At 41.4% G+C, this 72,089-nt stretch overlaps 2 pseudogenes; both read left to right on the plus strand.

The window, feature by feature from the left end:
• The first annotated feature begins 22,547 nt into the window (after nucleotides 1–22,547).
• Nucleotides 22,548–29,594, plus strand: LOC101039476 (paired amphipathic helix protein Sin3a-like; annotated as a pseudogene).
• A 2,349-nt stretch (nucleotides 29,595–31,943) lies between these two features.
• LOC141579923 (paired amphipathic helix protein Sin3a-like) lies at nucleotides 31,944–49,184 on the plus strand (annotated as a pseudogene).
• The last annotated feature ends 22,905 nt before the right edge of the window (nucleotides 49,185–72,089 follow it).

Genomic DNA, 72,089 nt, shown 5'->3' on the forward strand with positions numbered 1-72,089 from the left:
TTTGTGTCTCTATTTCCTTCAGTTCTGCTCTGATCTTAGTTATTTCCTGTCTTCTGCTAGGTTTTGAGTTTTTTTGATCTTGCTCCTCTAGCTCTTTCAATTTTGATGATAGGGTGTCAATTTTAGATCTCTCCTTTCTTCTCATTTGGGCACTCCTTGCTATATATTTTCCTCTAGAGACTGCTTTAAATGTGTCCCAGAGATTCTGGTATGTTGTGTCTTCGTTCTCATTGGTTTCGAAGAACATCTTTATTTCTGCCTTCATTTCATTATTTATCCAGTCAACATTCAAGAGCAAGTTGTTCAGTTTCCATGAAGCTGTGTGGTTCCGAGTTAGTTTCTGCATTCTGAGTTCTAACCCGATTGCACTGTGGTCTGAGAGACTGTTTGTTATGATTTCTGTTCTTTTGCATTTGCTGAGGAGTGATTTATTGCCAATTATGTGGTCAATTTTAGAGTAGGTGTGATGTGGTGCTGAGAAGAATGTATATTCTGTGGATTTGGGGTGGAGAGTTCTGTAAATGTCTATTAGGTTTGCTTGTTTCAGGTCTGTATTCAAGTCCTGGATATCCTTGTTGATTTTCTGTCTGGTTGATCTGTCTAATATTGACAATGGGGTGTTAAAGTCTCCCACTATTATTGTGTGGCAGTCTAAATCTCTTTGTAAGTCATTAAGAACTTGCCTTATGTATCTGGGTGCTCCTGTATTGGGTGTATATATATTAGGATCGTTAGCTCTTCTTGTTGCAGTGATCCCTTTACTATTATGTAATGTCCTTCTTTGTCTCTTTTGATCTTTGTTGCTTTAAAGTCTATTTTATCAGAGATGAGAATTGCAACTCCTGCTTTTTTTTGCTCTCCATTTGCTTGGTAGATCTTCCTCCATCCCTTTATTTTGAGCCTTTGTGTATCCTTGCATGTAAGATGGGTTTCCTGGATACAGCACACTGATGGGTTTTGGCTTTTTATCCAATTTGCCAGTCTGTGTCTTTTGATGGGGGCATTTAGTCCACTGACATTTAGGGATAGTATTGTTATGTGTGTATTTGATGCTGTCATTTTGATGCTACCTGGCTGTTTTGTTGGTTAGTTGATGCAGATTCTTGATTGTGTTGATGCTCTTTTACCATTTGGTGTGTTTTTGGAGTGGCTGGTACTCGTTGCTCCTTTATATGTGTAGAGCCACTTTAAGGATTTCTTGTAGATCAGCTTTGGTGGTGATGAAGTCTCTGAGTGCTTGCTTGTTCACAAAGGATTTTATTTTTCCTTCACTTATGAAGCTTATTTGGCTGGATAGGAGATTCTGGGTTGAAAGTTCTTTTCTTTAAGGATGTTGAATATTGGCCCCCAATCTCTTCTGGCTTGTAGGGTTTCTGCTGAGAGATCTGCTGTGAGTCTAATGGGCGTCCCTTTGTGGGTAACCCGACCTTTCTCTCTGGCTGCCCTTAGCATTTTCTCTTTCATTTCAACCCTGGTGAATCTGACGATTATGTGCCTTGGGGTTGCTCTTCTTGAGGAATATCTTTGTGGTGTTCTGTGTATTTCCTGGTTTTGAATATTGGTCTGCCTTGCTAGGTTGGGGAAGTTTTTCTGGATAATATCCTGAATAGTATTTTCCAGCTTGGATTCATTCTCTTCATCACATTCAGGTACACCTATCAGACGTAGATTGGGTCTTTTCACATAGTCCCACATTTCTTGAAGATTTTGTTCATTCCTTTTTGCGCTTTTTCCTCTGTTCTTGCCTCCTCTTTTTATTTCATTTAGTTGATCTTCGACCTCTGATATCCTTTCTTCTGCTTGGTCAATTCGGCTGTTTAAGCTTGTGCATGCTTCACGAAGTTCTCGTGTTGTGTTTTTCAGCTCCATCAATTCATTTATACTCCTCTCTATGCTGTCCATTCTCATCAGCAGTTCGTCCAATCTTTTTTCAAAGTTCCTATTTTCTTTGCGTTCGGTTAGAACATGTTCTTTTAGCTCACTGTAGTTTCTTACTACCCACCTTCTGAAGTCTGATTCTGTCATTTCATCACCCTCCTTCTCCATTCGGTCTGGTTCCCTTGCTGGTGAGGAGTTGTGATCTCTTTTAGGAGGAGAGGTGTTCTGGTTTCGGGAGTTTTCATCCTTTTTGCGCTGGTTTCTTCCCAATTTTGTGGGTTTATCCACCTGTTGTCTGTCTCTGTCCCAGGGAGTTGGAGCTTTACGAGTTTCCATTGCACTACTGCCTTTTTTGATTTTTCTTTCAGGTCTGACCCGCCCAGCTAGCAGCACGCCTAGCCACTGCCTGCCTGCAGGGGCTTTGCTGAGCTGCTATGGGCTCTGCCCAGCTGCCCTGAGCTCTTCCCTGTAGTCCTTTTTATATGGGCATAGTTAGAAATCTCTCGGCAATGGTGGCCCCGCCTCTGTTATGGCGGACTCTCTCTGTTGTGGCAGCTTGCCTCGGCAATGGCGGGTTGCCTCGGCAATGGCAGCCTGCCTCCATAGCAATGGAGAGTCTCAGTAATGGCGGAAGCCCCTCCCCCACCGAGCTGGACCGTCCTGGTTCAGCTGTGCTTGGTTTGAAGGGCTCAACCCAGAGGGTTTCCAATTACAGTTTTTGTTTTTGTTGTTGTTGGGGGTGGAGGGGTGGGACCAACCGAGCCTGATCACCTGGCTCCCTGACTCAGAGTCTTTTCTTTTAAGTTGAATGACCCCGCGTTCCGGTTGGTTGTTGAAAAAGCGCCCGGATCTCCCGTGCTGCGACTCACGGAGGCGGCTCGATCTGTGGCGCCGGCTCCTGGCGGATTTTTTGCCTAGGAATCTCCTGGCCTGACTCGCTATTTCAGATGATAGGGCAACCCTGCCATCTCAGGGCTCTGCTCGCCACCTAAGAGGGCTCCCAGACCAGTGGCTTTTGTACGGAGAAGGGCAGCAACAGGGAGTGGTCACAGCAGTCGCTCGGGCAGAATCAGCCCCATGGAGGCCAAAACAGCCGCACCGGCTGGGACTGCGACGCTGACTACCCCTCTGCCTGGGTATCTCCTGGTCTGTGGGCAATAAGAGTTCGTCTGGAAATGCGGTGTCCACTCACCCTCTGCACTTTCACTGGGAGCTGGAGTCCTGAGCTGTTCTTAGGCGGCCATCTTCCCAGCATCAGGCCCATTTTTCTTTTAGAGCCAGATATTTCTCAATAAAGCCTGTACTCCCATTCACTCTGGAATGTCCAAACACAGGCTTTAGAAGAAAGGTGTCTCTAACTCGCTGAATCTAAACATAGATACAGCCTCCTAAAAGGAACCAACACACAGCAGAGGAGTTTGTAAGAAGCAGGTCTTCTGTATTTTAAACGCATTCTTACTGCTAACTGTTATATGCCAGTATAGGGCTGGAAATGACTGTTTCTACATTCTCCAAAAAACGGGTTTCTGAACTGCTGCAAGCACACATCAATTTAACTCTGTAAGTTGAATGCAAACATTGTCAACCATTCTGCTACATAGCACCGTTTTTGTTTTAGAGCCAGATATTTCTCATTACAGCCGGTATTCTCATTCACTCTAGAATGTCAAAACGCAGCTTTTAGAAGAAACGTGTTTCTAACTCGCTGAATCTAAACATAGATGCAGTTTCCTAAAAGGAACCAAAACAGAGCAGATGAGTTTGTAAGAATCGGGTCTTCTGTGTTTTAAAAACATTCTTACTGCTAACTCTTATATGCCAGTATAGGACTGGAAATGACTTCTTTTACAATCTCCAATGAAAGGGTTTCTGAACTGCTGAAAAAACAGATCAGTTTAACTCTGTAAGTTGAATGCACACATTGACAACCATTATGTTAGATAGCTCCATTTTAATTTTAGAGCCAGATATTTCTCATTACAGCCTGTACTCCCGTTCACTCTCGAATGTCCAAACGCAGCTTTTAGAAGAAAAGTGTTTCTAACTCACTGAATCTAAACCTAGATGCAGCATCCTAAGGGGAAGCAACACACAGCAGATGAGTATGCAAGAAGCGGGTTTACTGTGTTTAAACGCATTCTTACTGCTAACTCTTATACGACAGTACAGGGCTGGAAATGACTGTTTCTACATTCTCCAAACAAAGGGTCTCTGAACTGCTGCAAGCACACCTCAGTTTAACTCTGTACGATGAATGCACACATTGACAACCATAGTGCTAGATAGCATCGCTTTTCTTTTAGAGCCAGATATTTCTCTTTACAGCCCGTACTCCCATTCACTGTGGAATGTCCAAATGCAGCTTTTAGAAGAAACGTGTTTGTAACTCACTGAATCTAAACATAGATGCAGCTTCATAAAAGGAAGCAACACACAGCAGAGGAGTTTGTAAGAAGCGGGTCTTCTGGGTTTCAAACGAATTCTTACTGCTAACTCTTTTATGCCAGTATAGGGCTGGAAATCACTGCTTCTATATTCTCCAAAGAAAGGGTTTTTGAACTGCTGCAAACACACATCAGTTTAACTCTGTAACATGACTGCACACATTGTCAACCAGTCTGCTCGATAGCACCATTTTTCTTTTAGAGCCAGATATTACTCATTACAGCCTTACTCTCATTCACCCTTGAAGGTCCAAACGCAGCTCTTAGAAGAAACGTGTTTCTAACTCACTGAATCTAAACATAGATGCAGCTTCCAAAAAGGAAACAACAAATAGCAGATGAGTTTGTAAGAAGCGGGTCTTCTGCGATTTAAACGCATTCTTACTGCTAACTGTTATATGCCAGGATAGGGCTGGAAATGACTGTTTCTACATTCTCCAAAGAAAGGGTTTCTGAACTGCTGCAAACACATATCAGTTTAACTCTGTAAGTTGAATGGACATATTGTCAACCATTCTGCTAGATAGCACCGTTTTTGTTTTAGAGCCAGATATTACTCATTACAGCCTATACTCCCATTCATTCTGGAATGTGCAAACGCAGTTTTTCGAAGAAACGTGTTTCTAACTCGCTGAATCTAAGCATAGATGCAGCTTCGAAAAAGGAACCAACACACAGCAGATGAGTTTGTAAGAAGCGGGTCTTCTGTGTTTTAAACACATTCTTACTGCTAACTGTTATATGCCAGGATAGGGCTGGAAATGACTGTTTCTACATTCTCCAAAGAAAGGGTTTCTGAACTGCTGCAAACACATATCAGTTTAACTCTGTAAGTTGAATGGACATATTGTCAACCATTCTGCTAGATAGCACCGTTTTTGTTTTAGAGCCAGATATTACTCATTACAGCCTATACTCCCATTCATTCTGGAATGTGCAAACGCAGTTTTTCGAAGAAACGTGTTTCTAACTCGCTGAATCTAAGCATAGATGCAGCTTCGAAAAAGGAACCAACACACAGCAGATGAGTTTGTAAGAAGCGGGTCTTCTGTGTTTTAAACACATTCTTACTGCTAACTCTTATATGCCAGTATAGGGCTGGAAATGACTGTTTCTACATTCTCCAAAGAAAGGGTTTCTGAACTGATGCAAACACACTTCAGTTTAACTCTGTAAGTTGAATATACACATTGTAAACATTCGGCTAAATAGCACCGTTTTTGTTCTAGAGATAGATATTACTCATTACAGCCTGTAATCCCATTCATTCTTGAATGTCTAAACGCAGCTTTTAGAAGAAATGTGTTTCTAACTCACTGAATCTAAACATAGATGGCGCTTCCTAAAAGGAACCCACACACAGCAGATTAGTTTGTAAGAAGGGGGTCTTCTGTGTTTTAAACACATTCTTACTGCTAACTCTTATATGCCAGTATAGGGCTGAAAATGACTGTTTCTACATTCTCCAAGAAAGGGTTTCTGAACTGCTGCAAACACACCTCGGTTTAACTGTAAGTTGAATGCAAACATTGACAGCCGTTCTGCTAGATAGCACCATTTTGGTTTTAGAGCCAGATATTTCTCATTACAGCCTGTACTCCCATTCACTTGGAATGTCCAAATGCAGCTTTTAGAAGAAACGTGTTTCTAACTCGCTGAATCTAAACATAGATGCAGCTTCGTAAAAGGAACCAACACACAGCAGATAAGTTTGTAATTAGCAGGTCTTCTGGGTTTTCAACACATTCTTACTCCTAACTCTTATATGCCTGTATAGGGCTGGAAATGACTGTTTCTACATTCTCCAAAGAAAGGGTTTCTGAACCGCAGCAAACACACATCAGTTTAACTCTGTAAGTTGAATGCACACATTGACAACCATTCTGCTAGATAGCACCGTTTTTCTTTTAGAGCCAGATATTTCTCATTACAGCCTGTAATCCCATTCACTCTGGAATGTCCAAACGCACCTTTTAGAAGAAGCGTGTTTCTAACTCACTGAATGTAAACACAAATGCAACTTCCAAGGTGAACCAAAACACAGCAGATCAGTTTGGAAGAAACGAATCTTCTGCGTTTTAAATGCGTTCCTACTGCTACTTCTTATAGGCCAGTATACAGCTGTAAATATCTGTTTCTACATTCTCAAAAGAATGGGGTTCGGAACTGCTGCAGATACACTTCAGTTAAACTCTGTAAGTTAAATATACACATTGACAACCATTCAGCCAGATAGCACAGTTTTTGTTTTAGAGCCAGATATTTCTCATTACACCCTGTACTGCCATTTACTCTGGAAAGTCCAAAAGCAGCTGTTAAAAGAAACGTGTTTGAATGCACACTTTGACATCCATTCAGCTAGATAACACTGTTTTTTTTTTTAGAGCGAGATATTTCTCATTACATCCTGTACTCCCATTCACTCTGGAATGTCCAAACGCAGCTTTTAGAAGAAATGTGTTTCTAACTCACTGAATCTAAACATAGATGCAGCTTCCTAAAATGAACCAGCACACAGCAGATGAGTTTGTAAGAAGCGGGTCTTTTGTGTTTTATACGCATTCTTACTGCCAACTCTTATATGTCAGTATAGGGTGTAAATATCTGTTTCTACATTCTCCAAAGAAAGGGTTTCTGAGCTGCTGCAAACACACATCAGGTTAAATCTGTAAGTTGAATGCACTCATTGACAACCATTCTGTTAGATAGCACCATTTTTCCTTTAGAGCCAGATATTTCTCATTATAGCCTGTACTCCCATTCACTCTGGAATATCTAAATGCAGCTTTTAGAAGAAACTTGTTTCTAACTCGATGAATCTAAACATAGATGCAGCTTCCTAAAAGGAACCAACACACATCAGATGAGTTTGTAAGAAGCGGATGTTCTGTGTCTTAAACGCATTCTTACTGCTAACTCTTATATGACAGTATAGGGCTGGAAATGACTGTTTCTACATTCTCGAAAGAAAGGGTTTCTGAACTGCTGCAAACGCACATCAGTTTAACTCTGTAAGATGAATGCACACATTGACAACCATTAAGCTAGATAGCACCGTTTTTGTTTTAGAGCCAGATATTTCTCATTACAGGCTGTACTCCCATTCACTCTGGAATGTCCAAACGCAGGTTTTAGAAGAAAGGGGTCTCTAACTCGCTGAATCTAAACATAGATGCAGCTTCCTAAAGGGAACCAACACACAGCAGATGAGTTTGTAAGAAGCCGGTCCTCTGTGTTTTAAATGCATTCTTACTGCTAACTCTTATATGCCAGTGTAGGGCTGGAAACGACTGCTTATACATTCCACGAAGAAAGGGTTTCCGAAGTGCTGCAAACACACATCAGTTTATCTCTGTAAGTTGAAGGCTCACATTGACAACCATTCTGCTAGATAGCACTGTTTTCCTTTTAGAGCCAGATATTTCTCATTACAGCCTGTACTCCCATTCACTCTGGAATGTCCAAACGCAGCTTTCTGAAGAAACGTGTTTCTAACTCCCTGAATCTAAACATAGATGCAGCTTCCTAAAAGGAACCAACACACAGCAGATGAGTTTGTAAGAAGCGGGTCTTCTGTGTTTTAAACGCATTCTTACTGCTAACTCTTATATGCCAGTATAGGGCTGGAAATGACTGTTTCTACATTCTCCAAAGAAAGGGTTTCTGAAGTGCTGTAAACACACATCAGTTTAACTCTAAGTTGAATGCACACATTGACAACTATTCTGCTATATAACACCGTTTTTGTTTTAGAGCCAGATATTTCTCATTACATCCTGTACTCCCATTCACTCTGGATTGTTCAAACGCAGCTTTTAGAAGAAACGTGTTAATAACTCACTGAATATAAATAGAGATGCAGCTTCCTAAGGTGAACGAACTCACGCAGAACAATTTGAGAGCAACGCTTCTTCTGTGTTTAAAATGCAGTGTTACTGCTAATTGTCATATAGCAGTATACGGTTGGAAACATCTATTTCTACACTCTCCTAAGAAAGGGTTTCAGATACGCTTGATATACACATCCGTTTAACTCTGTCAGTTGAATATATGCTTCAAAAACATTCTGATAGATAGCTTCGTTTTTTTTTTTTTTAGAGCCGCATATTTCTCATTACAGCCTACATTCCCATTCACTCTGGAATATCGAAACGCAGCTGTTAGAAGAAATGTCTTGGCTGGGCGCGTTGGCTCAAGCCTGTAATCCCAGCACTTTGGGAGGCCGAGGCGGGCGGATCACAAGGTCAAGAGATCGAGACCATCCTGGTCAACGTGGTGAAACCCCGTCTCTACTAAAAATACAAAAAAAAAATCAACTGGGCTTGGTGGCGTGTGCCTGTAATCCCAGCTACTCAGGAGGCTGAGGCAGGAGAATTGCCTGAACCCAGGAGGCGGAGGTTGCGGTGAGTCGAGATCGTGCCATTGCACTTCAGCCTGGTAACAAGAGCAAAACTCCGTCTCAAAAAAAAAAAAAAAAAAAAAAAAAAAAAAAAAAAAAAAAAAAAAAAAAAAAAAAGAAAAGAAAAGAAAAGAAAAAAAGAAGAAATGTCTTACTAACACACTGAATCTACTCATTGATGCAGCTTCCTAAGGTGAACGAACTCACAGCAGAGCAATTTGAAGGAAACATTTCTTCTGTGTTTAAAAGGCAGACTTACTGCTAATTCTCCTATAGTAGTATACAACTGGAAACAGCTATTTCTAGATCATGCAAAGAAAGGGTTTCTGAAACGCTTCATAAGCACTTCAGTTTAACTAGGTAAGTCGAATGTACACTTTGATAACCATTCTGCTAGATAGTTCCGTTTTGTTTCAGAGCTAGGATATTTCTCATTACAGCCTTTAGTCCAATTCACTCTGGAATTGTGAAACGCAGATTTTATAAGAAACGTCTTTCTAACTCACTGAATCTAAACATAGATGCAGCCTCCTAAGGTGAATGAACTCACAGCAGAGCAATTGGGTAACGTTTCCTCTGTATTTAAAACGCAGAAATACTGCTGATGCTCATATGGCAGTATACGTCTGAAAACATCTATTTCTGGACTCTCCAAAGAAAGGGTTTCTGAAACACTTCATACACACCTGAGTTCAACTACGTAAGTTGAGTCTACACTTTGACAACCATTCTGCCACATAGCTTTGTTTTTGTTTTAGATCCAGATATTTCTCATTACAGCCTATGGTTGCATTCACTCTGGAATATGCAAATGCAGCTTTTACAAGAAACGTGTTACTAACTCACTGAATCTAAACATAGATGTAGCTTCCTATGGTGAATACGTTCACTGCAGAGCAATTTGAGAGAAACGTTTTCTATATATAAAATGCTGTCTTACTGCCTATTCTTATATGGCAGTAAATGGCTGGAAACATGTATTTCTAGACTCTCCAAAGAAAGGGTTTCTGATAGGATTCATACAAACATCAATTTAACTCTATAGGTTGAATGTACACTTTGACAACCATTTAGATAGATAGCTCCGTTTTTGTTTTAGAGTCAGAGATTTCTCATTACAGCCTATAGTCCCATTCACTCTGGAATATCCAAACACAGCTTTTAGAAGAAATGTGTTACTAACACTCTGAATCAAAACATAGGTGCAGCTTCCTAAGGTCAACGAACTCACGGCAGACCAATTTGAGAGAAACGATACTTCTGTGTTTAAAACGCAGTCTTATGCTAATTCTCATATGGCAATATACGGCTGGAAACATCTATTTCTGGACTCTCCAAAGAAAGGGTTTCTGAAACGCTACATGCACACATCAGTTTATCTCTGTAAGATGAATGTACACTTTGACAACTATTCTGCTATTTAGCTCTGGTTTTGTTTTAGAGCCAGATATTTCTCCTTACAGCACATAGTCCCACTCACTAGGGAATATCCAAACGCAGCTTTTAGAAGAAACGTGTTACTAACTCACTCAATCTAAACATAGATGCAGTTCCCTAAGGTGAACGAACATTGACAGCCATTTTGGTAGACAGCTTCATTTTTGTTTTAGAGCCAGATATTTCTCCTTACAGCCTATAGTCCCATTAGCCCTGGAATATCCATCACAGCTTTTAGATGAAACGTGTTACTAACTCATTGAATCTAAACATAGATGCAGCTTCCCGAGGTGAACGAACCCACATCACAGCAATTTGAGAGAAACGTTTCTTCTGTGTTTAAAACGCAGTCTTACTGCTAATTCTCATGTTGCAGTAAACGGTTGGAAACATCTGTTTCTAGACTCTCCAAAGAAAAGGTTTCTGAAAGGATTCATACTCACATCAGTTTAACTCTGTAAATTGAATGTACGCTTTGACAACCATACTTCTGGATATCTTCGGTTTTGTTTTAGAACCAGATATTTCTCATTACAGCCCATCGTCCTTTCACTCCGGAATATAACAATGCAGATTTTAGAAGAAACTTCTTACTAACTCACTGAATCTAAACATAGATGCAGCTTTCTAAGGTAAACGAGCTCACAGCAGAGCAATTTCAGAGAAACGTTTCTTCTGTGTTTAAAACGCAGTCTTCCCCTCACCTGTATCTGTCATTTCTCCCCATGCTACCGCTTCCCACCTCCCCAACTACCCGTCCCTCCCCCATTTCCCCCACAACGGACCCCAGCGTGTAGTGCTCCCCTCCCTGTGTCCATGTGTTCTCATTGTTCAACACCCGCCTATGAGTGAGAACATGCAGTATTTGATTTTCTGCTCTTGTGTCAGTTTGCTGAGAATGATGGTTTCCAGGTTCAGACATGTCCCCACAAAGGAAGCAAACTCATCATTTTTGATGGCTGCATAATATTCCATGGTGTATATGTACCACATTTTCCCTATCCAGTCTATCGTCAATTTGCATTTAGTTGGTTCCAGGTCTTTGCTATTGTAAACTGTGCTGCCATGAACATTCGTGTGCATGTGTCCTTATAGTAGAATGATTTATAATCCTTTGGATATATACCCAGTAATGGGATTGCTGAGTCAAATGGGATAAACATTTCTTCTGTGTTTAAAACGCAGTCTTACTGCTAATTCTCATATACCAATATACGGCTAGACACATCTATTTCTAGACTCTCCAAAGAAAGGCTTTCTGAGACACTTCATACACATGTCAGTTTAACTCTGTAGGTTGAATGTACACTTTGACAACCATTTACCTAGATAGCTCTGTTTTTGTTTTAGAGTCAAATATTTCTCATTACAGCCTAGAGTCCCATTCACTCTGGAATATCCAAACGCAAGTTTTAGGAAAAACGTGTTATTAACTCACTGGATCTAAACATAGATACAGCTTACTAAGGTGAATGAACTCACAGCAGAGCAATTTGGGAGAAACGTTTCTTCTGTGTTTAAAACGCAGTCTTACTGCTAATTCTCATATGGCAGCCTATGGCTGGAAATATGTATTTCTATACTCAAAAAAGAAAGGGTTTCTGAAATGCTTCATACACACATCAGTTTAACTCTCTAAGTTGAATGTACAATTTGACAACCATTCCGCTAGGTAGCCCCGTTTTTCTTTTAGAGCCAGATATTTCTCATTACAGCCTATTGTCCCATTGACTCTGGAATATCCAAAAGCAACTTTTTGAATAAACGTGTTACTAAATTACTGAATCTAAACTTAGATGCAGCTTCCTAAGGTGAACGAACACACAGCAGAGCTATATGAGAGAAACGTTTCTTTTGTGATAAAAACGCAGTCTTACTGCTAATTCTCATATGGCAGCATACGGCTGGAAACATCAATTTCCTGACTCTCCATAGAAAGAGTTTCCGAAACGCCTCATACACACATCAGTTTAACTCTGTAAGTTGAATGTGCACTTTGACAACCATTCTGCTAGATAGCTCCATTTTTGTTTTAGACCCAGATATTTCTCATTACAGCCTACAGTCCCCTTCACTCTGGAACATCCAAACTCAGCTTTTAGAAGAAACATGTTACTAACTTGCTAAATCTAAACGTAGATGGAGCTTCCTAAGGTGAATGAACTCACAGCAGAGCTATTTGAGAAAAACGTTTCTTCTGTTTTTAAAACGCAGTCTTTCTGCTAATTCTCATATGGCAGTATACGGCTGGAAACACCTGTTTCTATACTCTCCAAAGAAAAGTTGTCTGAAACGCTTCATACACACATTAGTTTAACTCTCTAAGTTGAATGCACACTTTCACAAGCATTCTGCTGGAAAGCTCCTTTTTGTTTTAGAGCCAGGTATTTCTCATTACAGCCTATAGTCCCATTCACTCTGGAATATCCAAATGCATCTTTTAGAAGAAACGTGTTACTAACTCACTGAATCTAAACATAAATGCAGCTTCCTAAGGTGAACGAACTCACAGCAGAGTAATTTGAGGGAAACGTTTGTTCTGTGTTTAAAGCGCAGTCTTACTACTAATTATCATATGGCAGTACACGGCTGGAAACATCTATTTCTAGACTCTCCAAAGAAACGGTTTATGAAACGCTTCATACACACATCAGTTTACGTGTGTAAGTTGAATGTACACTTTTACAACCATTCTGCAAATAGCTCCGTTTTTGTTTAGAGCCAGATATTTCTCATAACAGTCTATAGTCCCATTCACTCTTGAATAGCCAAACGCAGCTTTTAGAAGAAACGTGTTAATAACTCACTGAATCTAAATACAGATGCAGCTTCCTAAGGTGAATGAACTCACGCAGAACAATTTGAGAGCAACGCTTCTTCTGTGTTTAAAACCCAGTGTTACTGCTAATTGTCATATAGCAGTATACGGTTGGAAACATCTATTTCTAGACTCTCCAAAGAAAGGGTTTCTGAAACGCTTGATACACACAACCGTTTAACTCTGTAAGTTGAATATACGCTTCTAAAAAATTCTGATAGATATCTCCATTTTTGTTTTAGAGCCACATATTTCTCATTACAGCCTATAGCCCCATTCACTCTGGAATATCAAAACGCAGCTTTTTGAAGAAACGTCTTGCTATCTCACTGAATTTATACATAGATGCACCTTCCTAAGGTGAACGAACTCACAGCATAGCAATTTGAGAGAAACGTTTCTTCTGTGTTTTAAATGCAGTCTTCCTGCTAATTCTCTCATGGCAGTATACGGCTGGAAACATCTATTTCTAGACCGTCCAAAGAAAGGGTTTCTGAAACGCTTCATACACACATCAGTTTATCTCTGTAAGATAAATGTACGCTTTGACAACGATTCTGCTAGATAGCTCCAGTTTTGTTTTAGAGCCAGATATTTCTCATTATAGCCTATAGTCCCACTCACTAGTGAATATCCAAACGCAGCTTTTAGAAGAAACGTGTAACTAACTCACTGAATCTAAGCATAGATGCTGTTCCCTAAGGTGAACGAACTAACAGTAAAGCAATTTGAGAGAAATGTTTCTTCTGTGTTTAAGACACAGTCTTACTGCTAATTCTTATGTGGCTGTATACAGCTGGAAACATCTATTTCTAGACTCTCTAAAGAAAGGGTTTCAGAAACGCTTAATACACATATCAGTTTACCTCTGTAAGTTGATTGTACACTTTGACAAACATTCTGCTAAATAGCTCCATTTTTGTTTTAGAGCCAGGTATGTCCCCTTGCAGCTTATAGTCCCATTCACCCTGGAATATCCAAATGCAGTTTTTAGAAGAAACGTGTTACTAACACACTGAATCTAAACATTGATGCAGCTTCCTAAGGTGAACGAACTCACAGCAGAACAATTTGAGAGAAAAGTTTCTTCTGTGTTTAAAATGCAGTCTTACTGCTAATTCTCATATGGCATTATACGGCTGGAAACATCTATTTCTGGACTCTCCAAATTAAGGGTTTCTGAAATGCTTAATACACACATCAGTGTAACTCTGTAAATTGAATGTGCACTTTGACAACCATTCTTCTGGATATCTTCGGTTTTGTTTTAGAACCAGATATTTCTCATTACAGCATATAGTCCGTTCACTCTGGAATATAAAAATGCAGACTTTAGAAGAAACTTCTTTCTAACTCACTGAATCTAAACATAGATGTGGCTTCCTAAGGTAAACAAACTCACAGCAGAGCAATTTGAGAGAAAAATTTCTTCTGTGTTTAAACTCAGTCTTCCCCTCAACTGTATCTGTCATTTCTCCCCATGCTACCTGTTCCCACCTCCCCAACTCCCCGTCCCTCTCCCACTTCCCCCCAATGGATCCCAGCGTGTAGTACTCCCCTCCCTGTGTCCATATGTTCTCATTGTTCAATACCCGTCTATGAGTGAGAACATGCGGTGTTTGATTTTCTGCTCTTTTGTCAGTTTGCTGAGAACGATGGTTTCCAGGTTCATCCATCTCCCTACAAAGGACGCACACTCATCGTTTTTGATGGCTGTGTAATATTCCATGGTGTACATGTACCACATTTTCCCTATCAAGTCTATCGTCGATTGGCATTTGGGTTGGTTCCAGTCTTTGCTCTTGTAAACAGTGCTGCAATGAACACTCATGTGCATGTGCCCTTATAGTAGAATGATTTATCCTTGGGAGAAACGTTTCTTCTGTGTTTATAACACAGTCTTACTACTAATTCTCATATATCACTATAAGGCTAGAAACATCTATTTCTAGACTCTCCAAAGAAAGAGTTTCTGAAACGCTTCATGCACATATCAGTTTAACTCTGTAAGCAGAACATACACTATGACAACAATTCTGCTAGATAGCTCCGTTTTTGTTTTAGAGTGAGATATTTCTCATTACAACCTATAGTCCCATTCACTCTGGAATATCGAAATGCAGCTTTTAGAAGAAATGTCTTACTAACTCACTGAATCTACACATTGATGCAGCTTCCTAAGGTGAACGAACTCACAGCAGAACAATTTGAAGGAAACGTTTCTTCTATGTTTAAAACACAGAATTACTGCTAATTCTCCTATAGTAGTATACAACTGGAAACAGCTATTTCTAGACCATGCAAAGAAAGGGTTTCTGAAACGCTTCATAAACACTTCAGTTTAACTAGGTAAGTTGAATGTACACTTTGACAACCATTCTGCTAGATAGCTCCGTTTTGTTTCAGAGCTAGATATTTCTCATTACAGCCTTTAGTCCAGTTCACTCTGGAATTGCGAAACGCAGATTTTAGAAGAAACGTCTTTCCAACTCACTGAATCTAAACATAGATGCAGCTTCCTAAGGTGAATGAACTCACAGCAGAGCAATTTGTGGGAAACGTTTCTTCTGTATTTAAAACGCAGAATTACTGCTAATGCTCATATGGCAGTATACGTCTGAAAACATCTATTTCTGGACTCTCCAAAGAAAGGGTTTCTGAAACGCTTCATACACACATCAGTTCAACTACATGAGTTGAATCTACACTTTGACAACTTTTCTGCTACATAGCTTTGTTTTTGTTTTAGATCCAGATATTTCTCATTACAGCCTATGCTCCCATTCACTCTGGAATATCCAAATGCAGCTTTTACAAGAAACGTGTTACTAACTCACTGATTCTAATCATAGATGCAGCTTCCTAAGGTGAATAAATTCACTGCAGAGCAATTTGAGAGAAACGTTTTCTATATATAAAATGCTGTCTTACTGCCTATTCTTATATGGCAGTATACGGCTGGAAACATGTATTTCTAGACTCTCCAAAGAAAGGGTTTCTGATACGATTCATACACACATCAATATAACTCTGTAGGTTGAATGTACACTTTGACAACCATTTAGATAGATAGCGCTGTTTTTGTTTTAGAGCCAGAGATTTCTCATTACAGCCTATAGTCCCATTCACTCTGGAATATCCAAACACAGCTTTTAGAAGAAATGTGTTACTAACTCACTGAATCTAAACATAGGTGCAGCTTCCTAAGGTCAACGAACTCACAGCAGACCAATTTGAGAGAAATGTTTCTTCTGTGTTTAAAATGCAGTCTTATGCTCATTCTCATATGGCAATACACAGCTGGAAACATCTATTTCTGGACTCTCCAAAGAAAGGGTTTCTGAAACGCTACATGCACACATCAGTTTATCTCTGTAAGATGAATGTACACTTTGACAGCTACTCTGCTATTTAGCTCTGGTTTAGTTTTGGAGCCAGATATTTCTCACTACAGCCCATAGTCCCACTCACTAGGGAATATCCAAACGCAGCTTTTAGAAGAAACGTGTTACTAACTCACTCAATCTAAATATAGATGCAGTTCCCTAAGGTGAACGAACTAACAGCAAAGCAATTTGAGAGAAACGTTTCTTCTGTGTTTTAAACGCAGTCTTACTGCTAATTCTTATATGGCAGTATTCGGTTGGAAACATCTATTTCTTGACTCTATAAAGAAAGGATTTCTGAAACGCTTCATATGCACATAAGTTTACCTCTGTAAGTTGAATGTACACATTGACAGCCATTTTGTTAGACAGCTTCGTTTTTGTTTTAGAGCCAGATATTTCTCCTTACAGCCTATAGTCCCATTAACCCTGGAATATCCAAACACAGCTTTTAGATGAGACGTGTTACTAACTCACTGAATCTAAACATAGATGCAGCTTCCTGAGGTGAACGAACCCACATCACAGCAATTTGAGAGAAACGTTTCTTCTGTGTTTAAAACGCAGTCTTTCTGCTAATTCTCATATTGCAGTAAACGGTTGGAAACATCTATTTCTAGACTCTCCAAAGAAAAGATTTCTGAAAGGATTCATACTCACATCAGTTTAACTCTGTAAATTGAATGTACACTTTGACAACCATACTTCTGGATATCTTCGGTTTTCTTTTAGAACCAGATATTTTTCATTACAGCCTATCGTTCTTTCACTCTGGAATATAACAACGCAGATAAGTATAAGAAACTACTTACTAACTCACTGAATCTAAACATAGATGCAGCTTTCTAAGGTAAACGAGCTCACAGCAGAGCAATTTCAGAGAAACGTTTCTTCTGTGTTTAAAACGCAGTCTTCCCCTCACCTGTATCTGTCATTTTTCCCCATGTTACCGCTTCCCACCTCCCCAACTACCCGTCCCTCCCCCACTTCCCCCCAACGGACCCCAGCATGTAGTGCTCCCCTCCCTGTGTCCATGTGTTCTCATTGTTCAACACCCGCCTATGAGTGAGAACATGCAGTGTTTGATTTTTCTGCTCTTGTGTCAGTTTGCTGAGAATGATGGTTTCCAGGTTCAGACATGTCCCCACAAAGGACGCAATCTCATCGTTTTTGATGGCTGCATAACATTCCATGGTGTATATGTACCACATTTTCCCTATCCAGTCTATCGTCAATTTGCATTTAGTTGGTTCCAGGTCTTTGCTATTGTAAACTGTGCTGCCATGAACATTCGTGTGCATGTGTCCTTATAGTAGAATGATTTATAATCCTTTGGATGTATACCCAGTAATGGCATTGCTGAGTCAAACGGGATAAACATTTCTTCTGTGTTTAAAACGCAGTCTTACTGCTAATTCTCATATACCAATATACGGCTAGACACATCTATTTCTAGACTCTCCAAAGAAAGGCTTTCTGAGACACTTCATACACATGTCAGTTTAACTCTGTAGGTTGAATGTACACTTTGACAACCATTTACCTAGATAGCTCTGTTTTTGTTTTAGAGCCTGATATTTCTCATTACAGCCTAGAGTCCCATTCACTCTGGAATATCCAACCGCAAGTTTTAGAAAAAACGTGTTATTAACTCACTGGATCTAAACATAGATGCAGCTTCCTAAGGTGAATGAACTCACAGCAGAGCAATTTGGGAGAAACGTTTCTTCTGTGTTTAAAACGCAGTCTTACTGCTAATTCTCATACGGCAGCCTACGGCTGGAAATATGTATTTCTATACTCAAAAAAGAAAGGGTTTCTGAAATGCTTCATACACACATCAGTTTAACTCTCTAAGTTGAATGTACAATTTGACAACCATTCTGCTAGATAGCCCCATTTTTGTTTTAGAGCCAGATATTTCTCATTACAGCCTATAGTCCCCTTCACTCTGGAACATCCAAACGCAGCTTTTAGAAGAAACATGTTACTAACTCGCTAAATCTAAACGTAGATGGAGCTTCCTAAGGTGAATGAACTCACAGCAGAGCTATTTTGAGGAAAACGTTTCTTCTGTTTTTAAAACGCAGTCTTTCTGCTAATTCTCATATGGCAGTATACGGCTGGAAACACCTGTTTCTATACTCTCCAAAGAAAGGTTGTCTGAAACGCTTCATACACACATTAATTTAACTCTGTAAGTTGAATGCACACTTTCACAACCATTCTGCTAGATAGCTCCTTTTTGTTTTAGAACCAGATATTTCTCATTACAGCCTATAGTCCCATTCACTCTGGAATATCCAAATGCATCTTTTAGAAGAAACGTGTTACTAACTCACTGAATCTAAACATAATTGTAGCTTCCTAAGGTGAATGAACTCACAGCAGAGTAATTTGAGGGAAACGTTTGTTCTGTGTTTAAAAGGCAGTCTTACTACTAATTATCATATGGCAGTATACGGCTGGAAACATCTATTTCTAGACTCTCCAAAGAAACGGTTTATGAAACGCTTCATACACACATCAGTTCACGTCTGTAAGTTGAATATACACTTTTACAACCATTCTGCAAATAGCTCCGTTTTTGTTTAGAGCCAGATATTTCTCATAACAGTCTATAGTCCCACTCACTCCTCAATAGCCAAACGCAGCTTTTGGAAGAAACGTGTTAATAACTCACTGAATCTAAATATAGATGCAGCTTCCTAAGGTGAATGAACTCACACAGAACAATTTGAGAGCAACGCTTCTTCGGTGTTTAAAACGCAGTGTTATTGCTAATTGTCATGTAGCAGTATACGGTTGGAAACATCTATTTCTAGACTCTCCAAAGAAAGGGTTTCTGAAACGCTTGATACACACATCCGTTTAACTCTGTAAGTTGAATATATGCTTCTAAAAAATTCTGATAGATAGCTCTGTTTTTGTTTTAGAGCCGCATATTTCTCATGTCAGCCTATAGTCCCATTCACTCTGGAATATTGAAACGCAGCTTTTTGAAGAAACGTCTTGCTACCTCACTGAATTTATACATAGATGCAGCTTCCTAAGGTGAACGAACTCACAGCAGAGCAATTTGAGAGAAACGTTTCTTCTGTGTTTTAAATGCAGTCTTCCTGCGAATTCTCCCATGGCAGTATACGGCTGGAAACATCTATTTCTAGATCGTCCAAAGAAAGCGTTTCTGAAACGCTTCATACACACATCAGTTTATCTCTGTAAGATGAATGTACTCTTTGACAACGATTCTGCTAGATAGCTCCAGTTTTTTTTAGAGCCAGATATTTCTCATTATAGCCTATAGTCCCACTCACTAGTGAATATCCAAACGCAGCTTTTAGAAGAAACGTGTAACTAACTCACTGAATCTAAGCATAGATGCAGTTCCCTAAGTTGAATGAACTCACAGCAGAACCATTTGAGCGAAATGTTTCTTCTGTTTTTAAAACGCAGTCTTACTGCTAATTCTCATATGGCAGTATACGGTTGGAAACATCTCTTTCCAGACTCTCCAGAGAAAGGGTTTCTGAAACACTTCATAGACCCATCAGTTTAACTCTATAAGTTGAAGGTTCACTTTGACAACAACTCTGCTAGATAGCTCCGTTTTTGTTTTAGAGCCAGATAGTTCTCATTACAGCGTATAGTCCCATTCACTCTGGAATATCCAAACTCAGCTTTTAGAACAAAAACAGAGATATACACAAATGGAGCAGAAAAGTGGCCTCAGAGGAAATACAACCTACCCACAACCATCCGATCTTTGCCAAACCTGAGAAAAACAAGCAATGGGGAAAAGATTCCCTGTTTAATAAGTGGTGTTGTGGAAACTGGCTAGCAATGTGCGGAAAGCAGGAACGGGACCCCTTCGTGACACCTTACACCAAAATTAACTCCAGATGGATTAAAGACTTAAACATCAGAGCTAACACCATAAAAACCCTAGAAGAAAATCTAGGCAAAACCATTCAGGACATAGGCTTAGGCAAGGACTTCATGACCAAAATGCCAAAAGCAATGGCATCAAAAGCCAAAGTAGACCAATGGGACCTAATCAAACTCCACTGTGTCTGCACGGCAAAAGAAACAAGTCGGTAGGGTGAATCAGCAACCAACAGAATGGGAAAAAAATTTTGCAGTCTACCCATCTGACAAGGGGTTGATATCCATAATTTACAAAGAACTAAAACAGATCTACAGGGGAAAAAAAAAAGCCCATTCAAAAATGGACAAAGGATATGAACAGATACTTTACAAAAGAAGACGTACAGGAGGCCAACAAACATATGAAAAAATGCTCATCATCATTGGTCATTAGAGAAATGCAAATCAAAACCACATTGAGATACCATCTAACACCAGTTGAAATGGCGATCATTAAAAAATCTGGAAACAACAGATGCTGGAGAGGATGTGGATAAATAGGAACACTTTTACACAGTTGGTGGAATGTAAATTAATTCAACTATTGTGGAAGACAGTGAGGCAATTCATCAATGACCTAAAAATAGAAATCCCATTTGACCCAGCAATCCCATTACTGGGTATATATCCAAAAGATTATAAATCTTTCTACTATAAGGACACATGCACACGAATGTTCATTGCAGCACTATTTACAATAGCAAAGAGCTGGAACCAACCCAAATGCCCAACCAAGATAGACTGAATAGAGAAAATGTGGTACATATACACCATGGAATATTACGCAGCCGTCAAAAATGATGAGTTCGTGTCCATTGTAGGGACATGTATGAACCTGGAAACCATCATTCTCAGCAAACTGACACAAGAGCAGAAAGTCAAACGCCACATGTTCTCACTCATAGGCGGGTGTTGAACAATGAGAACACATGGACACAGGGAGGGGAGCACTACACACTGGGGTCCGTTGGTGGGAAATGGGAGAGGGACGGGGTGATGGGGAGGTGGGAGGAGACAGAATGGGGAGAAATGACAGATACAGGCTAGGGGACAGAAGGCAGAAAACCACACTGCCATGTGGGTATCTATGCAACAATCTTGCATGTTCTTCACATGTACCCCAAAACCTAAAATGCAATTAAAAAATATATATATATATATATATATATATATATATATATATATATATATATATATAACTGCTATTGAAAGTGTGGCTTATAAATGGTGAATCTGTATCCTGTGTTACTTGTCTGTAATGACATAGTATAGAAATTGTGAGTGTTTAGAAACTATTCTAGTAATTGGATGTTATCATTTTTTATTTGTAAAATTCGGTAATGAAAGTTACAAACTGGGCACAGTAGCTTATCCCTGTAATCCCAGCACTTTAGGAGGCCAAGGCAGGCAGACTGCATGCCCAAGAGTTCAAGACCTGCCTGGGCAACATGGTTATACCCTGTTTCTACAAAAAGAATGACAATTAACCACGCATGGTGGTACATGCCTATAGTCCCAGCTACTCAGTAGGCCGTGGTGGGAGGATCATCAGAACCTGGGGAGGTCAGGGCTTCAGTGAGCCATGATTGAACCATTGCACTCCAGCGTGGGTGAATGGGTGGGACCCTATCTCAATAAAAAGAAAAGAAAATTATGGGTTTTTGTATTTTTTATTTCACTTTGACAATAATTTATTTTTCTTGGATTTTTATACAAGTTGTAGTCCTTGATGAATTGGAATTTTAAGAAAAATACTCATCCTTTTACCACAGATAGTTTGAGATAAACTATATAATTTTTGTTTCTTCTTTTTGGAGACAGAGTCTTGCTCTATCGTCTAGGCAGGAATGCAACAGCATGATCTCAGCTCACTGCAACCCCCGCCTCCTAGGTTCAAGTGATTCTCGTGCCTCAGCCTCGAAGTAGCCTCACATGTCACCACATCCAGTTACTTTTTTTTTTTTTTTTTTTTTTTTTTTTTAGTAGAGACAGGGTCTCGCCATGTTGGTCAGGTTGATCTTTAGCTCCTGGACTCAAATGATTTGCCTGTCTAGGCCTCCCAAAGTGCTGGTTATAGGCATGAGCCACTGTGCCCAGCTAAGCTATATAATTTTTAATAGCTACAAACAATCCTGTTATAACATGGGTGGGCTGTAATTTATTTCTCAAGTTTCTTTGTTGAAAGTTTGAGTTTTTTTCTTTTTTTCTTTTTTTTGTAACAGGGTCTCACTTTGTCACCCAGGCCAGAGAGGAGTGTCATGACCATAGTTCACTGCAGGCTTGAACTCCGGGACTCGAGCAATCCTCCTCTTTTAGCCTCTAGAGTAGGTGGGACCACAGGTACATATCACCATGCCTGGCCAGTTTTTTATTTTTGTGGAGATAGTGTCTCACTATGTTGCCCAGGCTGTCTTTCCTCTTTTTAGAGGCATAATTTCACTCTGTGGCCCAAGCTGGAGTGCACTGGCATGATCATAGCTCACTGCAGACTTGAACTCCTGAGTTCAGGTGATCTTCCCATGTAGGTAAGACAGGTATGAGCTATCACGCCCAACAGAAATTTGAATTTCCAGTGAATTATCTTTGCACATTTGTGTTAGTTATCCAGATACATTTGGGGAAGAATGTACAAGCCTTGAAGTTTCCTGTCTGTATGCTGTTCACTCTAGGTTTCAGCCGTGCCACAGAGCTCCAGCAGTCATGGGCCCACTGTAGCATCAGTTCATAGCAGCCATCATCACCCAACAGCTGGGCAGCCCTACGGAGGCCAGGTGGTCCAGAGTCATGCTCCTCCAGCCCCATCAGTTTCATTAGTGCTAGGACAGCAGCAGTTTCAGAGGCTGAAGGTGGTATTCAGCTCCTTTTCTTGGATCAAAAAGTTTATCTTTAGCAAGAAATATTGGCTGCAGCTTGTCGATCATGGTGGTACAGCTTTTAAACTGAGATACTAGGTGTCAAATCATAAGTTTTACTTTATTTTTTGAAATTTGTTTTTGTTTCCTATCTTGGGACCAGTGCCTGATCCAGAGAAGAATTTACTCAAATGTTTGTGGACTGTATGAATGCATGTCACTCAAATGTTATTAGGACTGGGGACCATTTCATGCAAAACAAACCTTAAAATCCATTTCTTGACTGCTTCCTTTTGAACTCTCTATTCAGCACACATATGATTGGCTACAGGTTTATACAGTAAATTGGCCCAGTAATAGGTCTTACAGTTCAATCTTGTTAAATTATTTAATTTTTTTTTTTTTTTTTTAGTTTTTTAGTTTTAGAGATGGGGTCTCACTGTGCTGCCCAGGCTGGTCTCAAACTCCTGGCCTCAAGTGACTTCCCACCTCGGCCTTCCAGAGTATTGGGATTACAGGTGCAAGCCACTATGCCCAGCTCATGCCTGTAACGTTTTTATTACCTTAATCTTTTTGTTCCTGTTTATGTATAGCTGAACTGACTCACATCATCCTTAGTAAAACACATGCTCCTTTTGGGGGCAGTCTTTATAAAGTTGAGGGAAAATTGTACCTGGGAATGAATTATTAGTGTTTTCATATTTTCTGCTAAGTATGTGTGGTAGGTTTCCAGTGCTTTGAAACTCATGAGGCATCTGTGGAGAGGTGATGCTTGTGTTCCCAGCTAACCTTGTATCTCTGACCACTTGAATGTTGCTTTTCAAAACGTGTGATTGTTGCCTCAAGTGTTCAGGTTTCAATTATTCTAATTTTACATTTATATAAAATTGAGTTGAGGAAATAATAAATGGAGAAACTCTGAAGAGATGTTAAATCTTCATTTGGTTATAGCAGCCTACTTGAGTTTGCAGGCAGGAATGAGCAATAAACCCTCGAGAGACACAGCCATATGCAGCAATAGGTCTGTCTTCTGTTTTCCCTGATAGTTATATAGCTCTTCTTGATCCCTGTCCTCATTGGTGTGGATTCTTGGAAACTTATTTAATATTAGTCTAAGGACATTAAATGCTAAATAAACATTATAAAGTACAGCAAAGCTAAGTGATTCAGAGGAATTTTATAAAATTTACTCTCTATATTGGCTTACATAATAACGACTAATGCATAGTCTTTATTTATTTATTTATTTATTTATTTTTAAGATGGGCTCTCACCATGTTGGTCAGGCTGGTCTTGAACTCCCACCTCAGGTGATCCGCCTACCTTGGCCTCCAAAGTGCTTGGATTACAGGCGTGAGCCACCGCACCCAGCCATGCATAGTCTTTAAAGGCTGTGCAGATTTTTTAGGCCTAAAGCTTCACTCTGGATTCTGTCTTTGGAAAAATGCATATTAGCAATATTGATGTTTTTCTTAAAAATTTCACTCTCTTGTAAAGTGATGGCTTGTACCAAAACGTTATTATTGCTGTGGGCTTAGCACTTTACTAAGTCCTGAAAATGTATTTTTTTAACTTGGTTGCATGTGATTTAATTCTGTATTAACACTATATATTCAGTAGTTACACTTTAATGTTGCAAAATAGCTTATAAACTTAGTATTAAGCTAAAAAAAATGTATTTATTTCTATAGCCTTTTTCAACTAGCCCCATCAAAGCACAACATCTGTTTTTACCTTCCTCATAGGAGTCTTTGGTGTCAGTATACAGATTATGTTTTGTTTGCTTTACAGAAACTGTCAAGGAAACAAGTGAAGAGAGCCGAGTAGCCCACCCCCTCTGGGGGTCAGCAGCAAGGCTGCTGCGAACTTTGGGTAAACTCCAAGAGAAATGAAACTGTAACAGGGGAATGTGCATGTCTTGGAGAAGAGCAGTCACACCTAGAGATAGATAACCAGCTTTCACTGACCTTGCTGCAAGATAGTTATTAGCTGAGGTATGTTAACTTAAGTATGAGAATTTTTTTTTTTTTTAAGATGGGGTTTCACCCTATTGGTCAGGCAGATCTCAAACTCCTGACCTCAGGTGATCCGCCCACCTCAGCCTCCCAAAGTGCTGGGATTACATGCGTGAGGTTGTTCTGGGTAACCACACCCTCCCTCTACTATGTGCTTTGTGAACATACAAAGTAAAGTACTCTGAGGCAGGACGGGGCCAGAGAAACTGATACCTTCACTTTCCCAGACTGCCTGGACCCACTTTTTTCTATGTCCATCTTTGTGTTTTTCGTCATCCCCTACCGTTCCTTCTTAGGTCTTTGAACGCTTCTGCGCACGGGATGCAGCACACGTCAGAAACAAGGAAGGGTTTTGCATTTGGGATTGTAGAGTGAGTCATGGATAGAGTTAGGATTTCTTGCTGCGTTCTTTTAGTCACAAGCTCTTGACTGTATTCCTGCATAAAATAACTTGTTGAATTTCCTTTCTAATGTGGAGAGTTAAAATGCTTCTTGTGTCTCCACCTAATTTAACTCAGTATTCCCACATTGCCTGCATTTTGGGATGTCAAAATGCATTGCAAGCATTTGAATCAACTTCAATAAAGCAATTATATTCTACAGTAAGGAAACATTCCGGCTGGTGTGGTATCTGACTCCTGTAATCCCGGCACTTTGGGAGGCAGAGGCAGGTCGATCACCTGAGGTCAGAAGTTCGAGACCACCCTGACCAACATGGGATTTGTAGCTTTTTATATATATTGTCTGAATGGCTGCTTGGTAGGATTATTTCAATAAATGTATATTCTGTTCAAAATTTTGACCATTAAAAAAATCAGCTAGGCATGGTGGTGGATGCCTATAATCTCAGCTACTTGGGAGGCTGAGGCAGGAGAATTACTTGAACCCAAGAGGTGGAGGCTGCAGTGAGCCAAGATCGTGCCACTGCACTCCATCTCAAAAAAAAAAAAAAAGTGAATCTTTCTCTTACCAGGGTGTTTGTCAAGCTTGCATTCCACCACTTTTCCTTTTGTTTTTTTTTATCAGCATCTATACTTCAGGAGTGATTAGTCATGTGTCCTAGCTACTTAAAGGCCCCTCTGAACTGATCATGGGATTCAACGCCTTCTTGGCCCCTGGCTACAAAATTGAGGTACAAACCAATGACATGGTGACAACTCCTGGCCAGGTTCATCTGATTCCCACCCACGGCATCCAGCCCAAGCCTCAGCCACCACCCCAACATCCTTCCCAGCCTTCATCCCAATCAGTCCCAGCTCCTGCCCAGCAACCACCTCAGCCTCTGCCTGCCAAAGTCAGCAAGGTGAGCACTTGGAAAATATTGCATCAATGTGAATGCATCCCTAGAAAGCACCTTCCTTTGATATTGCCCCTTTATGTAAGACTTAGAACTGAGACACAAGGTTACAAAGATTTATCAGAGAAAATGCAGTTGTCACTTATGGTTCTCATTTACACACCACTTATCTATTTAAATCAACATAGCAACAACTTTCAAGGCCTTTCTCTTTACAATTTCTGCTTATAAAACCATGAATATCCCAACAGCTGGTGACTCAATCATCATCTTACCATAGTCAAATTGTGCTACTGCCCACATGGTTATTTTATGAAAGTTATTCCACTTACCAGATTACATCGAGCTAAGCAGAAGATTTAATGAGCAATGATGATGATGAAGATGGGTGTTCTTCATCTAGAACCACACTGTCTGAGAACAGTAGCCACTGGCCACATAGAAGTATTTAAATTTAAATAAATTCAGTTTTTCAGTTGCGCTAGCTTTCAAGTGCTCAGTAGCTACATGTGGCTAGTGGCTATGTAAGACAGTATAAATAAGGGACACTTCCATCACCTCAGTCATACAGAACAGTGTTGGTGTAGAAGACTTTTTTATGTGGAGCTACTGCAATAATTGAGGTGTTGTCTTTCTTTGACATCAAAAGGCAAGGTAGAATGAGATTTTTTTCTATTTGTAGTGTTGAGCTATTAAGCTTAAACATTGCTTGTGAAAATGCTTCCCTATAATTGGAGATGGCTTCATTTTTAAGGTTTTATTTAGCAAATACAAGATTGATCTCATATTTTCTAAGAGATCAGTCTCGTATTTTCTAAATAAAACCTTTGTATCAGTATGTTTGAACCCTTTACAACTCCCACTGCTGCCCAGTATGATTCGTGTTGGACTAAAATGACATGGCCTGAGTGATATAAGTTGACACCTTGTTTCTCTTTAGTTTGAACTTTCTCTATCTCAGCTCATCTATGCACCTGAGGATAATAAAGACTTTTTTTCTTCTTAGCCTTCCAAACTACAAGCATATACTCCAGCCAGTTAGCAGACTCTCCCACTTCCACCATATTCATCCCCATGTTCTCCACTGGTCCAGCCTCACACACCAGGGACTATCTCATTGGGAACGGCCCCATCCTTGCAAAACAATCAACCTATGGGGTTTAATCATGCCATCAACTATTTTAATAAGATCAAGAACAGTTTCCATGGCCAACCAGTATCTACAAAGCATTCCTGGAGATTTTGCAAACATAGCAGGTAAGAGGAGTGCCCATTCAGCCTGTCTTAACCAGGCTACCCTCTTAGAGCATCTAGTCCAAGAACAAGTTAAGTCACCAGTATTGTGTCCATTATTCTTACTGGAAATTAACCAGTTGGAAACTATCATGCATGTTTATAAAGCCAGTTTTTGGGCTTTTTGTTTGCACCCTCTGCCTCCAAGGTTCAAGTGATTCTCCTTCCTCAGCCTCCCTAGTAAGTGGGATTACAGGCACCTGCCACCATGCCCAGCTAATTTTTTGTATTTTTAGTAGAGACAGAGTTTCACTATGTTGGCCAGGCTGGTCCTGAACTCTTCACCTTGTGATTTGTCCTCAGCCTCCTAAAGTGCTGAGATTACAGGCATGAACCACCGTGCCCAGCCTATAAAGCCAGTTTTATTTGCCTGACTTGATTGCCCTGCAACATTCAGTCAGGATTTTTTTTTCTTTTTTGAGAGTTTTGCTCTTTTTTTTTAGGCTGGAGTGAAATGGCACAATGGCAGCTCACTACAGCCTCTACCTCCTGGGTTCAAGTGATTCTTGTATTTTAGGAGAGAAATGGCATTTCAACATGTTGGACAGGCTGGTCTTGAACTCCTGACTTCAGGTGATCCTCTCACCCTGGCCACCCAAAGTGCTGGGATTACAGGCACGAACCACCATGCCCAACCTCAGTCAGGATGTTTAAAGTCACTACCCCACAAAATGAAACCCTGTTTTAGATTGTGATTTGTATAGTCTAGTTAATCTACAGAAGGAGGACAGATTTCTTGAAGGTTTTGTCAGTTGGTAGTGGTCCCCTGGGCATTAATATTTACTGCCCTGGTTTGGGCAAGGTGGCTAACCCCTGTAATCTCAGCACTTTGGGAGTCTGAGGCAAGTTTACTCCATCCTGGGCCACAAGAGTGAAACTTCATCCCTCCAGAAATTTACTGACCTAGTTGTTGGGTTGTTTTTTTTTTTTTTTAATAGAAATGAGATTTCACCATGTTGGTCAGGCTGGTCTCAAACTTCTGATCTCATGATCCACCCGCCTTGGCTTCCCAAAGTGCTGGAATTACAGGCGTGAGCCACTGTGCCCGGACTTACCACCCTAGTTTCAAAAGAAATTGTCATCCACCATCTTCCACTTTTTCTTCAACTTGAAATTCTGTACTCAGAAAATAGACTTTCTTCTTACATGCAGCTTAAGTAGATAACAGTGATTTCAGAAAGTGCAGAGATGAATGACTCAGAACAGTAGCCCTTTAACATGATATCTTTTCATTTGCAATTCCTTGGAAAGAGCAGAGAAATGCCAAGGCAGCTGGAGGAAACTACACTTCAGAATTGATGGAGCAGGAGGTGTATGCCCAGGTGGCTTGTCTCTTTAAAAACCAGGAAGATTTGTTTGCAGAGTTTGGACAGTTCCTACCAGATGCCAGCAGCTCCGCAGTATGTTTTATTGAGAAGTATTACACTATTTAAGATTATCATCTTAGCTAAATTAGAAAACTGTGCTTAGAAGGGGACTTCTCCTAGATGATATTTATGTGCTTTGATAAGAGCATTAACCTCTTTGTTGTATCTTAATCAGCTTTTAAGCAAAACAACTGCCGATTAGGTCGATTCTGGGAGAAATGATCATGGGGGCACTGTCAAGAAGCCCCAACTGAACAACAGGCTGCAAAGGCCTAGCCAGAATGGCTTCCAGATACACAGACATCCTACAGAAACCACCCCTCCAGTGAAGTTGAGAATGGGCAGCAGCTGCTCATTTCAGCACTCACAAGCCATTCCAGTAGACAGGTACTCTAGAGGTGGTTGTGTGTTCTTAAGTGTGTTAACGGTTGGGTTAGTATGTGTCACAGACACTCAGTGCAAAGTTTATCTGGCTTTGTGAAAGAGTATTAAAATAACATTGATCGCTTGGATTACTGTACTTTTTTGAGTGTTTTATTATCACTCTCCTTTGCAATGGGCTGTAATTTATTTTTTTGGTTGCTACTAACAACTTCCAATACTTAAATTTTTTTTTTTTTTCTTTTCTGAGATGGAGTCTCACTCCATCACCCAGGCCGGAGTGCAGTGGTGTGATCTCAGCTCACCACAACCTCTGCCTCCCAGGCTCAAGCAATTCTCCTGCCTTGGCCTCCCTAGTAGCTGGAATCACAGGCATGTGCCAACATTTCCAGCAAATTTTTTTATTGAGATGGAGTTTTGCTCTTGTTTGCCCAAGCTGGAGTGCAATGGCACAATCTTGGCTCACCATAAACTTTGCCTCCAGGGTCCAAGTGATTCTGCTGCCTCAGCCTCCCGAGTAGCTGGGATTACAGGCATGTGCCACCATGCCTGGCTAATTTTGTATTTTTGGTAGAGACAGGGTTTCTCCATGTTGGTCAGGCTGGTATCCAACTCTCAACCTCAGGTGATCCATCTCAGCCTCCCAAAGTGCTGGGATTACAGGTGTGAGCTACTGAGCCCAGCCTAATTTTTGTATTTTTAATAAGGATGGAGTTTCACCATGTTGTCCAGGCTGGTCTTGCACTCCTGAACTTGGGTGATCCACCCACCTCAGCCTCCCAAAGTGCTCAGATTACAGGTGTGAGCTACTGCGCCCAGTTTAACTTTTGTATTTTTAATAAAGACAAGGTTTTGCCATGTTGTCCAGGCTGGTCTTGAACTCCTGACCTCTGATGATCCACCCACCTTGGCTGCCCAAAATGCTGGGATTACAAGTGTGAGCCACCATGTCTGGCCCCTTCTTCTTATTTGATCCTTTAAATCTGTCTTGTGTTAAGAAAGAAGATTCCTGAGCTTGAGAATTATTGCAGAAATGAGTGATCTCTTAGGTCTTCTTGTGAGTAGAGTGCACGTGCTTTGTGAGATCTCTTTGGTCTATAAGTCTGTCCTGCTCAAAGTTCTTTGTTGGGTTACCAGATGTTATCCATATCATGTTAATCCGTAAGGCAGGACCTTTGGACGTAGCAGGGGGAAGTCTTAAACTCCTGATAGTAATCCATTACATGATGTTTTTTGTTACAGTAACACTGATGGTCTGCCTGCAGAAAACTGCTTGCTCCCTTCTTTGATGTGATACAGCTATGATAGGAAGAGGGCTAGTTGTATGTATTGAATATTGAATTCTTCACTGAATTTTAAAGCAGTATGTAAGAGATAGATGTGTCTGCAGAATTAAGTAATAACAAAAAATTGTGAAATTTCTAATACTAAGAGGTGACTGATGAAGTAAGTGATTAACTTCAAGGTCTGACATATTAGGTGTTACCGACACTTTTGATGTATCCTTTTCATTAGTGTTTGTAATGGTTTATTCTTTTGAAATCAAGTTGGACATAATAATGGTTTCTCTTTCTTCACTTCAGTAAAGAGAATTAGTTATATGGGTAGCAAGAATCAGCTCAGTAGATATACTCCATGCTTGATTTTTTTTTTTGAGATAGTCTCGCTCTGTCACTCAAGCTGCAATGCAGTGATGCAATATCAGCTCACTACAACCTCCTCCTCCAATGTTCAAGCTATTCTCCTGCCTCAGCCTCCCAAGCAGCTGGGACTACAGGTGCATGCCAGTACACCTGACTAATTTTTTTGTATTTTTAATGGAAATGAATTTCACCATGTTGGCCAGGCTGGTCTCAAACTCCTGACCTCAAGTGACGCACCTGCCTTGGCCTCCCAAAGTGATGGAATTATAAGCATGAGCCCCTGCACCTGGCCTAGGGACTTTATTTTGAAGTAGTTAGGAAGGGAAGAGTGGAGTGAATAGATGAGGTGGTAGAGGGCCCCACACCACCTATATCAGGTGGGGGCCTACTGAAAGTAGCAAAATCCCTGGTGTGTTTATGTGTCTATTTGTCACATAAACATTATCATTATCCAAAAGGGAAGTCCAGTTTGTCTAAAGAGTTCAGTAAGAATTTAAATGGTTACCCACAGTTATAACACTGAACTCTTTACAGTGTGATAGTCACTGCTCTTTTTATTACTGGATGTGGAACAAGGCTATTAAATATCTAAGTATTTAAATATATTTAAATATATCAAGTTAAACCAGTAATCTCTCAAGACAGAGCAACCTTTTGGGATTGTTTTGATTGTTATTGTTTGTTCATGATGGATCTTGGCAATTCAGAAAAGTTCAGGGAAAAGTATCAGTAAAGTCATTTTCTCCTGTTAGATTCCTCTGGCCTGAGATCAGTAGTCCTAAGCAAAGCTCACACTGGTGGTGATGATGGGGGAGGTAATAACTACCATTTATCCAACTTAATCCTGTGGTTCTTATGTGCCAGGTATTGTGCTAAATACTTTATGTGGATTGTGTCATTTCATCCAGAAACAAGCTTATGAGAATGATAGGTGCTGTTATCCCTATTTTACTGATAAAGAAACAGTCTTATGTAGCTAGTAGGGCAGAACCGAGATTCAGATCCAAGGAGTTTGACTCCCTGCTTTATTCTTCTAACCACGACTTTATTCTATTCTGATTTGGGTATTAAGCATTTCCTTCTTTGTCTTCCTCTTCAGCTTGATGTAGTTTTAGAGACGAATCTATCAATAATCTGGGTTCTGGAAGCAATACAGAAGCTTTCCCACTTGTCTGATGAGAAAAAAGCCAACTTTTGCTTGGACAACACCCTTGGGGGCAAATCAGAAGTCACCCAGAAAAAAGCACTCCAGAGGATATATGCTGATAAGCAGCTGACATCATGGATGGTCTGAGAAAGAATCCCTCCATTGCTGTTCCAATTGTCCTTTAAGGTACCTGAGCAAATGTGTCCTTGATGCTCTAGTGTACTTCGCTACTGCGTCAGTCTCTCATATATAAATAAGGCTCTCATTTTCAACCTGAGACGTCTCTTTCTCCACAGCCCTTGTTGTTGAAATTCAGTTACAGAATTGAACTTCATTTTGGGGTTCTGTGTAACCAGTATTAGAGAACCGATTTTGTAAGTTCATGGTGGAAGGCTTTCTGTGTATGCTTGAGAGGAGTATTTTTAAATACAAAAAATAAAATAATTATCACTTATGTTCCTGCCACTCAGGGACTAACTGTTGTTAACATCTTTTTCTTATTTTTTTTTTCTGGTTTTTTTTTATTGTATTTTAGGTTTTGGGGTACATGTGAAGAACATGCAAGATTGTTGCATACGTACACACATGGCAGTGTGCTTTTCTGCCTTCCGTCCCCTCGCCTGTATCTGTCCTTTCTCCCCGTGCTATCTCTTCCCTCCTCCCCACCCCCATCCCTCCCCCATTTCCCTCCAACAGACCCCAGTGTGTAGTGCTCCCCTCCCTGTGTCCATGTGTTCTCATTGTTCAACACCTGCCTATGAGTGAGAACATGTGGTTTTTGATTTTCTGCTCTTGTGTCAGTTTGCTGAGAATGATGGTTTCCAGGTTCATCCATGTCCCTACAAAGGACACGAACTCATCGTTTTTGATGGCTGCATAATATTCCATGGTGTATATGTACCACATTTTCCCTATCCAGTCTATCATCGTTGGGCATTTGGGTTAGTTCCAGGTCTTTGCTATTGTAAACAGTGCTGCAATGAACATTCGTGTGCATGTGTCCTTACAATAGAATGACTTATAATCCTTTGGATATATACCCAGTAATGGGATTGCTGGGTCAAATGGGATTTCTATTTTTAGGTCATTGAGGCATCGCCACACTGTCTTCCACAATGGTTGAATTAATTTACATTCCCACCAACAGTGTAAAAGTGTTCCTATTTCTCCACATCCTCTCCAGCATCTGTTGTTTCCATATTTTTTAATGATCGCCATTCTAACTGGTATGAGATGTTATCTCAATGTGGTTTTGGTTAGCATTTCTCTAATGACCAATGATGATGAGCATTTTTTCATATGTTTGTTGGCCTCCTGTATGTCTTCTTTTGTAAAGTATCTGTTCATATCCTTCACCCATTTTTGAATGGGCTTGTTTGTTTTTTTTCTTGTAGATCTGTTTTAGTTCTTTGTAAATTCTGGATATCAGCCCTTTGTCAGATGGGTAGACTGCAAAAATTTTTCCCATTCTGTTGGTTGCCGATTCACTCTACCGACTGTTTCTTTTGCCGTGAAGAAGCTGTTTGATTAGGTCCCATTTGTCTATTTTGGCTTTGATTGACATTGCTTTTGGCATTTTGGTCATGAAGTCCTTGCCTACGCCTATGTCCTAAATGGTTTTGCCTAGATTTTCTTCTAGGGTTTTTATGGTATTAGGTCTGATGTTTAAGTCTTTAATCCATCTGGAGTTAATTTTGGTGTAAAGTGTCAGGAAGGCGTCCTGTTTCTGCTTTCTGCACATGGCTAGCCAGTTTTCCCAACACCATTTATTAAACAGGGAGTCCTTTCCCCATTGCTTGTTTTTGCCAGGTTTGTCGAAGATCACACGGTTGTGGGTATGTTGTATTTCCTCTGAGGCCTCTGTTCTGTTCCATTGGTCTATATCTCTGTTTTGGTACCAGTACCATGCTGTTTTGATTACTGTAGCCTTGTAGTATAGTTTGAAGTCCGGTAGGGTGATGCCTCCTGCTTTGTTCTTTCTGCTTAGAATTGACTTGGCTATGTGGGCTCTCTTTTGGTTCCATATGAAGTTTAAGGTGTTTTTTTCCAGTTCTGTGAAGAAGGTCATTGGTAGCTTGATGGGAATAGCGTTGAATCTGTAAATTACTTTGGGCAGTATGGCCATTTTCACGATGTTGATTCTTCCTAATCATGAACATGGAATGTTTCTCCATCTGTTTGTGTCCTCTCTTATTTCGTTGAGCAGTGGCTTGTAGTTCTCCTTGAAGAGATCCTTTACGTTCCTTGTTAGTTGTATTCCTAGGTATTTTATTCTCTTTGTAGCAATTGTGAATGGCAGTTCGTTCTTGATTTGGCTCTCTTTAAGTCTGTTACTGGTGTATAGGAATGCTTGTGATTTTTGCACATTGATTTTGTATCCTGAGACTTTGCTGAAGTTGTTTATCAGTTTCAGGAGATTTGGGGCTGAGATGATGGGGTCTTTTAGATATACAATCATGTCATCTGCAAATAGAGACAATTTGATTTCCTCCTTTCCAATTTGAATACCCTTTATTTCTTTTTCTTGCCTGATTGCTCTGGCTAGAACTTCCAGTACTATATTGAATAGGAGTGGTGAGAGAGGGCATCCTTGTCTAGTGCCAGATTTCAAAGGGAATGCTTCCAGTTTTTGCCCATTCAGTATGATATTGGCTGTTGGTTTGTCGTAAATAGCTTTTATTGGTTTGAGATAGTTCCATCAATACCTAGTTTATTGAGGGTTTTTAGCATAAAGAACTGTTGAATTTTGTCAAAGGCCTTCTCTGCATCAATTGAGATAATAATGTGGTTTTTGTCTTTGGTTCTGTTTATGTGGTGAATTTCATTTATGAACTTGCATATGTTGAACCAGCCTTGCATTCCCGGGATGAATCCTACTTGATCATGGTGGATGAGCTTTTTGATATGCTGTTGCAATCGGTTTGCCAGTATTTTATTGAAGATTTTTGCGTCTATGTTCATCATGGATATTGGCCTGAAATTTTCTTTTCTTGTTGAGTCTCTGCCGGGTTTTGGTATCAGGATGATATTTGTCTCATAAAATGATTTGGGAAGGATTCCCTCTTTTTGGATTGTCTGGAATAGTTTCAGAAGGAATGGTGTCAGCTCCTCTTTGTATGTCTGTTAGAATTCGGCTGTGAACCCATTTGAACCTGGGCTTTTTTTGGGTGGTAGGCTCTTTATTGCTGCCTCGACTTCAGAACTTGTTATTGGTCTGTTAAGGGTTTTGGCTTCTTCCGGGTTTAGGCTTCGGAGGATGCAGGTGTCCAGGAATTTATCCATTTCTTCCAGGTTTACTAGTTTATGTGCGTAGAGTTGTTTGTAATAATCTCTGATGTTGGTTTGGATTTCTGTGGAATCTGTGGTGATATCCCCTTTATCGTTTTTTATTGCATCAATTTGGTTATTCTCTCTTTTCTTTTTAATTAATCTGGCTAGTGGTCTATTTCCTTGATCTTTTCGAAAAACCAGCTCCTAGCTTTATTGATTTTTTGAAGAGTTTTTTGTATCTCTATTTCCTTCAGTTCTGCTCTGATCTTAGTTATTTCCTATCTTCTGCTAGGTTTTGAGTTTTTTTGATCTTGCTCCTCTAGCTTTTTCAATTTTGATGATAGGGTGTCAATTTTAGATCTCTCCTTTCCTCTCATGTGGGCACTCATTGCTATATATTTTCCTCTAGAGACTGCTTTAAATTTGTCCCAGAGATTCTGGTATGTTGTGTCTTCGTTCTCATTGGTTTCGAAGAACATCTTTATTTCTGCCTTCATTTCATTGTTTATCCAGTCAACATTCAAGAGCAAGTTGTTCAGTTTCCATGAAGCTGTGCGGTTCTGAGTTAGTTTCTGCATTCTGAGTTCTAACTCGATTGCGCAGTGGTCTGAGAGACTGTTTGTTATGATTTCCGTTCTTTTGCATTTGCTGAGGAGTGATTTATTGCCAATTATGTGGTCAATTTTAGAGTAGGTGTGATGTGGTGCTGAGAAGAATGTATATTCTGTGGATTTGGTGTGGAGAGTTCTATAAATGTCTATTAGGTTTGCTTGTTCCAGGTCTGAGTTCAGGTCTTGGATATCCTTGTTGATTTTCTGTCTAGTTGATCTGTCTAATATTGTCAATGGGGTGTTAAAGTCTCCCACTATTATTGTGTGGGAGTGTAAGTCTCTTTGTAAGTCATGAAGAACTCGCCTTATGTATCTGGGTGCTCCTGTATTGGGTGCGTATATATTTAGGATCGTTAGCTCTTCTTGCTGCAGTGATCCTTTTACCATTATGTAAAGTCCTTCTTTGTCTCTTTTGATCTTTGTTGCTTTAAGGTCTGTTTTATCAGAGATGAGAATTGCAACTCCTGCTTTTTTTTGCTATCCATTTGTTTGGTAGATCTTCCTCCATCCCTTTATTTTGAGCCTTTGTGTATCCTTGCATGTAAGATGGGTTTCCTGGATACAGCACACTGATGGGTTTTGGCTTTTTATCCAATTTGCCAGTCTGTGTCTTTTGATTGAGGCATTTAGTCCATTGACATTTAAGGATAGTATTGTTACGTGTGAATTTGATACTGTCATTTTGATGCTACCTGGTTGTTTTGTTGGTTAGTTGATACAGATTCTTGATTGTGTTGATGCTCTTTTACCATTTGGTGTGTTTTTGGAGTGGCTGCTACTGGTTGTTCCTTTATATGTTTAGAGCCTCTTACAGGAGTTCTCATAGAGCAGGTTTGGTGGTGATGAAATATCTGAATACGTGCTTGTTCACAAAGAATTTTATTTTTCCTTCACTTATGAAGCTTAGTTTGGCTGGATAGGAGATTCTGGGTTGAAAGTTCTTCTCTTTAAGGATGTTGAATATTGGCCCCCAATCTCTTCTGGCTTGCAGGGTTTCTGCTGAGAGATCTGCTGCGAGTCTAATGGGCTTCCCTTTGTGGGTAACCCGACCTTTCTCTCTGGCTGCCCTTAGCGTTTTCTCTTTCATTTCTACCCTGGTGAATCTGACGATTATGTGCCTTGGGGTTGCTCTTCTTGAAGAATATCTTTGTTGTGTTCTCTGTATTTCCTGGATTTGAATATTGGCCTTCCTTGCTAGTTGGGGAAGTTTTCTTGGATAATATCCTGAAGAGTATTTTCCAGCTTGGATTCATTCTCTTCATCACATTCAGGTACACCTATCAAACCTAGATTAGGTCTTTTCACATAGCCCCACATTTCTTGAAGATTTTGTTCATTCCTTTTTGCACTTTTTTCTCTGTTCTTGCCTTCTCTTTTTATTTCATTGAGTTGATCTTCGACCTCTGATATCCTTTCTTCTGCTTGGTCAATTCTGCTGCTGAATCTTGCGCATGCTTTATGAAGTTCTCGTGTCGTGTTTTTCAGCTCCATCAATTCACTTATATTTCTCTCTATGCTGTCCATTCTAATTAGCATCTCGTCCAATCTTTTTTCAAGTTTCCTAGTTTCTTTGTGTTGGGTTAGAACGTGTTTTTTTAGCTTACTGTAGTTTCTTACTACCCACCTTCTGAAGTCTGATTCTGTCATTTCATCACCCTCCTGCTCCATCCAGTCTGGTTCCCTTGCTGGTGAGGAGTTGTGATCCTTTTAGGAGGAGAGGTGTTCTTGTTTCGGGAGTTTTCATCCTTTTTGTGCTGTTTTTTTCCCGTTTTTCTGGGTTTATCCACCTGTTGTCTTTGTAGTTACTGTCTTTCAGGTTGGGTCTCTCAGTGAGCTTCTGGTTCGTGGATGCTGAAGTTACTTCTTTATTATTATTATTATTATTATTTTAAGCTTTCCTTCTAACAGTCTGGCCCCTCTGCTGTAGGCCTGCTGAGGTCCTCTCCAGGCCCTGCTTTCCTGAGGATCACCTACAGCAGCTGCAGAACAGTAAGGGTTGCTACCAGTTTCCTCTTCCGCTATCTTTGTCCCAGAAGGATGCTCGCCAACTGTCAGTCTGTTCTCTGCTTTATGAGGTGAATCTTTGAATCTGTGGAGGTCAGGGAGCTACTTGAGGAGACAGTCTATCTTTCATTGGGGCTTAAGTCCTGAGCTGTGAGCTCCGTTGTTCGTTCAGAGCTGCTGGGCAGGTACATTTAGGTCTGCTGCAGCTGAACTCATAAAGCACTTTTTGTTCCCAGGTGCTCTGTCCCGGGGAGTTGGGGCTTTATGAGTTTCTGTTGCACTACTGCCTTTTTTGATTTTACTTTCAGGTCTGCCCTGCCCAGCTAGCAGCCCACCTGGCCGCTGTCGCCTGCAGAGGTTTTGCTAAGCTGCTGTGGGCTCCGCCCAGCTGCCCTGTGCTCTTTCCTGCAGTCCTGTTTATATGGGCATAGTTAGAACTGTCTCGGCAATGGTGGCCCCGCCTCTGTTATGGCGGACTCTCTCTGTTGTGGCAGGTTGCCTCGGCAACGTCGGGTTGCTGCCTGCCTCTGTAGTGGTGGAGAGTCTCAGTAATGGCGGACGCCCCTCCCCCACTGAGCCCGATAGCCCTGGATTCAGCTGTCCTTGCTTTGAAACACTCAATCCAGAGGGTTTTCAATTACTGTTTTTGTTTTCATTGTTGTTGTGGGGGGGGGGGGGATGGGACCAACCAAGCCTGATCACCTGGCTCCCTGACTCAGAGTCTTTTCTTTTATTTTTTAAATTGAACGCCCCCGCATTCCAGTCGCTTGTTGAAAAGGTGCCGGGTTCTCCCGTGCTGCGACTCACTGAGTCGGCTCAAACAGCGGCGCCGGCTCCTAGCGGATTTTTTGCCTAGGAATCTCTTGGCCTGGCTCGCTATTTCAGATCAATGGGCAACTCTGCCATCTCAGGGCTCCAATCGCCAGCTAAGAGGGCTCCCAGACCAGTGGCTTTTGTGTGGAGAACCGTCGCAACAGGGCGTGGTCACAGCAGCCACGCGGGCCAAATCAGCCCCATGGGGACCAAAGCAGCTGCACCAGCCAGAACTGCGGCGCTGGTGACCCCTCTGCCTGTGTATCTCCTGGTCCGTGGGCAATAAAAATTCGTCTGGAAATGTGGCGTCCACTCACTCTCTGCACTTTCACTGGGATTTGAATTCCTGAGCTGTTCTTAGGCGGCCATCTTCCCAGCATTCTCCTATTTTTTGTTTTTTAGACAGGGTCTCACTCTTTCACCCAGGCTGGAATGCAGTAGAGTGAACACAGCTCACTGCAGCCTCAACTTTCCAGGCTCAGGCGATCCTCCCACCTCAGCCTCCTGAATAGTTGGGACTAGAGGTATGTGCCACCACACACCCAGCTAATTTTTTTTTTTTTTTAGTTTTACAGAGACGAGGTCTTGCTATGTTTCCTAGGCTGGCCTCTAACTTCCTGAGCTCAAGCAGTCCTCCTGTCTTGGCCTCCCAAAAGTGCTGGGATTACAGGCAAAAGGCACACTGTGCCCAGCCCTATGTCATTCTTGACCACACTGTGAATCCTTTGCTAGGAGCATGGTTCTCTGTCAGTATCAACTGGTAAAAATTAATTCTTGTTGGCTGCATGGTTCACAAATAACCAGATTTTATTTGCCCTTCACTCATCTTCCCCTCAAGAACTGGCACAAATTGATGATTTCTTCTTCGTCCCTGTAGCATTTAATTTCTGGCTTTTGAGATGTAGGTTATTCTTCAGTTTTAGTGCTGTTTCTTTCTTTTTTTCTTTCTTTTTTTTTTTTTTTTTTTTTTTTTTGGTCTTAGTCTGTTCTCTTCTGAGTTACTAGAATTAGTTTTGATCAAAATATTCCAGATTTATCCAGAGGAACATTGCTTTGCAAGTTCTCTACTGCTATGTTTCCATTAGCATTGTGAATGTTTTGCCAAGTCCTACAGCAAGTAAATATGTTTAACTTCATTTTTGCTGGTAAAAGAAGAGAACTGTTTTCTTTTTTTCTTTTTTCTTTTTTTTTTTTTTTGAGACAGAGTCTCACTCCGTCACCAGGCACCAGGCTGGAGTGCAGTGGCATGACCTCGGCTCACTGCACCTTCTGCCTCAAAGGTTCAAGCAATTCTCCTGCTTCAGCCTCCTGAGTAGCTGGGATTACAGGCGCATGCCACCATGCCCAGCTAATTTTTTTTGTATTTTTAGTAGCAACAGGATTTCACCATGTTGGCCAGGATGGTCTCGATCTCTTGACCTCGTGGTCCACCCGCCTTGGCCTCCCAAAGTGCTGGAATTACAGGCTTGAGCCACCGTGCCTGGCCTGAAGAGAACTGTTTTCATCAAAGAATACTTACTTACATGTCGAAGGTCTTCCTTGGAGTGCTATTTCATAAATAACTGTTCTAGGTAAGTTATTTGACTTTGAAATAAATCATTCCAAAACAAGTCTTGGATGAGTAATTTTCTCATTGAAACAGCCCACGACAGTTTTGATAACATTTTTCCCAAGTTGCCAGTAATTTTGACAGACATATTATAGCTTTAACTTTTCTTGAAATAAAGTAAATCTGGCAGATTTCTTTGTTCTAAACCCTCTGCATTCCCATGTGTTGTTTCCATCCCTTCCCACTTCTCTAGGTTAAAGATCAAAGAGGAAGAATGGTGAGAGGCTCAGAGAGGCTTTAACAAAGTACGGCAAGAACAAAATGAAAAGTACTACTTGGAGTCTCTGGACCACCAGTGGATCAACTTTATGCAGAATGACACGAAGTCCTGAGGTCTAAGAGCTTACTCAATGAGATTGATAGTATCTGTGACTAGGTGAGCTGGAGTTTTCTCCATCTGTGAGAGGACTGTCATCTACGTTTAGCACAGTTTTAATTTCTGGAAATTACCTTTGTTAAATGAAGGTGAGACCCCCTAAGATCTGTTGATTCTTGCTTCGTAGCTGCCATAGGCTTTTCTATTCCTCATTCTACCATTTTAAATCTAAACTTTGCCTTTATCCCTAGGCTTTTTGACTAGTTTCTTAGTTTACTCCCCTGGTTTCAGGTTATACCTCTGAGTGCCTGCATTTTCCACTTCTCCCACAGCGTTTTTCCCTCAAACAATACCTTGTATTCATGTAGTTCCATCTCTCCCTACTATAGCTTCAGAAATTGTCATCAACCACCAAACTCTTTGTAATCCTTGTTTATTCAGCATGCCTGCCAGGACTGTAAATAATACTAGGAGCTAGGATCAGAGATGAATAAGAAATCAATTCTGGTTTCTGTGGGCCCAGTTTTAGGAGATGGATAGAAACCTAAATCCAGTGCAATCGGAAATTCCTGGAGCGGGGTGATCCTGAATTTTAAAAACAGTAAAATGACCTCTTGTATAAACTTAATCAGGCCAGGCACAGTGGCTCATGCCTGTAATCCCAGCACTTTGGGAGACTGAGGTGGGTGTATCACCTGAGGTCAAGAGTTCAAGACCAGCCCAGCCAACATTACAAAACCCAACTCTTCTAAAAATACAAAATTAGCTGGGTGTGGTAGTGTGCACCTGTAGTCTCAGCTACTCAGGAGGCTGAGGTGGGAGAATCACTTGAAGCCAGGAGGCAGAGGTTGCAGTGAGCTGAGATCATGCCACTGCACTCCAACCTGGGTGACAGAGGAAGACTCCATCTCAAAATAAATAAATTAAATAAATAAACTTAATTATCCATATTTTGCTGATGTTTCTTAGTCATCCTCTGTAACCCCACCCCAGAAATAAAGTAAATCCCAGACCTCATATCATATCTTCTATATAAATACTAATTCCAGAATTTTGAAGATGGTCCTGCTGGGCTCAGTGGCTCACACCTGTAATTTCATCACTTTGGGAGGCCAAGGTGAGCAGATCACTTGAGACCAGGAGTTCAAAACCATCCTGGCCGACATGGTGAAACCTCATCTCTACTAAAAAATACAAAAATCAGCCAGATGTGGTGGCATATATCTGTAACCTCAGCTACTAATGAGTCTGAAACATGAGAATGGCTGGAATCCAGGAGGCAGAGGTTGCAGTGAGCCAAGATTGCTCCACTGCACTCCAGCCTGGGTGACAGGGTGAGACTCTGTTAAAAAAAAAAAAAAAAAAAAAAAAAGGACAGTCCCAATTCTGTCCCACTCTTCGTGTTAGTCATCAGTGTGTAGAAGATACCTGTATTTTGACATCAAACCACATCTCTGTCATTACCTATTTGTTTCTGAAGAGAGACAAAAATTATTGTTATGATCTTAAGTTTTCTTTTTGTTTTTTTTGTTTTGAGGCAGCGTCTTACTCTGTTGCCCAGGCTGGAGTGCAGTGGCACAATCTTGGCTCACTGCAACCTTGCCTCACAGGTTCAAGTGATTCTCCTGCCTTAGCATTCCAAGTAGCTGTGGTTACAGGCACCCACCACCATGTTCAGCTAATTTTGGCATTTTTAGTATAGATGGGGTTTCACCACGTTAGCCAGACTTATCTCAAACTTTTGACCTCAAGTGATGGCCCTTCTTGGCCTCCCAAAGTGCTGGGATTATAGGTGTGAGCCAGCCCCAGGTCCTAAGTGTTCGGTTAGAAAAATATAGACACTCTGGTGGAAAATGGGGTGTATGGCTGCTGTGGTCCTGTAGGCATGTTGTTACTGTAGACATCTCATAGAATACTTTCGTGTCTCTGTCCCATCAGAAGCAAGAGCAGGCTATGGAAGAGAATGCAGGTGTTTCTGTTGGGCCCCACATTTTGTTTGCTTATGAACACAAGCAAATACTGGAAGATGCTTCTGCTCTGATTATCCACCATATGAAGAGGCAAACAAGCATTTAGAAGGAGGAAAAATATAAGATAAAACAAATCATGCATCATTTTATTCCAGATTTGCTCTTTCCCCAGAGAGGTAATCTCTCAGATGTGGAGGAAGAGTAAGAAGAAGGGATGGATGTAGATGAAGCCACAGGGGCAGCTGAGCAGCACAATGGTGTTGGGGGCTGTCACCCTAAGTCCAGGTTATAGTTTAGTAACACAGCAGCTCAAAAATTAGGAGGAATCGATGAAGTATACAACCTCTTCTATGTTAATAACAACTAGTATATTTTTATATGACTGCACTAGATTCTCTGCCTGAAGCTGCTGCAGATTTGTTCCCAAGCTGAATGGCAAATTGAAGAAAACTGAGAGAGAGAATGCATGGGAAGTGCAGGGCATAAAGTGAGACAGGAGCGACAGCCCTGCCATTTAACTACGTCTCTAAACCTAGTGAGTGCTTAGGCCTCTAATTTACAGAGGATGTGTGAGGTTGAGGACCTCAGAGCTACCTAGACTCGGGACTGCTTCTTTTATTAATGGAGCACAGGCCTTAGAGTCTGTGTAGGGTTCAGATAGTGGCTCTGCCATTCACTGGTTGTGTTACCTTAGTTAAATTTTCTGAACGTGTTTATCTGAAAAATGGAGGTTCTAGTTGCCTTGTGGTAGGTATTGCTTTGTGAAAAGTATCCTAAGCAGGGCTTAGATCATGCATGTCTGGTCAGTGGTTGGTAGTGTAGACACACCAGGAAAGGATTAATTTCTTAAATGGCAGTTTGAGCAATCACAATTAATTTCTCAAATGGCTGATTTTTGCATTACTGCCAGCTGTTTCAAAGTACAGATAGGGACTAAAATGTCACAGTCCACTTCCATCCATGACAACATAAATTTCTAGTGCTTAAAACAGATTCTCATGTGTTTGGACAGGACTTCTGTTTAACCAGTGAGGTTTATGGCTCCTTCCTAATATGTAGAAATGGTTTATGGAAAGGGGACTGGGACTCGAGAGGTGAAGTGAGACGTGGAGAACAGGTAGAACAGGGATAAGAATGTAGAACTCACCCAAAGAACTATAAATTGTTCTGCTGTAAAGACACATGCACACGTATGTTCATTGCAGCCCTGTGTACAATAGCAAAGACCTGGAACCAACCCAAATGCCCATCAATGATAGACTGAACAAAGAAAATGTGGCACATAAACACCATGAAATACTATGCAGCCATAAAAAATGATGAGTCTATGTCCTTTGTAGGGACTTGGATGAATCTGGAAACCATCATTCTCAGCAAACTGACACAAGAACAGAAAATCAAACACCACATGTTCTCACTCACAGGTGGATGTTGAACAACAAGAACACACGGACTTGGGGAGAGGAACATCACACACTGGGGGCAGTTGAGGAGGTAGGGGAGGGAGAGTGGAGGGTGGAGAGGGTGGGAAGGGAGGGGAGGGATAACATGGGGAGAAATTCCAGATATAGTATGCACCTAAAGTAAAATAAATTTTTAAAAAGTCATTTAAAAAATGTAGAACTCAGGAAGAGGGCATAAGTGAGGGTTCGGGACCCTGTCACGTGCTTTGTGTAATTTTGTGCTGCCTGCTTTCAGTTCGCTTCATAAATTAAGTACTTGAGCTGTGAGCCAATGCTTTTTCATGAAGCATTTCTTCTGGGCTCCTAAGGAAACTGCCAGTCTGAGGAGTGTATCTTTGTTTTTTTTAAGTGTTGCTGATATAGGAAGCCCAGATATGGCCCTAGCCTTCTATCTGTTGAAGAGGTAATGACACTGGAAATTAATTCTAAAAGCTTTTATCTGGACTAGTCCTAGCTTGAAAGAGACAAACTTTAGACCTCATTGTGATGATTCCGTCTACTTGGGTAGAAATTAGCAATAAAATGGCCTGTTCCTGGCTTGACCACTGACTTAACCTGGTTTGAAGCTTACATATGTCATCTCGTGTGATGATGCCAACTCTTACACTTACAGCTTGTTTGGACACATCTGTGGTTTGAACCCAAATCTTTACTCTGGCAAAAAGGCAGTTTTCATAGCAGTGGTATATTTTGGAGTCCATAGTCCATACCTACTTTGTGGGTCTGAACAATGTGATACTCTGTGATGAAACTCAAGCCAGTTGCTTATTTTAAACAGTAATTATCCGGTTTTGCCTGTCTTTAATGAATTTGTCCCACTTCACACACATGGAGACAACTCAGTTTTGCTCCTAGCCTCTTTTCCCCAGCACAAGCTTGACTAGTAAGTAACTAGTCAATGACAGATAGTTGGTTTTGTAACTTTTTTCATTTTAGTCAACATTTTATTGAAGTGCAGTATACAAGCTGGGTACAGTGGCTCACACCTGTAATCCCAGCACTTTAGGAGGCCAAAGTGAGAGGACCACTTGAGGCCAGAAGTTTGAGAGCAGCCTGGTTAATAAATTAGACCCCATCTCTACCAAAAAAAAAAAAGTACTATATATATATAAAAGTATCCAAATCAGAACTGTGCAACTTAGTAAATTTTTACAGACTGGACGTACCTATGATTAAGAATAAGCAATACTCTGATAACCAATCCTTTAAACAAAAGGACCAACAACTGTAGATTACTTCGTTATTCATGAAGATTTAATTTACACTCCTATTTTTCTGTTCCCAAGAAGTTTCCCAGTGCTAGAGTATGGCTGTGTCTGCCTTTTCTCATCTGTATTTTATGCTTCATTGAAAAAGCATTATAAGTAAGTGGCCGAAGAGAGGAATGCTCTCGTGTAGCCAGGAGAACAGTTTCATCTCAGCAGGGGAGCTGACAACTCTTTGAAGGACTGGCTTCCCTAAGATATTTTCCTCTCCTGAAATAGTCCAGAAGTACCATAAAGAAGTATCTTTCTAGCATGGTCATATTAGAAGCCACTGTTAAAGCTGCAGAGTCAGTCTCTGATAGACAGTGCTGGTGATTGTAGTCACCTGTCAGATTTCATCTCTGTTTACGTTGGAATGAGTGAGTACATTTAGAGTAGCTAGTTCCTACTTTCAAATGTCATTTAGGCCAGTTGTGGGATTAGCCCTGGACTCTAGGTTTTTTCTTTTCTTTTCTTTTCTTTTTTTTTTTTTTTTTTTTTTTGAGATGGGGTCTTTCTCTGTCTGTATCCCAGGCTGGATTGCAGTGATGTGATCTTGGCTCACTGCAACCTCTGCCTCCCAGGTCCCGGTTCAAGCAATTCTCCTACCTAAGCCTCCCAAGTAGCTGGGATTACAGGCATAAGGCACCATGCCGAGCTAATTTTTGTGTTTTTTAGTAGAGATGGGGTTTCACCATACTGGCCTGTCTGTTCTTGAACTCCTGACCTCGTGATCCGCCCACCTCTGCCTCCCAAAGTGCTGGGATTACAGGCGTGAGCCACTGCGCCTAGCCTCTAGTCTTTTTCTTAGCAAGTAAGGCCTCACCTATGCCATCTCTCCCACAGTGGATGTTGATGTAGAAGATTATTACCCACTTCCCTGGACATGATGTGGAGCCTGCTGGACGGCAGCATAGACTCATCACAGCATGAAGATTTGCTGAAAGAGATGCTCACCATTCATGCCTACATCACCGTTACCATGGACACACTGATCCAGAGCATTGTCAGACAGGTGAGGGCATGGTGAAGGCTAGGGTGAGTGGCGGAAGTTATGACCTAGAGATGGGCCAGGCAAAGGAAAGGCAAGGAAAAGGAAAGGCAACTTTTTCATGTAACAGTGTTTTTGAATGTAGGATTCTGAAGAGAGGAGGGGAGGTTAATGTGATGCCTGATTTCTCATGTTAACAAAATTGCAGTATATGAACCTACCTAGTCCATATCTTTTCTTGCTGGCCACCTGTAAAGTGCAGTGGTCCTGACCCTAGCTTCCTGCCTCGCTTGTCTGTCTCTTACCTTGTCTGCCATGCACACAGTGTGAGAATTGCCTGTTTCATAGGTTTTGCTAAGTTTCTTGTTTTGTTTTGTTTAAACAGATATATGGTGTTACTATGTTGCCCAGGCTGGTCTTGAACTCCTGGTCTCCAGTGATCCTCCTGTCTTGGCCTCCTAAAGTGCTGGGATTATAGACGTGAGTCACTGCACCCGGTCATAGTGTTGGTAACTCTTATGTACTTGCATGTTTATAAGAAAGGGTGCACAGAATGAGGGAAGGTGTTCTCTTTCCAGGGTCCACAAGGGGGTGTAATTTTAAGAACAAGAATTCCCCAGTGCCATGCCCCTCTCCCATCTCCATCTGAGAGATTTAATGGTTTATGTTTGAATTTCATGAGCGCGGGAAGAAACTAAGAGTCAGTTACTCCAGCAGAAGTTCTAAGAAACTCCTTTCATTTGCCTGGGTCTTAGAGAAGGTGGGGGTTCCTCTTCAGCTAAAAGTCCCCTTCTTCCACATCCCTTAGGACTCCATGTTTGGGTCCCCTTCCACAAACACTCTCTGTGGAAGCCTTCTTTCTCTCTCCTGAATTTCCCCTCTGGAGTGCCCTTCCACACTTTTTTATGGAAGCCTGTCTTCCCCTCCTAAACTCCGTCTCTCTCTGTTTCCTAACACTCTCACGGAAGCTGTTTTCCTCTCCTGGATTCCATCTTTCTGGATTCTCTCACTCAGTGTGAGAGTTAGCTGCTTCTTTCTCTCTCTCCTGTTTCTCTCTCTTAATAAATCACTTTCTACAAATACTTTTGAGTCTGGCAATTACTGTGCACTGCGCCGTGGTCCCCTCTCTTACTCTTGAGAGGGCAGGAGACCAAGAACCTGGAGAAACATCCTCTCAGGGGAGCTGAGGGCACCCTGAACCCCAATATTACAATAACATCTTTTAGAGTACTCTGACCCCCTCACTCATCTGCTGTTCCTTCTGAGTTAGGTTTGTGGCTGGTTTTTATATCATTTTTATATATTTACAGTTCCCAGCGTGCCATAAAAAGAACTGTAAATATATAAAAAACCTAGCTGTAAATATATAAAAATGATATAAAAAATAGCTTGTAAACATATCACCTTTCATATGTGATTCCTGAAGCTGTAAACTGAAACCCTTTTTATTTGTGATTTCTAAGGCTGTAAACCTAAGATTCTTCCAGGTGTAATATCTAAAGTATAAGCCTATATAAAGACAGAACCTTCCTTGTGGGATGAGAGAAATTTGAACAAATTATTCCTCAGCTCCCAGCTATGAAAAAGACTTCTTCCTTCCGCATTCAGTGTTCAAGAGCTCTGTTTCTTGAGGTTGCTCCTGCTACAGTTTGACCCCAGCAGACCCATACATGTCTGTAACTACTGGTCTCACCTAGCCCCAAGGTGTCCCTCACCTGGCCCCCTTCTTCTTGCCAATAATATGTCTCCAAGGGTGTTTGGCCCTGGATGGACCTTGTCCTTGGAGGACAGAGGTTTGCTGCTGTCCAGGTTGTTACTGAGCTTTTGCTTCATGCCTAGCAGTACCTTTCAGACACTGTCAATGGATAGTTGTTCTAGCTTTATATACTCAGAAGTCAATTTTTCCTCACTGATCTGAGATGCCTCTAATAGTTCAAAGTACCACATGTGCATGGATTGATTTCTAGGCTATTTCTATTGCATTGGTCTTGTTGCTAAAAATTTTGTCATTTTAATTTTTCCTTTTGTTTTTACCAACAGTGAATGCGATATTTATGGGATCAAAACTGTACCTGAGGATGATGAGAAAGAGACGTTTGTCACCAAGGCCTGTGCGTTGGACCTGAGGACTCTTCCTCGTAGAAAACCTGAAGTCTCCACTTGGTCAAGTGGGAAAACTATTTTGCAAGTACAGTGAACAGGGAGGTGATGTGCTCTCTAGAATTAAAAAACAAAACAAAACAAACAAAAAAAAAAACAACCCTGATCCATGCAGGCATTCTCCATGAGCAGCATTCCAAGCTGTGGAAATAGCACGTGGACCATCACACCAGGAAGTTCAAGTCCAACACTGGGCCTGGACACTTCCAGACGTTGCTGTAGAAGGTGCTGGAGAAACAGAACCCGGTCTCCAAGCAGATTGAGCTGGATTTGCTGCAAACTCTTCCCAATAACAAACATTACTCTGCCCCACCTCAGAAGGCACACAGAAATTATGCAGTGTTCTCCTCGCCGTCTCCTGGCAGAATCCAGATATCGGGTACTGCCAAGACCTAAACAGGTGGGTGTTTGGCATAAAATGTTCCCATTTGCCATTAGGCAACTTGTAGGCCTGGAAGCTCCTTCCCTTCCCGGTTGGCCAAGAAAAGTCAATATTTTAAGAGAAAAAGTTGTTGCAGCAAGCCAGTGTTCACAACACAGTATCTCCATTTCTAGAAGAACAGAGAAACAACATGCTTTCAGAAAGTTTTAAGAAAACAAGAATTAAATTCATTTGAAACACTTGGAATCTCATTTTTTCTGTTTGCCCTCATCACACTCAGGTTTTGATCAGAAGTTGGATTTTTTTTAGTTTATAATGCATGGATTGGAAATTGGTGGCCATCCCTAGTTTATACAGTATATAGGATCTTTTTGTGAATCAAGAAGTTGCCCCAATTATTCAATCGATTGAAACTTAGCCCTTGATGGACTTAAACTTGTACCCTTTTCAACTAGAATCTTGAACAGGTCTTGCATACTTTCATACTTTCATAGGCAGAGGATGCTGAAAAGCCTCTCATGTTTTCTTGATCCAGGCTCATCCTCCCGAGCTGTGCAGGGATGGGATGAGGCCTCGGGATGACTCAGGTCTCCTCCCCAGGAAGCACTTCCCGTCACTGCACTTTGCTCTGATTGCTTCTTACCTGGCTGGCATGCTTTCTGCTTACTGCTGTCTTTACAGTTCATTTATATTCCTCTCTGAGTAATGAAAGTAGGTAACCAAGCTTGTTAGAAATACGGATAAAAACATGCACACGAATGTTCAGTGCAGCACTGTTTACAATAGCAAAGACCCGGAACCAACCCAAATGCCCATCGATGATAGACTGGACAGGAAAAATACGGCACATATACACCATGGAATACTATGCAGCCATCAAAAATGATGAGTTTGTGTCCTTTGTAAGGACATGGATGAAACTGGAAACCGTCATTCTCAGCAAACTGACACAAGAATAGAAAATCAAACACTGCATGTTCTAACTCATAGGCAGGTATTGAACAATGAGAACACATGGACACGGGGAGGGGAGCATCACACACTGACGTCTGTAGGGGGGAAATAGGGGAGGGACAGCAGGGGGTGGGGAGTTGGGGAGGGATAACATGGGGAGAAATGCCAGATATAGGTGAAGGAGAGGAAGGCAGCAAATCACACTGCCATGTGTGTACCTATTCAACAATCTTACATGTCCTTCACATGTACCCCCAAATCTAAAATACAATAAAATAAAATAAGAAATATGGATAAAAGTTGAGTGTTGTGGCTCACACCTGTAATCCCAACTCTTTGGAAGGCCAAGGCAGGAGTCCAGGAGTTTGAAACTAGCTTGAGCAACATGGTAAAACCCCATCCCTACAAAAAATACAAAAGATTTGCCAGGCCCAATGGCTCACACCTAGTAATCCCAGCAGCACTTTGGGAGGCCAAGACAGGCAGTTCACCTGAGGTCAGGAGCTCAAGACCAGCCTGACCAATATGGTGAAACCCCATCTCCATTAGAAATATAAAAATTAGCCAGACATGGTGGCACACACCTGTAATCCCAGCTGTTCAGGAGGCTGAGGTAGGAGAATTCCTTGAACCCTGGAGACAGATGTTGCAGGGAGCTGAGATCACACCATTCCACTCCAGCCTGAACAACAGAGTGAGACTCCATCTCAAAAAAAAATTAGCTAGGTGTGGTAGCTTGTACCTGTAATCTCAGCTACACAGGAGGTTGAGGCAGGAGTGTCACTTGAACCCAGGAGGTTGAGGCTGCAGTGAGCCATGATTACACCACCAAACTCCAGCCTGGATGACAGAGTGAGACCCTGTCTCAAAAAAAAAAAAAAATACAGATAAAGTAAGAATGAAAAAGCTCTGCGTGTATACCTTAGGGATTGTATAAACTATGCATGAGCTGGCATTCTCAGTGCTGACATTTCTTTTCTTTTCTTTTTTCTTTTCTTTTCTTTTTGAGACAGAGTCTCTCTGTCACCCAGTGCCAGGCTGGAGTGCAGTGGTGCAATCTCAGCTCACTGCAACCTCCGCCTCCCGGGTTCAAGCAATTCTTCTGCCTCAGCCTCCCAAGTAGCTGGGACTACAGGTGCATGCCACCACACCCAGCTAATTTTTTTTTATTTTTAGTAAAGACAGGGTTTCACCATGTTGGCCAGGGTGGTCTCGATCTCCTGACCTCGTGATCCTCCCACCTCAGCCTCCCAAAGTGCTGGGATTACAGGTGTGAACCACAGCACCTGATCTCTCAGTGCTGACATTTGTCCTGGCTGCCCACGGGCCTTTTTGTTCCTGTTCCATGCCAGGTATTGACTTCCAGGTAAGGGTTTTCTATTTGTGTCTGAAATGAGAGTATTACAGGAAGAGAGAGTTTTAAGCTGGAATGTTATTTGGTTAAGACTTGAAACCTAATGGTTTCCTAAAAGTTGCTGTCTTTGCAGTGGTGAGGATAGGGTAGCCTCTCTTTGTGCCCTGAGAAGGTGCTGCTCCTAGTCTCCATTTTTTAAAAACCTGTAAATAGGATCCTACCCAACAAAGCAGTTTTGTTTTGCTTAAATCCACCATTCACACTGTATACTCAATCTAAATATTCCTGGAGGCTGGAAACCCCTAAACCTCAGGGTCCTGGTGCTCAGAAGCACCCAGAGCTTCAGCAGGACAACTGTTGCCTTGTCTAGACAATTGTGATTCAGGCCTATCATCTGGGATATTGATGAATTTAAGTGATGTTCTCAAAGGCTCTGCTGCTTTCAGACTCTCTGCGCCTTCTGGCACCATCGAGTGCTGTGGATTTGGTGTCTGTGCCTGTGTGTGCTGTTTTTCTCTCCTCTGTCTCTGCCAGTCACCTTTCTCCTTTCCATCCCATCCTTGCCTGCTTAAGACATCCCCTTCCCACCTGTCCCAGGACTGTTTTTCCATTGAATTTGAAATGAGTTCATCATGGTTTTGTCAAGGAAACACAATTCTGAGAAATGGCTTCAGGGGTTTTCCCATGAGTTTTGCTCATAAGCTTCCTGGCATGGGCAGAGATTTTGGGTTTCAGCTGAGTAGAGGGAGGCCTTCCTCTCACTTCTGTCTTTCCATCCTCCTGCTCCAGATGCCCACATAGAGCCATACCAGGGCTATTGATAAGTATCCACTTGATGAGTGATAGCATGTAAATTGCTGACTCATTTCCATTATGAACAACATAGCAACTGAGACACATGGTACCCTTCCCCTGCTGTGCATGCAGTGGACACAGCGCTGCTGGACAGCTCCTCCAGAGTGCCCTTGTCTGCAGCCCATTTCATTCCTTCAGCCTGGAAGCAGGCTGGCATTAAGAAAGCTGTTTTAAGCCATCTGTACTTTTTGTGACTTACATTCACATCTGGATTTTTTGCACATAAAAGGATTCTTTGGAACGTCTTGAGAAACTCAATCAGCTGCATTTGCAAAAGTCTTAAAATGAAAACTTTTTTTTTCTGTAAAATAAATAACAAATGTTTATTGAGTAAGGTGTCTGTGACAGGGATTGCTCTGAATTTTTTACACTTACTCATTACAGCAATGTATTCATTACAGTAATCCTTTAAGGCAGTCGCTGTTGTTATCATCCCAACACTAAGGCAGGTACTGTAATTATCACCTCAACTTTAGGGATGACAAAGTCAGTTATGTGACTTACCCAATGTCACATACCTAGTAAGTAACACAGCCAGGATTTGAACCTGCTAAGGCCAGGTGGGTTGGCACTTGTAAGCACCAGCCTGTAAGAGCAGCTGTTGCACAATTTTCCACAATAGTATAGAATTCATGGAAAGAAGGTAGCCCAAAACAGATCAGAAGGCAGGTGAGTAATGGAGAGAAGGAAGGAGGCAACTAAGCTATAGTGTGCCTACTGTACACCAAGCACCAGGCTTTGAATTTTCTGAAGCTGGCCTTTAGCCTTGGGTCTGTCCTGGATGCAAAGCCAGCATTGAACTGAACTGCTCTGATCTGAATGCAGTATGGGCCCAGCCTGGCCACTGGAACAGTCATTCCAGATGACATTTATTGAGCACTGCCTGTGTGACAGGTAAAAAGCTAATCACTTTCCATATGTTAGTTCATGATGCCTTACAACAACCTTATGAGGAAGGTATGACCATTAACATCAGTTTGCACAAGAGGAAAGCACTAGCCATGGGGCCTTCAGTGAGTATTTTTTTAAAGGTGTAATGGTTATTTTATTTATTTATTTATTTATTTATTTTTAATTGCATTTTAGGTTTTGGGGTATATGTGAAGAACATGCAAGATTGTTGCATAGGTACACACATGGCAGTGTGGTTTTCTGCCTTCCGTCCCCTTGCCTTTATCTGTCTTTTCTCCCCATGCTATCTCTTCCCACCTCCCCACCCCCATCACTCCCCGATTTCCCCCCAACGGACCCCAGTGTGTAGTGCTCCCCTCCCTCTGTCCATGTCTTCTCATTGTTCAACACCCGCCTATGAGTGAGAACATGTGGTGTTTGATTTTCTGCTTTTGTGTCAGTTTGCTGAGAATGATGGTTTCCAGGTTCATCCATGTACCTACAAAGGACACCAACTCATCGTTTTTGATGGCTGCGTAATATTCCATGGTATATATGTACCACATTTCCCCTATCCAGTCTATCACTGTTGGGCATTTGGGTTAGTTCCAGGTCTTTGCTATTGTAAACAGTGCTGCAATGAACATTCGTGTGCACGTGTCCTTGTAGTAGAATGATTTATAATCCTTTGGATATATACCCAGTAATGGGATTGCTGGGTCAAATGGGATTTCTATTTTTAGGTCCTTGAGGAATCGCCACACTGTCTTCCACAATGGTTGAATTAATTTACATTCCCACCAACAGTGTAAAAGTGTTCCTATTTCTCCACATCCTCTCCAGCATCTGTTGTTTCCAGATGTTTTAATGATCGCCATTCTAACTGGTGTGAGATGGTGTCTCAATGTGGTTTTGGTTTGCATTTCTCTAATAACCAGTGATGATGAGCATTTTTTCATATGTTTGTTGGCCTCCTCTATGTCTTCTTTTGTAAAGTATCTGTTCATATCCTTAGCCCATTTTTGAATGGGCTTGTTTGTTTTTTTCTTGTAGATCTGTTTTAGTTCTTTGTAAATTCTGGATATCAGCCCTTTGTCAGATGGGTAGACTGCAAAAGTTTTTTCCCATTCTGTTGGTTGCCGATTCACTCTACTGTTTCTTTTGCCATGCAGAAGCTGTGGAGTTTGATTAGGTCCTATTTGTCTATTTTGGCTTTTGTTGCCATTGCTTTGGCGTTTTGGTCATGAAGTCCTTGCCTACACCTATGGCCTGAATGGTTTTGCCTAGATTTTCTTCTAGGGTTTTTATGGTGTTAGGTCTGATGTTTAAGTCTTTAATCCACCTGGAGTTAATTTAGATGTAAGGTGTCAGGAAGGGGTCCTGTTTCTGCTTTCTGCACATGGCTAGCCAGTTTTTCCAACACCATTTATTAAACGGGGAATCCTTTCCCCATTGCTTGTTTTTGTCAGGTTTGTCAAAGATCAGATCGTTGTGGGTATGTTGAATTTCCTCTGAGGCCTCTGTTCTGTTCCATTGGTCTATATCTCTGTTTTGGTACCAGTACCATGCTGTTTTGATTACTGTAGCCTTGTAGTATAGTTTGAAGTCTGGTAGTGTGATGCCTCCCGCTTTGTTCTTTTTGCTTAGAATTGACTTGGCTATGCGTGCTATCTTTTCTTTCCATATGAAGTTTAAGGTGTTTTTTTTCCAGTTCTGTGAAAAAGGTCATTGGTAGCTTGACGGGAACAGCACTGAATTTGTAAATTACTTTGGGCAGTATGGCCATTTTCACGATGTTGATTCTTCCTAACCATGAACATGGAATGTTTCTCCATCTGTTTGTGTCCTCTCTTATTTCGTTGAGCAGTGGCTTGTAGTTCTCCTTGAAGAGATCCTTTACGTTCCTTGTTAGTTGTATTCCTAGGTATTTTATTCTCTTTGTAGCAATTGTGAATGGCAGTTCGTTCTTGATTTGGCTCTCTTTAAGTCTGTTACTGGTGTATAGGAATGCTTGTGATTTTTGCACGTTGATTTTGTATCCTGAGACTTTGCTGAAGTTGTTTATCAGTTTCAGGAGATTTGGGGCTGAGATGATGGGGTCTTCCAGATGTACAATCATGTCATCTGCAAATATAGACAATTTGATTTCCTCCTTTCCAATTTGAATACCCTTTATTTCTTTTTCTTGCCTGATTGCTTTGGCTAGAACTTCCAGTACTATATTGAATAGGAGTGGTGACAGAGGGCATCCTTGTCTAGTGCCAGATTTCAAAGGGAATGCTTCCAGTTTTTGCCCATTCAGTATGATATTGGCTGTTGGTTTGTCATAAATAGCTTTTATTGTTTTGAGATAGTTCCGTCAATACCTAGTTTATTGAGGGTTTTTAGCATAAAGCGCTGTTGAATTTTGTCAAAGGCCTTCTCTGCATCAATTGAGATAATCATGTGGTTTTTGTCTTTGGTTCTGTTTATATGGTGAATTATGTTTATGGACTTGTGTATGTTGAACCAGCCTTGCATTCCTGGGATGAATCCTACTTGATCATGGTGGATGAGCTTTTTGATATGCTGTTGCAATCAGTTTGCCAGTATTCTATTGAAGATTTTTGCATCTATGTTCATCATGGATATTGACCTGAAATTTTTATTTTCTTGTTGGTCTCTGCCGGGTTTTGCTATCAGGATGACGTTTGTCTCATAAAATGATTTGGAAAGGATTCCCTCTTTTTGGATTGTCTGGAATAGTTTCAGAAGGAATGGTATCAGCTCCTCTTTGTATGTCTGGTAGAATTCGGTTGTGAACCCATCTGGACCTGGGCTTCTTTTTGGTGGTAGGCTCTTTATTACTGCCTCGACTTCAGAACTTGTTATTGGTCTATTCAGGGTTTTGGCTTCTTCCAGGTTTAGGCCTGGGAGGATGCAGGTGTCCAGGATTTATACATTTCTTCCAGGTTTACTAGTTTATGTGCATAGAGTTGTTTGTAATAATCTCTGATGACGGTTTGGATTTCTGTGGAATCTGTGGTGATATCCCCTTTTTCGTTTTTTATTGCATCAATTTGGTTATTCTCTCTTTTTTTTATATTAATCTGGCTAGTGGTCTGTCTATTTTGTTGATCTTTTCGAAAAACCAGCTCCTGGATTTATTGATTTTTTGAAGAGTTTTTTGTGTCTCTATTTCCTTCAGGTCTGCTCTGATCTTACTTATTTCCTGTCTTCTGCTAGGTTTCGAGTTTTTTTTTTTTTATCTTCTCCTCTAGCTTTTTCAATTTTGATGATAGGTTGTCAATTTTAGATCTCTCCTTTCTTCTCATGTGGGCACTCATTGCTATATATTTTCCTCTAGAGACTGCTTTAAATGTGTTTCAGAGATTCTGGTATGTTGTGTCTTCGTTCTCATTGGTTTCAAAGAACATCTTTATTTCTGCCTTCATTTCATTGTTTATCCAGTCAACATTCAAGAGCAAGTTGTTCAGTTTCCATGAAGCTGTGCAGTTCTGAGTTAGTTTCTGCATTCTGAGTTCTAACTCGATTGCACTGTGGTCTGAGAGACTGTTTGTTATGATTTCCATTCTTTTGCATTTGCTGAGGAGTGATTTATTGCCAATTATGTGGTCTATTTTAGAGTAGATGTGATGCGGTGCTGAGAAGAATGTATATTCTGTGGATTTGGGTTGGAGAGTTCTGTAAATGTCTATTAGGTTTGCTTGTTCCAGATCTGATTTCAGGTCCTGGATACTCTTGTTGATTTTCTGTCTTGTTGATCTGTCTAATATTGACAATGGGGTGTTAAAGTCTCCCACTATTATTGTGTGGGAGTCTAAGTCTCTTTGTAAGTCATGAAGAACTTGCCTCATGTATCTGGGTGCTCCTGTATTGGGTGTGTATATATTTAGGATTGTTAGCTCTTCTTGTTGCAGTGATCCTTTTACCATTATGTAATGTCCTTCTTTGTCTCTTTTGATCTTTGTTGCTTTAAAGTCTATTTTATCAGAGATGAGAATTACAACTCCTGATTTTTTTTTTTTTTTTTTTGCTCTCCATTTGCTTGGTAGATCTTCCTCCATCCCTTTATTTTGAGCCTTGGTGTATCCTTGCATGTAAGATGGGTTTTCTGGATACCGCACACTGATGGGTTTTGGCTTTTTAGCCAATTTGCCAGTCTGTGTCTTTTGATTGAGGCATTTAGTCCATTTACATTTAGGGATAGTATTGCTATGTGTGAATTCGATACTGTCATTTTGATGCTACCTGGCTGTTTTGTTGGTTAGTTGATGCAGATTCTTGATTGTGTTGATGCTATTTTTCTATTTGGTGTGTTTTTGGAGTGGCTGGTACTGGTTGTTCCTTTATATGTGTAGAACCTTTTCAGGAGTTCTTGTAGAGCAGGTTTGATGGTGATGAAATCTCTGAGTACTTGCTTGTTCACAAAGGATTTTATTTTTCCTTCACTTATGAAGCTTAGTTTGGCTGGATAGGAGATTCTGGGTTGAAAGTTCTTTTCTTTAAGGATGTTGAGTATAGGCCCCCCCAATCTCTTCTGGCTTGTAGGGTTTCTGCTCAGAGATCTGCTGTGAGTCTAATGGGCTTCCCTTTGTGGGTAACCCGACCTTTCTCTCTGGCTGCCCTTAGCATTTTCTCTTTCATTTCAACCCTGGTGAATCTTATGATTATGTGCCTTGGGGTTGCTCTTCTTGAGGAATATCTTTGTTGTGTTCTCTATATTTGCTGGATTTGTATATTGGCCTGCCTTGCTAGGTTGGGGAAGTTTTCCTGGATAATATCCTGAAGAGTATTTTCCAGCTTGGATTCATTCTCTTCATCACATTCAGGTACACCTATCAAACCTAGATTAGGTCTTTTCACATAGTCTCACATTTCTTGAAGATTTTGTTCGTTCCTTTTTGTGCTTTTTTCTCTGTTCTTGCCTTCTCTTTTTATTTCATTGAGTTGATCTTCGACCTCTGATATCCTTTCTTCTGCTTGGTGAATTCGGCTGTTGAAGCTTGTGCATGCTTCATGAAGTTCTCGTGTTGTGTTTTTCAGCTCCATCAATTCACTTATATTCCTCTCTATGCTGTCCATTCTCGTTTGCATTTCATCCAATCTTTTTTCAAGGTTCCTAGTTTCTTTGCATTGGGTTAGAACGTGTTCTTTTAGCTCACTTAGTTTCTTACTACCCACCTTCTGAAGTCTGATTCTGTCATTTCATCACCCTCCTTCTCCATCTGGTCTGGTTCCCTTGCTGGTGAGAAGTTGTGATCCCTTCTAGGAGGAGAGGTGTTCTGGTTTTGGGAGTTTTCATCCTTTTTGCACTGGTTTCTTCCCATTTTTGTGGGTTTATCCACCTGTTGTCTTTGTAGTTACTGTCTTTCAGATTGGGCCTCTGAGTAAGCTTCTAGTTCATGGATGCTAAAGTTACTTCTTCTTCTTTTTTTTGTTTCTTTTTTAAACTTTTCTTCTAACAGTCTGGCCCCTCTGCTGTAAGACTGCTGAGGTCCTCTCCAGGCCCTGCTTGCCTGGGGATCACCTGCAGCAGCTGCAGAACAGTAAGGGTTGTTACCAGTTTCCTCTTCTGCTATCTTTGTCCCAGAAGGATGCTCATCAACTGTCAGTCCATTCTCTCCTTTATGGGGTCAGTCTTTGGATCCATGGGGGTCAAGGAGCTACTTGAGGAGACAATCTATCTTTTATTGGGGTTTAATTCCTGAGCTGTGAGCTCCGTTGTTCGTTCAGAGCTGCTGGGCAGGTACGTTTAGGTCTGCTGCAGCTGAACTCATAAGGCACTTTTTGTTCCCAGGTGCTCTGTCCCGGGGAGTTGGGGCTTTATGAGTTTCTATTGTGCTACTGCCTCTTTTGATTTTTCTTTCAGGTCTGCACCGCCCAGCTCTCAGCACACCTAGCCACTGCCTGCCCACAGAGGCTTTGTTGAGCTGTTGTGGGCTCCGCCCAGCTGCCTTGTGCTCTTCCTTGCAGTCCTGTTTTTATGGGCGTAGTTAGAACTGTCTAGGCAAAGGTAGCCCCGCCTCTGTTATGGCAGACTCTCTCTGTTGTGTCAGGTTGCCTCAGCAACAGCGGGTTTTCTGACCACGTGCTTATGTCACACAGATCCCCCCAGCCATCCTATAGTGTTATCTTCCTGTGTGTTCCCAGGTTTCTGGGCAGCTGGGCCTGCCCGGGGAAATGCTTGCAGGTGGGAGGTCGTACAGAGACCCAGTGTGTGCCCGAGCATCCACCACTGCTGGGCAACTGCAGGATGCCAGGGGCCGCCCAGTGACTCAGTCCTTTTATATTACAGCAGCACCTGTGCTGACCTTCGTTACATTTTGGAATTGTAATACTAAAGGAAAAAAGAATCTAATTTGTATAATATTCCACCTTGAGATTCAGTTATAATCACTTGTAATGGGGCTCACCCCAAGGGCTTGGAGGGTGAGGGAGGGCTTATTGGTGTTGGGGAACAAGGAGGGGCTCTCTGACCTTCCAGCCTGGTGCTTCTGGGTGTCCCTGCCCTGGGGTGGGTGTATCAGGATGGCTTTGCCAGCAGGGACAGCCTTGGGAAGCCCCAGAAACCATGGCCAAGCTGCAGGTGTGGGCTGGGGGCACCAAGGTGGTAAAGCTGGGAGCTGGAGACTCCCTGTGTCCAGATAACCCCCCCATCCAGCCACAAAGAACAGGCATCCCTCCTTCCTCCAGCTGTGCCATGCCCTGCCTGAGTCACAGGCTTGTTTGTCTTCTGCCCTGACGGACAGCTCAAACCCAGCTGCCACTGAAGACACCCCCAGCCATCAATGGAAAACACCCAAGAATGATTAAGAACAAATGTCTTCCCATGGCAGGGCATGGGGGTGGTTCCAGCAAGGATTCCCAGACAGAGCAGGCCAAGATCTGGCAGTCTTTTCTCTTCTGGAGACACAGATGCAGTGAGGCTGTGGGTTCCTGGAGTCACATAGCGTGGCAGTGGTGGCAGAGCTGGGCCAGGGACTGGCTCAGTGTGTGGGTCAGAAGCAAGTCAACAGCCCTGCTCCCCAACCCTTGGAAGGGGTTGCCACCAGGGGCAGTTTTGACTAAGACCTGGGAAGCCATGACTCAGAGCGTGGGTCCCCAGGGTCTCTTTGGGCCAGCCAGGCTGCTGCAGACACAGACAGGAAGCATGCCTGACACTCCTCCACGCTCGGGCTGTGCAGCGGGCCCAGGACTCACACTAGCTTGCTGAGTGACTTGCTTTCCTGCGTGACCTCTGGCAGGCTGCCTTCTCTGTGCAAAGCCACCACTGGGACCTGCTCAAGGCCCACTCCTTCTTCTACCCTCTCAGGGTGGCCTAGAGATTGGAGGTGAGCAGCTGGGGCCTAGGATGGCCTGTGTCACCAAGGCATGTGGCCTTGGGTCAGTTACTTCCTCTCAGAGCCTCGGGCTCCTCCTCTGAGGATGGGGCTGTTGGTGTCAGATGAGGTGAGCACGTGGAGTTAGGAGCAGCAGGGCACACACCTGCAGGCAGCTGCCCTGGCCACGCTCCCTCCATCGCTTTCAAGTCCTGGGACAGATGCTCATCACCAAGGGGTTCAGCCTCTGATACTGTTTCTTGGTCTCAGTCCCTACAGAGTAATTTTCAGTGGTGTCTCTTCTGACCCCAGCATACATCCAGCCAAGCAGCCACAGCTGCCACATGCAGGCTCCAGGGTTCCATTTGCCTTTTGTCCAAGGATGCCATATGTGGGAGAGTAGAATTTGAGCAATGGCTCTTGTAGGCTGCAGGGCGACCTCTCTGAACCTTAGCGCCCCCGCACCTGGAGAAGGAGCTTTACACCTTCCAGGGGGGAGGGCTATGGGATCCGGGACTGGGCCTGGGCCTGGAAGGACAGTGTGTGCCCCTTCCCCAGCCTCCCCACCCCCAGCCAGGCCAGGACCCTCTTCAAAGCACCTTCATGTCCATCTTTTCCCTGCTGGGGGCACCACATTCTCCATGGAACTAGATTTTATGGGAGGGGAAGGGGCTGTGGGTAGGCAGGTGCCAAGTTGCTAGACCACAGATCAGCATGGTAGAAACCTGGTGCTAGGGCTGGTGGGGGGGAAGGAACCACCCTGAGGCAGTGAGAATTAGCCCAGCCCCGTCTCTGGGTACAGAGATAAAGGGACATGTGGGGACACAGAAGGGCACAGCTGGCCAGCCTGCTCTTCCCCTCTCTGCCTGGTTTTTGCAGAAGAGTCGACAGATACATCAGAGAGAGTCAGCGAGCTGCCCACAGAGGCCCCAGCTCCCATCACTCCAGGGGGCAGTCCCTGCAAGTGACAGAGTGGGCAGGTCTCTGAAAACCTCAGAGTGGGGCCCCAGGGAAAGCTGAGTGCCTGAGCTGGAGAGCCAAGCTGTACCCCTGCCCAGAAAACTTTCCTGCCCCAGAACCCAGACCTCTGCTGACAGGTCTCCCAGGGTATCATTCCCCTGGCTCCTGAGGCCTGCTCTCACTGACTCTCTTGCTGCTCTGCCACCAGCAGATCTGCCCCAGGGGAGCAGGTGAAAAGTCGCTGCCTGCTGAGATGCTGCGCAGTGGAGATTGGGGCAGAGGGATCGGGAGAAGAGTTTCTGACTTTTAAGATTCTCCAAATCCAAGAAGTGTGGGTAATCCCCTCCCATATAGGCACTGAGGAATGAGAGCTAAGGAGAATTCTGGCACAGTTAGGGCTTGAGGAATATCTCACTTTATAGTGTTACTACTCAGCTCTTTCCTTTTATATAATCCTTTACATAATCATATATTAGTTTATAGAAATAGGGCTTGAAGTCTCCCTTTATATAATCCTCTATATATAATCATATAATAGTTGATAGTAGGAGTGCCTAAAGAATATTTCCCTACATATATATAATTATATCTTAGTTCATAATTGGAAGAATGCCTAGAGTGGACACAGTACACAGCGTGAATTAAGGAATAAGCAGTTTATAATCGGAGGAATGCCTAAAGCAGACACAGTGCAGAGCATGATTTAAGGGAAAAACAGTTATGCCAGGACAAGAATCCATGGCCCAGGTGGCAGCGTTCAGTATTGTAAAGATACCTGCTGTATGGCAGGCTTGGGATGAGAGCCACTCCTCCTGATAAAGGAGTTGTAGGACCTTGCTCCAGTTCTTGTGGAAGGCTGCCCTCAGACCGGCAATCCACCTTGGTGACTATGAACTTTATCAGCTCTTGCTACTGTGCCGTTTGAAAAGCATCTTCCCATAGAACCCACTGGAAGCTGCCAGAAGGTGGTGGCAACCTTGACAGCTCTGTTACTGCTGTGTGACTTAAAGCATCCTCTTATAAATCTTCTTAAAAGTAGTTTGCCCATAGATAGAAGTATTGCACACTGCACCCTCTTCACTGCGCAGGGCCCACCTTCAAGCCTCAGTGACCTAATGGGGTTGGACACCTTACTGCACACAGCTCTTGCCTTCATGAGAATGGGCCCCTTGCTGTGTACTGTCCACCTCCTGGCCTAGGTGACCTAATGGGGGTGGAACTCATGTTTTATTGCTCTCGACCCTATCACTATCCTTAAAGATGATTTCACTCACTGCCCTGCCCCCTAACCTATACACAAAAAATACTCATGCTTCTGGACATTCGGGGCCTTGCCTGCTTCCGCTGTAGGTGCCGTGGCCCCCTGAGCCCATCTGTGTTTTCTTTGTACTTCTGTGTCCTGTCTCTTTATTTCTCGGATTCTGCGCCTCAGCACAGCATAAGGCTCACCCCATGACCCTGTGGGGCACTCAGCCCTACATCTGGCTCCCAATGTGCCCTATGTAAATATTCTTTAATTGTTTTATGTCCCAGTTTTTGACCTCAAAGGTTTACAATTTATATAAATACCTAACATACATTCACCTGAAAATATAACATAAATACATTTTAATATGAAAACTTCTAACTCAATAACAGTGTAGATCACCCTATTCTCATGATTAATAGAAAAATTTAGGCAGGAGATAACATGTTTCATGATTCCAAGTATAGATACAATTTCTGAACTATAGAAAAGAAAGAGAGGGGATTAAATGACAATTTAAATGATAAATATTTAATAGTAAATATGAAGAACGCGAGCATGAAGGACAGATGGAAAAGTCTGAATCAGTGAAAAGCTTCAGCAGAAAAAAATATGGTAGGCCACCAACTTGGATATTCTCTGTCACTTCATATGTTTTGAGGCATGAATTTAGCATACAGTTGTCCCTTCTCATTCCTGGAGGTTATGCTCCAAGACAACCCCAGTAGATACCTAAAATTCCAGATAGTACTAAACCCTATATAGACTAAGGATTTTTTCAACACATACATATCTATGATAAAGTTTAATTCACAAATTAGGCACAGTAAGAGGTTAACAACAATAACTGACAATAAAATAGAACAATTATAACAATATCCAGCATCAGTACTCTTGTGCTTTGGAGTCATATTAAGTAAAATAAGGGTTGCTTGAACCCTAGCACTGTGACACCGAAACAGGTGATCCAACAACCAAGACAGGTACTGTGTGACCATCCTGCAGGTAGTGTAGACAGCATGGAGATGCTGGAGAAACGGAGGATTCATGTCCTGGGCAGGATAGAGCAGGAAGGCACACAATTTAATCAGCCTTCTCAGAACAGAGCACAACTTATAACTTGATTGTGGGTAACTGAAACCACCAAAAGCAAAACTGTGAATAAAGGGTTGTGGCTGTTTCCTTTCTCGTTTCAGTCATTTTATTTTCTTTTTTGTTTGTTTTCTGTTTTACTTGCTTATTATTTTGTTTTTCTTATTGCTTTGTATTGTGGTAAGATAAACGTATCAGTGATGTTTGAGAAGGAAGATGAAATTTTACTTGAGTGGTTTGGGCGTGATTCTCTGAGTTAGAATGAAATAAGTGTGATAAGAATAAAAGTCATGAATCCAGATCACTATGAAGGATTGATCAGGAGAAATATTTTTTAAAGTTTATATTCTTGTTTACTAAAATATAATCGTGGGTTTTATTTATTGTTTATTTATAGTAGTTTTTGTTTGTTTGTTTGTTGAGACAGAGTTTCACTTTTTGCCCAGGCTGAAGTGCAATGGAGCCATCTTGGTCACTGAAACCTCCACCTCCCAGGTTCAAGTGCTTCTCCTGCTTAGCCTCCTGAGTATCTGGGATTAGAGACACGTGTCACCACGCTCAACTAATTTTGGGTTTTCAGTAGAGATGGGATTTGGCCAGACTGGTCTCAAACTCCTGACCTTGGCATCCCCAAGTGCTGGAATTACAGGTATGAGCCACCACGCCAGGTGGATTTTATTTTTACTTAATAAATTTACTTGCTTATTTACTTATTTGTAACTTGCTTTGCTTCAAAGAGTGTTTAACATAGAGAACATTTAACCCTTCAGATATTTTAGGCATGGGGGTAAAGTTAGTGAAAGAGAAGACGTACACAATTAGGATTGTGACTTAAGCAACTATTGGGTTCAACAGGAATAAAAACTCAAAGTGGGAAGACAATGATGATTAAGATATGCTGCATTTGAGATGGCAGAAAGAACATCCAAGTGATAATCATTCCCTGGCATTTGGAGGTAATGGTCAGAAAATACTTCAGGGTGGAAATATATATTCTAATGCCATGTATATTTAGAAGTAAATTTGAAGCCATCAAAATGAATGTTTACTACATTACTTAGAGAAGGAAAAACTGGTCGAATATAAACATTCATGCTATAAAAAAAAAAGTTGCCAAAGGTTTTAGTTTTATCAAAGGTAAGAATTACAATGCTGTTTTATTGCACATATTTTATTTTTTACTGTTCATTTCATCCTGGGAAGGTTAAAACATATTCACATCTTCAGTAATCACGTCTTTCATAAAATACAGCTTTTTATCAAAGCAGCAGAAATTTTTTACATTTCAAATAAAATATTTTCTATTTTTCCAAAGTGCATGTTTTTAAAGGAATATAATTCGAAGAAACTAAAAAAGGACAATTTAATCTGTCACAGTGTATGTGTATGTGCATGTAACTTAGAAACTCACTTCTTTTAATCACAAATATTTAATTTGGCTACCTTATGTCTGAACTTATTCTCCTAGGCTACTTAGGTAAATGTAGATCTGAATTGTAGATGAGTTTGAGAATATAGTTGTATTTAGGGGGAAAAAAAGTAACTAGAATTCAGTATAGGAAGTATTAGATGCCATGATGTTGAAATAGTTGATCAGGATGATTGGTTAAATATAGTTAAAATTGTTTTAAAACTGAGTTTTCTAGTCCCTAATTGTAAACCCTTTTAAGTATTTGATAATTCATCTTAAAGAGATATAAGTCCCATTTTCATGTGTTAGTACCTGCCTGGAGCTCCCATCAGGAGATGTTAGTATTTCAGTTGAACCCAACTCTAGTTGAAAAATTACTTTACGAACTCAAACACATACAAACAAGTTTATAGAAAGTAAGTTATCAATTGATGCCAACTGAAATGAATTAAATATAAACTCTAAGATTCTGAAGATGGTGGCGGACATTAATAGTTACTTGTCGCTCTCTGATTTCTTTTTTATTTTTTATTGTACTTGAAGTTCTGGGGTACCTGTGCAGATATTGCAGAATTGTTGCATAACACATTATCCCTCCCCAACCTCCCCGCCTCCACTGTTCCTCCCCTGCTCCCCCAACGTACCCCAGAGTGTGATATTCCCCTTTCTGTGCCCATGTGTTCTTATTGCTCTTCAATGTACTGCCCTTTAGAAAAGCCTTCTAGATCGTCATTTATTTATGTCTTCTGTATTATTCATTTAATAATGCCTTTTAATGATGTCTACTTGGAGTATTGGTTTCCCTTGTGTGATGATTATTGCATTTTTCAAGTACTGTTGACCTGAAGAGCTAGTCAGCACCATTTTATTGGACCACAACACAGGCTCTGTTGAGCTTTCTCTTGCAAGTCACATCAGAGAAGCTAGAGTATGACCACGATGTGTCACACACTGGAAACTGCCTATTAAATGATCTCATCCTTTTCAACTAAGTGAAAAATAAGAGCACCAGCTTTTTCTGACTCAAAATGAAACTCACATTTCCTAATTTGAGACACCAAAATAAAGAGTATCTAAGAGTCTATTTTTATTCTTTCTCTCAGCAAATAGTCACTGAGAGACTTCCATCTGCCAAGAACAGTATAAGGCTCTTTAAGAGACTGTAGTGAAGAATCTATGATAATCCCTTTGCTCAAGAAGTTTATATTCTAATAAAGAAGATGAATACTTAAAAAGAAAAATCTAGCTCTGATCTCAAAGAGTTTGTATTCAGAAAAAAACTCAAAAGAAAATGATTTATGTAATGTATTACTTAAGTATGATGATTTGTATGATTTATCATTTGAATATAAGTTCCAGACTGAGAACAATGGGAATTCATACCAGGTGTATCTGATTTAGTCTAGGGACAGATTTTTAATGTATATGGAGAGGATGTTTGACTCATCAAAAAAAGCGCATTTTTTTTATTTCTTTAAACATTTTATATTGACTTAATATTCAAATGCTGTTAATGCCACAAGTATGAGACATCAGAGGCAGATACAAGGGAACAGAGGACTCACAAAATAAGGCATTCCTAAGCATTCTGAAGAAAAAAGGATTACGTGAGAAGGAACACCTGAGAAATTCAATGTGTCCATGTAGTTAGAATAAGAAACAAAAGAGATAAGAATGCTGATGTGTACAGAGCTGTTTGATGTAGGCAAATCTGCAAGTACTTAAAGATAGGTTGCAGGTACCACCCGCGCTCCAGGAGCCTCGAGTCTTGCTTTTTCACCCAGGCTAGAGTGCAGTGGTGCGATCTCAGCTGTCCAAAACCTCCGCTTTTCAGGTTGAATTGATCCTCTTCCCTCAGCCTCCCTTGTAGCTAGGACTACAGGTGAGTGCCACATGCCTGGCTAATTTTTTTATTTTTAGTAGAGATGGAATTTCACCGTGTTGACCAGGCTAGTCTCAGACTCCTGACCTCAGGTGATCCACCCACCTTGGCCTCCCACAGTGCTGGGGTTACAGGTTTGAGCCACCCCCACCTGGCTAGCTCTTGACTTTTTTTTTTTTTTTTTTTTTTTGAGATAGAGTTTTGCTCTTGTGGCCCAGGCTGTAGGGCAATAGCTCAATCTAAACTCGCTGAAACTTCTGCCTCCTGGGTTCAAGCTATTCTTCTGCCTCAGCCTCCAGAGTAGCTGGGATTACAGGCATGTGCCACAGTTAATTTTATATTTTATTAGAGATGGGATTTTTTTCATGTTGGTCAGGCTAGTCTAGAACTGTCTACCTCAGGTGATTTGCCTGCCTCAGCCTCCCAAAAAGCTGGGATTACAAGCATGAGCCACCATGACCAGCCCAGCTCTTGACTTTTTATAGCTGTTGTATTAGTTGAATCTTCAGTAAATAAATGCTAGCTTAAAAGTTGCAGTTCAGGGATCTTCTGTTTCTGCTTTTAAAAAATATATATATTTTATAAGTCCAATAAGGTTACACTAATGTTTATGTTTTGAAAATATTACCTCTTCCATTTAGTACTATATGTATTAAATAATATTAGCTGGTATATTTTTCTCACTTTATAATGTGGTTCAGATTTCTGTAGAGAGTCTGGCTGTATCTACATTGCCTTAAAGTAATGGGATCTACCTATCTTTTCTTTTCTTTTCTTTTCTTTTCTTTTCTTTTCTTTTCTTTTCTTTTCTTTTCTTTTCTTTTCTTTTTGAGCTGGAGTTTTGCTCTTGTTGCCCATGTTAGAGTGCAATGGGGTGATCTCAGATCACTGCAACCTCTGCCTGCTGGGTTTAGGTGATTCTTCTATCTCAGCTTCCCAAGCAGCTAAGATGACAAGCACCCACCACCACAACTGGCTAATTTTTGTATTTTTCATAGAGATGCGGTTTTGCCATGTTGGCCAGCCTGGTCTCCAATTCCTGACCTCAGATGATTCACCTGCCTTGGCCTCCCAAGTGCTAGGATTACAGGGGTAAGTCACCCTGTCTGGCTATAATGGGATATTGTACTGCAAACTGATAAACAGAATATTAGCATTTTTGGTTTTCTTTTATTTTCCTCACACAATTTTTCTTTGGACTGAATTACAATAACAGAAGTAAAGATGAAATTATAAAAGTTAAAGAGCAATACTGTGCTCGGTGGCTTATGCCTGTAATTCCAGCACTTTGGGAGGCCAAAGCAGGTGGATCACGAGGTCAGGAGATCGAGACCATCCTGGCAAACATGGTGAAATTCTTTCTCTACTAAAAGTCTAAAAATTAGCTGGGCATGGTGGCAGGCGCATGTAGTCACAGCTACTCAGGAGGCTTAGGTAGGAGAATGACTTGAACCCGGGACATGGAGGTGGCAGTGAGCTGAGATTGCACTGCTGCACTCCAGCCTTGTGACAGAGCAAGACTCCATCTGAAATATAAAAAGAAAAAGAGCAATACAGATTCAATAATTATTCTTTTCTACAAATCGGGTTTAAAGGATCTCCCTTTTTCTTTTTGTCCTTATAGCTCAAACTGTCAAAGCCAAAGGTCTGGTGATGATCCTATACCCCTTTTTTCCAGTCTCATGTTGAAGATCTTTATGTAAAAGGACTTCCCAAAGGAATGTTTTTCTTTTCGAGATGGAGTTTTCACTCTTGTCGCCTTGGGTGGAGTGCAGTGGCACGATCTCGGCTCATTTCAACCTCTGCCTCCTGGGTTTAAGCAATTCTCCTGCCTCAGTCTCCATATGGGCCAGGCAGGCCTTGAAATCCTGACCTTGTGATATACCTTCCTCAGCCTTCCAAAGTGCTGGGATCACAGGCATGAGCCACTGTGCCTAGCCTATTTTATGTATTTTTATCTTCCCCTTTTAAATTTATCTGGGTCAAACTTTGAGTCAGTCATGCCAGTGTTAGCTGTTGAAACCTGAACACTGCCCACACCTGACTGGCATGCAACTTATATTTTCTTTCACAATTTTCTGCTACTTTTCCTAAGGAAAATAGTAGCCATGTCTTGCTTTTAGGCCTGAGATTTTTAAAGCATATGTGGGAATATATTATTGTTTCTGTAGATATGTAGAGGAAGATAGCCTTGAATGTAATGCAATATTAAAGAATCCCATTTAATATTTTTGTAATATGCTTCAAAGAGCTGCGTGTTGCCATGTTACCACTTTACTTGTGAGGACACATGCTCCATGAAGCAACTTATGAGACAATTTGCAATTATTCTTTTTTTGTTACTCTATAGAAACCTCAACTGAAGATTTAGTTGTGCTCAAGCATTCAGATTGTCTCTTCTTAATTTTTTCCAAGATGGAGTCTTGCTCTGTCCCCCAGGCTGTAGTGCAGTGGTGTGATCTCAGCTCACTGCAGCCTCCCCCTCTTGGGTGCAAGCAGTTCTCCAGCTCAGCCTCCTGAGTAGCTGCGATTCCAGGTAACTGCCAACACACTCAGCTAAGTTTTGTATTTTTAGTAGAGATGGGGTTTTACCATGTTGGCCTGGTTGATCTCAAACTCTTGACCTTGTGATCTGTCTGCCTCAGCTTTCCAAAGGGTTGGGATTACAGGCAGGAGTTATTGTGCCCAGCCTGTCTTTTCTTTTCAAAACTGCCCTTGGTTGATTAAGTATTAAATATGTACTAATGGATATTACTTTGCTAAATATTGCCTAGTGAATATTAAATATTTATTCTGACCTTTCAGACATGAACTTATGAATTCAATACCTGAAGATTTACAATTTGATAAACCAGCTTCAGGAGGTAGGTCTTCAGTCTTAAGTCAGATGAGAAGATTACATGCAATAATTGTTTAATGATTAACATTGATTTCTTTAATGGTAACTTCCACATGAAATAATATGTCTCTATTAATTATTTGCCAGGATAAGAGAATTCATGTTGTCAAAATTCCAATACTCTCTAAAACAGTCAACTCATTTTCTTTGTATTAACCCATCATACATACATGTAGATATGGGATTAATGGGTAGACAGAAGTAAAATAACAATCTTTGTCCTACTTCTGAGATACAGGATTTATCTGGCATAGTGCATGGAACAGTTTATTGTTTGAAGTCTACAGCAGTCAACTGAACAAGCATTCATCAAATGCCCATGATACCCAGGACATAAGGAGGTTTCCTTTAGAGTATGGAGCCATGCATATCATGTCTTAATTGTTAGATGTGTTTTCAAAGAAATAGAATTGATTTTCTCACTAGTTTTGGCTCTGGTGTGGAGTGGACACAAAACAGAATGGAATCACACTGTTTAGATTTACTAAAATGGGAGGATTGCCAGCAAGATCATGTCCCTAGTCTTCCCATAGTAAATGTCATCTGCTAGCTGTTCGTTCTCTCTCTCTCTCTCTCTCTCTCTCTCTCTCTCTCTCTCTCTCTCTCTCTCTCTCCTTTCTTTCTTTCTTGAGATGGAATTTTGCTCTGTTGCCCATGCTGGAGTGCAGTGGCATGATCTCAGCTCACTGCATCCTCCCACCTTCTGGGATCAAGCAGTCTTCCTGCTTCACCTTTCAAGTAGCTGGGATTACAGGCACCTGCCACCATGCCCGCCTAATTTTTGTATTTGTAGTAGAGATGGGGTTTCACCATGTTGGCCAGGCTGGTCTTGAACTCCTGACTTCAGGTGATCTGCCTGCTTCAGCCTCCCAAAGTGCTGGGATTACAGGTGTGAGCTACTGTGCCTGGCATGGTAGCTGTTATTGAGCATACTGAGTTCTGCTTTTTTCCAGCTTTAATGAGTGTCTGGTTCTTCCTTTTTTCTTGTGCAGTGTTAGCATTGTTTCAGTAATAAATACATTCTGGAATCTTAGAAATAATTTTAGTCACAGAAAATAAAAAATAATACTGCCTATTTTATAATAATAATATTTAATAACCCAAGTTATTAAACCTTTACATTGAGAAAACTTGTATTTTTTTATTTTGACAGTAAAGGAAGAATGGTGTGCCAGAATCACCAAATTAAGAAAGACAGTAGATCAGCTTTCCTGCAAAAGAATTTGATGTCTTTTTGTTCTCCTTTAACTAAAGTATATTACTGAGTAATGTTTTTTGTTTTGTTTTGTTTTGATATTGAGTCTTGCTATGTCACCCAGGCTGGAGTGCAGCGGCTCTCTGCAACCTCTGCCTCCTGGGTTCAAGTAATTTTCTTGGCTCACTCTCCCAAGTAGCTGGGATTACAGGTGCACACCACCATGTATAGCCAATTTTTGTATTTTTTTAGTAGAGATGGATTTCACCATGTTGGCCAGGTTTGTCTGGAACTCCTCATTTTGTGATTCCCATGTTTTGGCCCCCCAAAGTGCTGGCATTACAGATGTGAGCCACCACACCTGGTGGTAATATTTTTTATGTTTTATCTTAGGAAAGTAAATACAATGAGTAGGACTCAGCTCCAGTTTTCTCTTACTTTTTTTTTTTTGTAATGGAGTTTCAGTGTTGGTGCTCAGGCTGGAGTGCAGAGTGGCACAGTCTTGGCTCACTGCAACATTTGCCTCTCAGGTTCAAGCCATTGTCTTGCCTCAGCCTTTCAAGTAGCTGGGATTGTAGGCACCTGCCACCATGCCTGGCTAATTTTCATATTTTTAGGTGAGATGGGGTTTCATCATTTTGGCCAGGCTGGCCTCAAACACCTGATCTGAGTTGATTACCCCTCCTCCCAACGTTATGGTATTACAGGCACAAGCCACTTCACCTACCTGGACTCTCTTACTTTTTTTTTTTTTTTTTTTTTTTTTTAATTTAGATGGAGTCTCATCTGTCAGCCAGGATAGAGTGCAATGGCAGGATCTCAGTTCACTACAACCTCCACCTCCCAGTTTCAAGTGATTCTCCTACCTCGGCCTCCCAACTAGCTGTGATTACAGGCATGACCACCACATT

The sequence above is a fragment of the Saimiri boliviensis genome, chromosome 13, assembly GCF_048565385.1.
Source record: "Saimiri boliviensis isolate mSaiBol1 chromosome 13, mSaiBol1.pri, whole genome shotgun sequence".
In the NCBI taxonomy this organism is placed as follows: Eukaryota; Metazoa; Chordata; class Mammalia; order Primates; family Cebidae; genus Saimiri; species Saimiri boliviensis.